Source organism: Heptranchias perlo, chromosome 35, assembly GCF_035084215.1.
Source record: "Heptranchias perlo isolate sHepPer1 chromosome 35, sHepPer1.hap1, whole genome shotgun sequence".
Lineage (NCBI taxonomy): Eukaryota > Metazoa > Chordata > Chondrichthyes > Hexanchiformes > Hexanchidae > Heptranchias > Heptranchias perlo.
In genome coordinates, this window is record NC_090359.1 from 23,714,472 (window position 1) to 23,786,560 (window position 72,089).

At 46.0% G+C, this 72,089-nt stretch overlaps 2 protein-coding genes across 3 annotated transcripts; one reads left to right on the top strand and one right to left on the bottom strand.

The window, feature by feature from the left end:
- Positions 1 to 3,070: 3,070 nt before the first annotated feature.
- LOC137302311 (neurosecretory protein VGF-like) lies at positions 3,071 to 4,702 on the top strand. The gene has a single exon (XM_067971950.1). The coding sequence runs from the start codon at positions 3,071 to 3,073 to the stop codon at positions 4,700 to 4,702; it is 1,632 nt and encodes a 543-aa protein (XP_067828051.1).
- A 9,292-nt stretch (positions 4,703 to 13,994) lies between these two features.
- LOC137302456 (AP-1 complex subunit sigma-1A) lies at positions 13,995 to 55,306 on the bottom strand. 2 transcript variants are annotated; one of them, XM_067972141.1, is made up of 5 exons: positions 55,144 to 55,306; positions 36,904 to 37,082; positions 23,362 to 23,470; positions 20,781 to 20,918; positions 13,995 to 16,318 (listed from the first exon to the last, which is right to left on the bottom strand). In XM_067972141.1, the coding sequence occupies exons 1-5, from the start codon at positions 55,144 to 55,146 to the stop codon at positions 16,271 to 16,273; spliced, it is 477 nt and encodes a 158-aa protein (XP_067828242.1). In that variant the 5' UTR covers positions 55,147 to 55,306; the 3' UTR covers positions 13,995 to 16,270. The 2 variants fall into 2 exon arrangements, with proteins under 2 accessions (XP_067828242.1, XP_067828243.1); XM_067972142.1 differs by lacking the exon at positions 55,144 to 55,306 and adding an exon at positions 53,384 to 53,552.
- Between the last annotated feature and the right edge of the window lie 16,783 nt (positions 55,307 to 72,089).

The window sequence follows — 72,089 nt, forward strand, 5'->3', positions numbered from 1 at the left end:
CTGATGAGAACCCCTCACTCCCAGTACGGAAAGATTCCCTCTCCCCAGCGCTGGATGCGTTTTGCCGGATGAAATTGACTTGAAATTGACGGGTTACAATGGGGGGAGGGAGTGTTGGAGATCCACGAGGGTAGAACGGTAGATCAGCCAATGACCACCCCCACCCCCCCAGTCTGTGATAAACTGGCGGGCTCAATGTTGCAAAGGCTGAACCCGTGCCCTGCAGTCTCCAGAGAGAAAGGAACCATTCACCATTTCACCATTGAGTGCCTTGAGCTGTCGGCTCCTGTCAACCCAGTCAAGAATCCCAGAGTTGCTATGGTAACCGGGAGGCTGCAGACGTGGGCTCAGTCTTCAGGGAACTGCAGATCAATTGGTTGTCACGGTAACAGCTACTCATATCCTGCACTCTGGGTCCTTATCTCTTCTGTCCACCGCTGTGTGCATCTCCTTCCCCTAGATTGTGTTTACGCTTCAAATTAAACCAGGATAATATGATCGGTTCACCCCCCCAAAAAAAACAAGACATTTTTATTTATAACTCTTGGGCACCTGTTCCGCTTTCATAAGTTGGAGCTTCTCGCCCATATCCGACAGCTGCGGCAAAGATAGATTGACCGTAAACTCTCACATTTAACAGCACAGAACACATATGACAGAACAATTCACATCCACTGAACGTCTATCCTGATAGTGTTCGGAGGAACTGATCAGTTAGAACTAGACTGTGGATCAGAGAGAGACAGACAGAAAGGCAGACTGACACGCACACACATATACACATATATACACACATATACTCACATACATACGCACACGCACACATGCACAGACACATGCGAACACGGAGAAATACACACAGACACACACACATACACAGACACACACATATATACACACTCACATACACAGACACACACATACACAGAGAAATACACACGCATACACATATAGACAGAGAGATACACACAGACATGCACACATACACACACATACACAGAGACACAAACACACACATGCACAGAGATACACACATATACACAGACACACACAAAGGCGGACGGACACACACATACACAGAGATACACACACATGCATACACACACAGACAGACAGAAATACACACGGAAAAAGAGATATAATCTGTCATATACGGGACAGAGAAAAACACAAGAGACAATGAGACAGACTGAGAGCTTCAGAAACAGGGATACAAAGACACACAGACATAGCCGGTCACACAGAATCAGACAAAGAGAGAGTGTAATAGATGGATAGAGACCACGATACAGAGATAGATAGAGAGATGGGCGTATAGTGGGTGGGTGGGGAAGCGGGAGTGGGGGGAGAAAAGCAGTCAGTAGAATATCGGGGAGAGAATGTGCATGAGTGAAAATGCCCTTTGTTTGTCAGTCTGTCTGTCTCTCTATTTCTGTCCCTGCCGATGTCCTATCTATGCCTCTCTGTTTGTCTCTATCTATTTTGATGTCTGTCTCTTTCTGACTGTCCGCTTGTCTCTTTCTGTTTCCTTGTCTTGGCTTCCCCTCAGTTACTTTCGTTATCTATTTCTCAGTCTCTTTCTGTCTCTCTCTCTCTCTCTTATGCCTCTATCTGTTTCTGTCACTGTCTGTCTGTTTGTCTTCCTGTCTATCTCTCCGCCTATCTGTTTCTATCCCTCTTTCTGTCTCTGTCTGCCTATCTCTCTTTCTTTCTGTCTCTATCTCTCCGTGTCTCTCTGCCTTCGTTTCTCTCTCTTTCTAACTCTCTCCCTTTGCCTGTCTGTCTCTATCTGTCCGTTTCTCTCTTTGTTTCTCTTGCTTATGTCTGTCTATGCCTGTCTGCCTCTGACTCTGTCCGCCAATCAATTGTTGCTTTGTCCCTGTGTGTTTCTGCCTCTCCGTCTGTTTCTCTCACTCTTTGTCTCTGCCTGTCTCTTCCTGAGTGTGTCTCACTTTCTCTCTTCATGTCTGTCTCTGCCTCTCTTTCTCTGTCTGTCTCTCTCCTTGTGTGCGTCGCTGTTTCTCTCTCTCCTTTTCTCTCCGAGTGCCTGTCTCTGTCTCGTTGTCTTTGCCTGTCTGTCTGACTGCCTGTCTCTCTTTCAGTATCTCTCTCCCTGTGTCTCTCTCTGCCTCTCGCTCTCTTTCCCGATCTCTGCCTATCACTATGATACTTCCGCTGCATTTTCTGATCCCCAAGGGAAGCTTGCGGTCAGGATTGTTCCCCACGTTTGATCCTATCCGGTTATTTGTTATAAAATCGGTTGTCACAGTCACATAGATGGCTTGATCAATTGTGAATCTGTGTTAGTCAGTCGGACACAAGCACACCGATAGGGGGCAGTCCACTTCCACTTCTGTTGGCGAATGTCATTTGTTCAGTATTGTCTGAATGGTTTTCAGCAGCTTTAAAGGGATACCATCTTGGGGGCGGGGTGGAGGGGGAGATGTTTAACAAACACCTTTACTCATGAGTACAGTTCCATCTGTACCCACTCCAGAAGACATCAATTCTTATTGACTTGACCCTGTGTTTACTTAACAACAATTATGTGGAGATGCCGGTGATGGACTGGGGTTGACAAATGTAAAGAATCTTACAACACCAGGTTATAGTCCAGCTGTTGGACTATAACCTGGTGTTGTAAGATTCTTTACATTTAACAACAATTAGGCTTTGTGACCTTAAAGAGACATGGCAGCAGACTAATACGTTGGGTGTCACACGACATAACACTCCCGTCATTATAAAACAGTGACGATGAGCAACGCCACGGGAGAGCTTATCTATCATATTGTCAATAGAAAAATGAATCCATAAAACTTTAATGTATCATTTGGAGATTATAAAACCTCTATTTGTACCGCAGGGAGGATTTCTTCTGTAACCAGCCTGAAAATCTCAGTCCAAGGTTGACAGGAGTCACTCATTTGCATATATGCAAATAGAATTGGTGACATATGCTGAGGATCATTGACTTCAAGGCAATGATCGGCAGTTAGGAAGCAGGTCTCACTTTCTTCTTCTTTCTGTGTTTTGTATCCGTAGTTTCCCCCGCCCCCCACCCCCAAAGATGATTTGGTCAACTCGATCGCCGACTGCCCTTGTACTCGTCACCATTACTCTCTTGTGCCTGGGCTCCATCGGCGCTGCGCCCCTCAATGAAGAGACCCATGGAGAACACTTGCACCAAACCAAACCAAAAGAAAGCGGTCAGATCCCTCACTCCCTACACGACCAAGGCGAGGCCACGTTTGCAGAGGACATGAAAACGCCTGAGGGTCAGATTGAGACGGTCAAGAGCTACCAGATCAGATCTGCGCCGATATCCCACCCCAACGTCGCACACGAGCCCAGTTACGATGACGATCTGTTCAAAGACATGGACGCCAAGACATTGGCGGCGATTCTTCTACAGGCTTTGAAGGTAGACGAAACCAAACCTGAAAATAAGGGGCAGGAGGAGCCAAAGCGCCACAGCGGGAGTGCGTTGTCCTCATTGGATTACGGCTCACCAGAGCCCAGCGATGAGATAAAAAGGAACGACGACCTAGCCGAAAATGTAAAGAGTAGGACAAAAGTGACCAAGACGGAGAGGAGCCACGTCTCTGAAGACCGCATGCCTGAAAGCGAAGACTTGGACTGGACGGAGAAAGATGAGGGGAGGTTGACTCCCGAGAACGTGGAGAAGCTGGAGTCCATGCTGCAGGAACTGGAGAAATACAGCGCAGCCACCAAAAGGGAGAGGTCCAACACAGCTCAGCGTTCCTTACCAAAATATAACACCAAAGATGAGGAGTCAAAGGAAAATGATGTCTTGAGGGACCTGGATGCGTTTGAAGAACTGGTTGGACGGAAGCAGAAATACTCTGACTACGAAGAAAGTGAAGAAGATGCGAAAGACAGGATGGAATATCCTAACGAGTACGAAGGTGAGGATTTGGGTGGTCAGGGGGCCAGAGAGGCCAACAAGAAGAAAATAGAAGAAGAGAAGATGGCGGATATGGCGTCGGACCTGCTGTTGAAGTATCTGCTGAAAGAGGAGGACGGCGAAGAGGAAGAGAACAACGCCAGGGGGAGTAGTCCAAAGGACGAGAAGAAGAAAGGCGCCGTAGAGTCGGAGGAAGAGGCAGAAAATGTCTCAGAGGAGAAAAGATCGGATGAAGATGAAGATGATGGCATCGACCCGCAGACCATAGACAGGCTTATTGAGATCTCAAGCAAACTCCATCTGCCAGCAGACGATGTCATTGACATCATCAACGATGTGGAGAAGAAGAGGAAAGACTCAACAGAAAGGGTGGAAAGTAAACACAGGGCACCCTCAAGGGATAGGTTCAAATCTCCACCAGCTCGACCCGACTTACGCGAAAACAATTACTTGCCACGCCACCGGGCAGAGAAGTCAAGACACCGTGGCAACGACCAGATGACCCTCCAGGACCTGATGGGCACCGACAACGCGTTGGATTACGAGGGCATGCCTCTCTCCATCCCAAGAAGGTACCGACCCAAACCAAACGCTTACCCCAATTACATCCGCCCGCGGATAAGCCACCAACGACAGCGACCCTATTACTACCAACCCCCTCCCTCCCTCTTCAGGAACGAAGACTATTACGACGACGAGACGCAGGACAACGAGGAAGAACTGGAGAATTACATCGAGAAGATCCTGCTCAAACACCCAGAGGTCTTCCAGTAGCGCGGGCCCACAAAAATTAAATCAATGATCGTTTTTTTTTTCTTTGTCTAAAGTACCTGTTGTTGAGGTTTTTGTGCATGAGTCAGGCACCGTATTGGCACATCCCCCTGACATTCTCTGCATGGAGGCCCATTCGAACCACATGCGTCCCATCAAAAGCATTGTCCTCTCCAATATATTGGAAGGAAGGGAAGACGATCGCAGAAACAAAATCAGATATTTTTGTACCATTATATATCGGGCGACTTTTAGTAATATAGAATGTTTGAAACTTTGGGGCTGCCTCAAACCTTTAAAAGCCAACAGTCCCGTTAGATGTGACGATGGTGTTTGTGCGTGTGTGCATTTTACTTAAAATCATGTCAACTGTTTCCAAGGACCCCTGGGCGCAATCAGTTAAAAGAGGACACAGAGTGGGTAAGGTTCAGCTGATGGGAGTGACTGCGCACCCGAGCAGATAGTAACTCCTAATAATATTAAGTATTAAAGAGCCCAATGCATATGAGCAAGGCACTACCATGTTAATTGTGTGTGACAGTCTATCGTCAGCTGTTGGGTTCCCCCCAGATAACATACACACCTGGCCTGGCCGTTCAAGGAGTGCTTCCTTCATTAGGCATTGCTGATGCTGTGAACGACACTGAAACTCGTGGCATTGCTTCCAAGGGGACACGAGCCCCGGGGAGATGATCCAAACTCTTCCCCCAGATCCCCAAGAAAAAGTTTAGCAGACATTTTTAGTTGCAAGACAAAAAAAAAACCCCAATATAATAGAAGTTACAATACATTGAGCTAGGCTAGCTCAGAAACTAGCTCACCCTATACTGCAAAACTGCCTCAGACTTGACTACAGGAGTGATATCAAACAGTTGTTAAGAACAGGCAGCCTCCCTGATAGATTCCCTTCAGAAAATGGAATGAGGTGGGGACACAGGCAGGTTTAGAGCCGGGTTGCATTGCTAGCGGACATGAGTCAGTCAGTGATGGAAGAGTCCTTCATGTTTCCAACCCGACAGACTCCTCATCAGCTCGCTCTCTCTCTCATCTGAATCGAGAGCCGCTAACCTTTAAACAGAGCTCGCCTTTGGATTAACCCACCCACGTGGGACAGCTCAGTTACAGAGCCTGGGGCTAAATCGTTTGCCCTTTAGCCTTTAATGATTTCATTTCTGAATCAGTTTCGTGCGTCGATTTCACTGTCCGGCGAAGGATTTAGTGGGGAAACACAAGCATGTAAGATAATTCGTCTGGTGTCGACACCAGGTGGTAAACGCATTGGAGATAGTTCTGGCGAAATCGTTAAGGCAGGAGGAGGGGGGAGGAGGGAGGATTCCCAGAAATTGCACAGTATGGAATCTGCTACATACAGGAAAATACACAGTACTGAATTGGTTACATATAGGGAAATGCGCAGTATATAATCTGACACATACAGGAAAATGGACAGTATAGAATGTGTCACATACAGAAAAGTGCACAGTATAGTATATGTGTAACCAAGTTTGCAATCCCGTTACACGTGTTCACAAGGGGAGTCTCCCTCTCCTCCTCCCATTTAGTTGCAAATAACCCTTTTATCCCCATCGGCGTTATCCTAACGCAGGCGTTAACCCAGCTCTGGGCGCCCATGCAAAATTTAGGTCGAACAATGCCATCGCCATGTCGTTACGCACAGCGACCAAAGGGAATCCAACACAAATAACCAACACAATTATATATTTTTTAATGCATATTTAATTTCTCAAAGAGACGAGCCCAGTATTTGTGAGAACTCTTGGATTGGCGTGCCAATTTTTTTTCTTAGAGATGGACGGCAGTAGAAGCAGGATGCGAACCCGGCTCCTGTGTGTTTTCCACCCATCACCTGTCCCAGTACACAGTGAAGATTACCAGCATCCTGAAAGTGATGGTGCAACCAAAAGAATTGAAGCCTGAAATGAACGGGGAGGGGGAAACCGCACGTGGTGTTCCATTGTAAATTTTCTCAAGTCTGCAAATATTGCTTCTTGGAGTGTACGCAAGTCTTGTTATTTATCTGAAGAAAAATACAAAGTCTTTTGATGTAACAGCATCCGATGTCTTTTTGCATTCAATAAAACTTCAATGTTGTAAAATAGCACGGCGCGGGGGGGACCGGTTGACTACTAGTTTTGCTATGAATAAAAAGCAAATATTTTATTCAACAATAGTCTTTTTCTTACGGTTCAATTGGGATGATAGGGGCAGCTTCCTTGTGCTGTAACACAGCGGAGGATTAAAGCGTCACTGGGTTCTTATACAAAATAGTGCATCCGTCCGCAGTGGGTTACGTAGACTATTATGCACAGTCTCTCAATCTGTCACATACAGAATCTGTCACATACAGGAAAATGCACAGTATATAATCTGTCACATACAGGAAAATGCACAGTATATAATCTGACACATACAGGAAAATGCACAGTATGGAATCTGTCACATACAGGAAAATGCACAGTATATAATCTGTCACATACAGGAAAATGCACAGTATATAATCTGACACATACAGGAAAATGTACAGTATGGAATCTGTCACATACAGGAAAATGCACAGTATATAATCTGACACATACAGGAAAATGCACAGTATGGAATCTGTCACATACAGGAAAATGCACAGTATATAATCTGACACATACAGGAAAATGTACAGTATGGAATCTGTCACATACAGGAAAATGCACAGTATATAATCTGTCACATACAGGAAAATGCACAGTATATAATCTGACACATACAGGAAAATGCACAGTATGGAATCTGTCACATACAGGAAAATGCACAGTATATAATCTGTCACATACAGGAAAATGCACAGTATATAATCTGACACATACAGGAAAATGCACAGTATATAATCTGTCACATACAGGAAAATGCACAGTATATAATCTGACACATACAGGAAAATGTACAGTATGGAATCTGTCACATACAGGAAAATGCACAGTATATAATCTGTCACATACAGGAAAATGCACAGTATATAATCTGACACATACAGGAAAATGCACAGTATGGAATCTGTCACATACAGGGAAATGCATACCATGGACTCTGTCACATACAGGAAAATGCACAGTATGGAATCTGTCACATACAGGAAAATGCACAGTATGGAATCTGTCACATACAGGAAAATGCACAGTATGGAATCTGTCACATACAGGAAAATGCACAGTATGGAATCTGTCACATACAGGAAAATGCACAGTATGGAATCTGTCACATACAGGAAAATGCACAGTATGGAATCTGTCACATACAGGAAAATGCATACCATGGACTCTGTCACATACAGGAAAATGCACAGTATGGAATCTTTCACATACAGGAAAATGCACAGTATGGAATCTGTCACATACAGGAAAATGCACAGTATGGAATCTGTCACATACAGGAAAATGCACAGTATGGAATCTGTCACATACAGGAAAATGCATACCATGGACTCTGTCACTAACAGGAACTGGCACAGTGTGGAAACTGTTAAATGCAGGAAAATGCACAGCATAGAATCAGTTACATGCAGGGAAACGCACAGTCTGGAATCTGTCACATACAAGATAACCCACATGATAGAATCTGGCGCATACAGGAAAATGCACAGTGTAGAATCTCATGGTAAGGAAAATTGCACAGTATGGAATCTGCTACATACAGGAAAATGCACAGTACTGAATTGGTTACATATAGGGAAATGCGCAGTATATAATCTGACACATATAGGAAAATGGACAGTATAGAATCTGTCACATACAGAAAAGTGCACAGTATAGTATATGTTACGTACAGGAAAGCGCAATATAGAGTGTCACATACAGAAAAAATGCACAGTTTGGCATCTGTTAAATGCAGGGAAATGCACAGTATATAATCTGTTACATACAAGATAATGTACATTACAGAATCTGGCACATACAGGAAAATGCACAATATAGAATCTGTCACATTAAAGAAAATTGCATTGTGTGGAATCTGTTACATATAGGAAAATGTACAGTATGTAAACTGTTAAATACGGGATAATACACAGTATGGAATCTGTTACTTTTTTTGTTTGTTCATGGGATGTGGGCGTCGCTGGCGAGGCCGGCATTTATTGCCCATCCCTAATTGCCCTTGAGAAGGTGGTGGTGAGCCGCCTTCTTGAACCACTGCAGTCCGTGTGGTGACGGTTCTCCCACAGTGCTGAGAGGAAGGGAGTTCCAGGATTATGATCTAGCGACGATGAAGGAACGACTGATATATTTCCAAGTCGGGATGGTGTGTGACTTGGAGGGGAACGTGCAGGTGGTGTTGTTCCCATGTGCCTGCTGCTCTTGTCCTTCTAGGTGGTAGAGGTCGCAGGTTTGGGAGGTGCTGTCGAAGAAGCCTTGGCGAGTTGCTGCAGTGCATCCTGTGGATGGTACACACTGCAGCCACTGTGCGCCGGTGGTGTAGGGAGTGAATGTTTAGGGTGGTGGATGCATGGTATAGAATCGGTCACATTAAATAAAATACAAAGTATATAATCTATTACATACAGGAAAATGCACAGTATAGAATCTGTCACATACTGGAAAGTACACAGCATAGAATATGTTACATTCAGGACAATGCACATGATAGAAAATGTCACCTACAGAATAACGCACTGTATAAAATCAGTCACATACAGGAAGAAAGGAAAGTATAGAATCTGTCCTACAGAATAATGTACATTATAGAATCTGACACACACAGGAAAATGCACAGTATATAATCTGTCACACAGGAAAACTCTCAGTATGGAATCTGTTAGATACAAAGATGCAGTATATAATTAGTTACATACAGGAAAATGCATAGTATAGAACCTGTCACATACAAGATAATACATATCATAGAATCTGGCACATACAGGAAAATGCATAGTATATAATCTGCCACATTAAGGAAAGTTGCACAACATGGAATCTGTTACATACATGATAATTCACTGTATAGGATCTATCACATAAAGGAAAATGTACAGTATAGCATCTATATAGGACAATACTGAATATCTACTCTGTCACACACAGGACAGCACACAGTCTCAGTTATGTAAAGGGCAACAGTTTATAGTGTGTAATCCCTGAGCAGAGAGAGATCATAGAATCATAGAAAGGTGACACCACGGAAGGAGGCCATTTGGCCCATCGAGTCCATGCCGGCTCTATGCAAGAACAATCCAGCTAGTCCCACCCACCCTATCCCCGTAGCCCTGCAAATTTTTTCCTTTCAAGTACTTATCCAGTTCCCTTTTGAAAGCCACGATTGAGTCTGCCTCCACCACCCCCCGCCCTGGCGGTGCATTCCAGATCCTAACCACTCGCTGTGTAAAAAAGTTTTTCCTCATGTCACCTTTGGTTCTTTTGCCAATCACCTTAAATCTATGTCCTCTGGTTTATGACCCTTCCACCAATGGGAACAGTTTCTCTCTATCTATTCTGTCTAGGCCCTTCATGATTTTGAATACCTCGATCAAATCTCCTCACAACCTTCTTTGTTCCAAGGAGAACAACCCCAGCTTCTCCAGTCTGTCCACGTAACTGAAGTCCCTCATGATGTGGGATGTCATGGTGTAACCCAACTCTTGGGAGCTGAGTCTGATGTAGGACACGCTTGTGGGGAAGCCACTGCCGGGAATGTGAGATTAGAACATTTACAGCAAATGTCAGGCTAGTACAAAATAATCAGAGTTCAGTGACAGTTGTAGTAGTCTCATTGGCCCAGGAATCCTACGTTTCAGTCCCAATTTCAACCCAGAGCAGGAATGGGCATGAATGGGTGACCGAAAAGGCATTCGGCAAACACCCCCCAGACCTCGAGTCAGAAAGCTGTGTTATCAAATCTCACCCCAGGACCTGAGCCCATAATCTGGGCTGGCAGTACAGTCCCCACCACTTACACTGTCCGTTCTTAGTGCGGGCAGCCACCTATATCAGGCAAATGGTACTAACTATTTCCACTGGAACCAATTACAAAGGTGCCGCCTATAACACAATATGCAGGCCGGCTATTTCGGACAATTTAATAAGCTTTAACCACCTCGTTATCATATTTGTTATCATTATCCGTGGCCTCGTCACTCCCTAGCTCTATAACCTCCTCCAGCCCTACAACAACAACTTGCATTTATATAGCATTATATATATAGAGAGAGAGAGGTAGAGGGTCGGAGAGATTTAGGGAGGGAATTCCAGAGCTTGGGGCCTAGGCAGCTGAAGGCACGGCCGCCAACGGTGGAGCGATTAAAATCAGGGAGAACCCTCCGAGATCTCTGCGCTCCTTCAATTCTGGCCTCTTGTGCGTCCCCGATTTTCTTCGCCCTGCCATTGGCGGCCGTGCCTTCAGCTGCCTAGGCCCTAAGCTCTGGAATTCCCTCCCTAAACCTCTCCACCTCTCTCTCCTCCTATAAGGTGCCCCTTAAAACCTACCTCTTTGACCAAACTTTTAGTCACCTGTCCTAATATCTCATTACGTGGCTCGGTGTTAAATTTTGTTTGATAATCGCTCCTGTGAGACACCTTGGGATGTTTTACCATGTTAAAGGCAATATATAAATTCAAGTTATTGTTGTATTTAAATCCCTTCATGGGTCATCCTGTGACTATTTCTTTCCTGGTCTCAGCAGGCTTTATTAAGTTAGATTTGTAAGTGAGGGCATTTCTCCCGGTGTTGTGGAGATCAGCAGAGTGAAGTACTCTCAAAGTGTAGTCACTGTTGTAACACAGCCAATTTGCACACAGCAAGATCCCACAAACAACAATGAGAAATGATGAGCAGATCATTTGTTTTAGTGATGCTGGTTGAGGGATAAATATTGGTCAGGACACTGGGGAGAACGCCCCTGCTCTTCTTCGAATAGTGGCCGTGGGATCTTTTACATCCACCTGAGCGGGCAGATGGGGGGCCCCAGTTTCATATCTCATCCGAAAGGCGCCACCTCCGACAGCACAGCGCTCCCTCGGTACTGGCACTGGGAGTGTTGGCCTGGGTTATGTGCTCAAGTCTCTGGAGTGGGGCTTGAACCCATGACCTTCTGACACAAAGGCGAGAGAGTGCCACCCACTGAGCCCCGGCTGAACCAAGAATGGGATTGACTCTAGACATGGAGGTGCTTCCAGAGCTGGGCCAGACTCCCCCTCCCATACCCAACGGAGCTGAGAGAGATACCAAATTGCCAAGACTTTGCAAATATCACGCTGATAAAATGCAATTAGCAGCAAACACCTCTTAAATGGAAAGCTGTAAGTTTGGATTGCTGAGGGCAGTGATGTTTTGATTCATTAGTATTTGATTATGTCCATTTGTGTATTAAATGATAGTGGGAAGTGAGTAGCACATGAAGCGTTTGATATAATCAGTTGGTATTTGGCTCGAGCACTACTTGACTATATTAAGTTACTGGGTGTCATACTTTGATAGCAGTGCAGCCCAAAAAGCTTAGTTGTCCTGATGGGTTAAAGATGCCAGTTTTCTTGCCTCCTCTTGCCCCAGTGTAAGTTGGGCTCCTCGAAAACCCACCTTAGCTGAACCCGGCTGTTATGAATTCGGGTCTGCCGCGGGTTATCTAGGCGGGTTCATGGGTGCCAGTCGTTCCCTTTAGCGGCATGTTTCTTACAGAAGTTGGCTCCCACTGCCCGGTTAATCTACCAGCGCGGCAGCAGAGCCGGGGAGCATGACAGCGAAACGCCCTTGTCTTATGGACCTGATCTCCGTCCCTTACGCGCGTGCACTTCTTCGAACTTGCTGATGGCGGACGAACTAACACTGGTTGTGGCGATGTTCCTTCCAATTCATGAGCGGCTTTGTTCCACGGTCGCCTGATGAGAGACTCTAGGTACAGTTGATACAATTTCTTGCACGTACTATTTACACAAAGAACACACGTACACTAGCTGACTTCGGTGGGTCATCTACCTCCAGGTAAAAGGCATAATCGCTCTGTACCCTGTACCACCATCTAGGACAGCAGTTATCCCCAATCCCAGCCTTCTGCTACTAGATTGACTCGGTGGTCTACGTTCTGATTTTTATTAGCCTCCCTCAGACCCGCTACAGAGATCACAATAGGTACCCAACGTGCGAAGTGTCCTTCTGAATAACCAGATATGGCTAATGACGGTTGGGCCTCTGGGAGAAACATCAGCCCGTCTTGCATTGTGAATACCATTTGTCTGCCTACCCACCTCCATTTCTGCAATGGGCCGCATTGGGAAGCAAACCCTTTCAGGCAAGCTTTTGCTAAGGGAACACATCTCCACCAAGCTCAGGTCCAAATCCTTTCATTAGAAAGATCTTGCATTTATATAGCGCTTTTCATGGCCTCAGGAGATCAAGGGATTTACAGCCAATAAAGTAATTTTTGCTGTGTAGTCACTGTTGTAATGTAGGAAATGCAGCAGCCAATTTGTGCACTGCAAGCTCCCACTAACAGCAATGTGATAATGACCAGATAATCTGTTTTAGTGATGTTGGTTGAGGGATAAATGTTGGTCAGGATACCTGGGAGAACTCTCTTGCTCTTCTTCAAACAGTGGCATGGGATCTTTCATGTCCATCTGAGGGAGCAGACAGGGCCTCGGTTTAACATATCATCCAAAAGACGGCACCTCCAACAGTGCAGCACTTCCTCTGTACTGCACTGGGAGCATCAGCCTGGATTACATGCTCAAGCCTCTGGAGTGGGGCTCGAATCGACCACCTGCTGACACAGAGGCAGAAGTGCTACCCACTAAACCAAAGCTGACAGTGATCCACCCTCCATCACAATTCTGACCCGGGCTGCAGCTGTCCGGGGAGCGTTTGACGGGACATCGCAGAGGGAGCTTTACTCTGTATCTAACGCGGGCTGCAGCTGCACTGGGAGCGTTTGACGGGACGCCGCAGAGGGAGCTTTACTCCGTATCTAACGCGGGCTGCAGCTGCCCTGGGAGCGTTTGACGGGACGCCGCAGAGGGAGCTTTACTCCGTATCTAACGCGGGCTGCAGCTGCCCTGGGAGCGTTTGACGGGACAGCGCAGAGGGAGCTTTACTCCGTATCTAACCCGGGCTGCAGCTGCCCTGGGAGCGTTTGACGGGACAGCGCAGAGGGAGCTTTACTCTATCTAACCCGGGCTGTAACTGCCCTGGGAGTCACGGATGGTTGAAATGAAAAATGCTAAATTTCACAATACTAAGATCCCTCACCCTGCGAGAACAGAATTCAGTATAATAAAGGAAGACAAGAGTTATACAGTATATGAATAAAACCTCTGACAGATGCTGTTCAATGTTTAATAAATAAAAACTCAAATTTCACAGATTTACATGGATATTTTCACTCCACAAATAATCCCCACAAAAACATTCAAAATTCTGGTAAGGAGGAGGGGGGGTTTGAGTTCAGCTGAAGTCCCACATCGTTGTGGAGAAATCTCCTGTTGTTGTCCTTTGCCCCTAAAATGGTCCCATCAGGAGAAGACATGTTGGAAAATGGAGGCAACAGACTGTGGAAAGCACAGGGTAACCGAGGCAAGTGTCGAAGAGATCCCTTCGATCCCAACATTTAGCGATCAGTGCGTTTTCAGACAAAATCAAACGCGCCCCTCAAAATGGATGAACATGTTTTACAAACAGGGGGGAAACAAGTGATTTGTATAAAACAACTTGATTTTCTTTTCAGGAAAAATAAATGATAGAACAGCCAGGTGCCGCCATTTTGGAAGGATACACAGCAGAGAGAGATTAGTGTGAGAGACATGATTTATTACCCCGCACCGCCATTCCCCAATTAGTGATTTGATTGGTTAATCTGTGCGTGACTTGGGCGGGGTGGGGGGCAACTAAACGGCAATTCCAAAAAGCACGTAAACCTGGAGTCACGTCCTGACCCAACTCTACGGTATAACCGCATCCTGAGTCACCGCGGCCGGGGTGGGGGGAGGGGGGAGTGTGAGTTGGAATCATTGGGTCCCGCCCCAAAGACTAATGGTACCGTGTCGTTTCTACGATCCTGCTGCACTATACAACTCATCACATGTACTGGCTTTTCCCAGCAGGTCCATGGGTTTCAAACCAGGTCCCAGTGCATGCCAGGACGCAGTCCCAGCGCGCGACAGGGTGCGGTCCCGGTATGCAAGGAGACATGGTCCCAGCAGGTGACTAGACATGCGTCTTTGCTGGGTTTCACGCGAGCCCCTCGCCAGGTCTCGTATCTCCCCTCTCCCCCCCCCCCAGCGTCACATTTACATATAAAAATGGCGGCCAGCCTGTGCGTTAACACGCAAAACACCATCACTATCACGCGAAACACCATCAGTGATCGAACACAAGCTGATCGAAATTCCTCCCACCCACCGGAAAAAAAAACATCGAAATCATTAGATCATGAAACCCAGTATTGCCTGTGAATACACACACACACGCACACGCGCACACACACACACAAATGGGCTACAGTCACCCTCATCATAACAAGGCAGCAAGACCAAACCCCATAGAAAATTGGTGAAAATTCATCATCGTGAGCACCTCGTCAATCATTGCAATGAGCAGGGGGAACCTTCTATGGTGAAGAGTCTTTGATTCCAGAATCTGTGCCTATTCACGACTCTGGAATAGGAGATAAATGAAAACACTGCAACTTCCTTCCCTTTTCTATATTAAGTATACATCCTAGTGAAGGTTTCTATCTATATATTATTAAAAATCTTGTGTAGGACACACACTTCCAGTCAGCAGGGTTTTTGGTCACACTTTTGACCATTAATTTTGCCGTCAACTACGACGACATAGTGGTCGGCTGTGGAAGGCTCACCTCCCCACTCCAGCCGTCACAACATGGGCGATCTCCTAAAATATATAGATAAGATAGGCGTCTGCCGTCACCAATATTACCGAGAAACCCCAGGGAGGGAGGGAGCGGGCGGGCAGGTCAGGAAGAATGTCACCGCTCCCACCTCTACAGGAACTCCTGTACTTCGCAAGGAAACGGCTCGCGATCAGCGAAGGGAAATGGACGCAGCCCCATCCACACCAAACGAGCAAAACCATGGAAATGTTCCAACCGTGAAATGGTTTCCATGGCTTCTCGACGCTCATATGCAGGAAAATGAAGTGTTTCTAGTTCAAGCCTCTTCGTTTATATGGGGGCACTGGGTAAGAGCAGAAAATCTTGTGTGTGTCTGTCTGTAATAAAAGACCCCAAGTCCTGGTTTTAGATCATTCCCCGCTACCCTCTCCCATTAACGACCCCAGTTCTGGTTTTACACCCACCTCCCTCCACCTCCCAATTAACGTTAATTCATTAGATCCCACTTTGTCCAGCTGCAGTGCCGAGAGTAGCCTTGGGGTTCGAACTCATGCTGCCCCATGGAATTTAAGGAAACCCACCAGCCACGGGTTGGGCGAGTGGAAATTCAGGGTTCAAAGTTCGATCCTTTATTTCAGACAGACAGCGACTCCACACGATCAATATTACGCAGATAGTGTTTTTGTTCCCCCTCCCAGTCGAGCGAGGCCTCCCCTTTAAATGCAGCCACGAGCTGGTCCGTAACGCTAGGCTAGTCCCATCTCCTCTAGGACACTGCGCGGAGACTCATCGTCCTATAGAGGGAAACACAAATCAAATTAACACAGGAACATAGGGACAGGAGGAGGCCATTCAGCCCTTTGAGCCTGTTCCATCATTCAATACGATCATGACTGATCTGTATCCTAACTCCATCCACCCGCATTGGCTCCACATCCCTTAATATCAAAAATCTATCGATCTCAGATTTAAAATTATTATTACTAGCATCTACTGCTTATTGTTGGAGAGAGTTCCACACTTCTACCACCCTTTGTGTGAAGAAGTGTTCCCTAACTTCTCTCCTGAATGTCCTGGCTCTGATTTTAAGGTTATGTCCCCTTGCCCTAGACAACCCCAACAGCGGAAAAAGTTTCTCTCTCTCTCTCTACCCTAGCAATTCCTTTCAAGAGCCTAGAAACCTCAATCAAATTGCCCCTTAACCTTCTATATTCCAGGGACTACAAGCCTTACAATTAAAGCCAAAACAATTAAACTTTGCGTCAGTGCAAAATCTCAAACAGGTTTTTTAAAAAAACGCAACTCGTACAATGATAGGGTTAATTTAAAAAAAAAAAAAATTTCACTTATATTAATTTCATGTTCATTAAAAACATTTCTAATCAATCTTGATAAGAAGAAGCACTAACTACTCGCAAGGTGTGAAAAGGAGCTGAGAGACGGGAATAGATACAGCTGGAGGACACAAATAGATCGGGGTTGGGGGGAAATTGGTCCAGAAGGGGCCTTGCTTGCAGCCCACCTGTGACCCTCAGCACACCCGCTGCTCCGTGTGCTTCATCCCCCCCTCCCCTGAGCTCCCAGTCGGAACATGCCTTGCTGCGGCGTGCTGTGACCTGGGATTCAGTGCCATTCCCTCTCCCTTTCCTTGATCTTCAGCAAAAAAAAACAAATAATGCTGAGGGAATGGGATTAGGAGGCAGTGTGATCCCAGCTTCTACACAGCAAGTGAAAGAGCCCTACATTCAAATAGAGCAATCAGTCCTACTGTCTAATTTTCGATCCTGGTCTCTGCTTGCTACCTGCCCACAGTGGGTTGATTGAAACCAGGAGCTCAGCCCGTGAGAAACACAGAGGAGGAATTTTCTTTAGGTCTCTGTTGGAGGGAGTGGGATATCAGAGTGTTACAGTGAGGAGTGTGTTCAGCAGGTACTTTATATGGGTCTCTATTAGGAGTGGTATATCAGAGAGTGTTACAGTAAGAAGGGTTACACAAAGGATGTTTTATATGGGTCCTTATTAGAGGCAGTGGGATATCAGACAGTGAGGAGGAGTGTTATATATGGGTCTCTATTAGAGAGGGAGTGGGATACCAGAGAGTGTTACAGTGAGAGGTATGTTATACATGCACAGTTTATATGGGTCTCTATTAGAGGGGGAGTGGGATAGCAGAGAGCAATAGAGTGAGGAGGGTGTTACACCCAGGGTGTTTTATATGGGTCTCTATTAGAGAGGGAGCAGAGTATAAGAGAATGTTAAGGTCTCTATTTGTATTAAAAACCTTACACTTGCATACGCTTCACGTTGTAAATTATATCTATTATAGATTCCTACGTCCCCAATTATGATGGGAACGGCCCTATGTGAACTTGTCACACTGTAATGACATTCTTCCCCTTAAAGTGGAGGTCCTACAGTGCCACCATTGGTGGGAGGGTATAATTGCAGCTGATAAATGTGGTCGTTTGAAGTTATAATGGAAATATATAAATAAGGACAGAATGTATGACTTTAAAATGACTGAATTATATCTGTGCGCCCTGGTCCAATTAAGCCCCTCCCAGTAACCCCATTCCCCTGAAATCTACAACTGATCTTCATTCCCCTCATGGAGCACCACAGGAGAGCAGCTTTATTAAAAATTTTGTTCACCTTTTGTCCAAATCCGCATTGTCACAATTCTTGCTTACACTTTTTGTGTCAACATTTAACATTGAAACTGCCTTATAACATCTAGAATGGAAATCCTGTAGGTAAACAGTTGCCTGTCACGATGTAGTTGCAGGCTCTGGCCATTAGGTGGCTCCGTGAGGTGTGTTTCTGAAGTCTCTCTCCCAACTCTGACCTTGTTTATGAAGATAAAACACATCAACTGACTGTGGGGAACACTACGAGCAATTTACTGGTGTTTAAAATATTCTATTAGTGATAATCAAACAATGTATATTATACCATCAGGGATTATGCATTTAATGAATAATTACTACACTTGAAGAAGCTGTATCCATTTTCCTTGTTACTGATTTGACTATCTGGTTTGACTCGGAACTTTTAATGCTCATATAGCATAATAGGAGCACCACACATCATTAATCTATGAATTAAACATTTAATATAAAACTCTCCCGATAGCTCAACCTATTAAGGCTGTGAACAGTCAAGCCACACAGAATGGCGAGGTTCAAGGTTCAATCTCCAGCTGGGGCTGTGTTAGTCGGTCTCAGTATTAGCAGTAGTAGAAGAAGAGGTCACGGTCTGCACTTGAAAGGGGGGGGGGGGGAATTTAAAACTAATCGGTGGAAACATTATTTCAGTGAGCGAGTGGTAGATCTATAGAACAGGCTCCCTAGGGAGACAGTGGAAGCAGTTAGTGTTGGTTCATTCAAATGAAAATTAGATGGATTTCTTTCAGAAAATAACATTTTGCGATGCAGTATATGAGTAATTGGAGACATGACGCGTGGTGAGTGTTGCATTCTTGGGAGGAACAGGTGACTTTGGATCTACGGTTCCCAAAGCTCTCCACCACTGGGGGTTTTCTTCGCCTCGTGTCTGTCGTAGATTAATTGATAGAGATTGATTGCTATGATTAGTCAACATTATTATTGTATCATACCATTACCAGGATGGTAGACGGCGAACTAGATGGACCTCAGTCTTCTTGTCTAGCAATTCCTATGTAATGCCCCCCCCCCAGTGACTGTGGCAACAAGAGACCCTTCATTAGAATGCAGAACGTGAAGTCCCTTATCTCTCTCTCTCTTCCGCACCACCCCGGTGCCGACAGACCTGCTGTGTATTTCCAGCTCTCGCTGTGTTTTTTCTTTCTTTACCATCTGCAGTTTGTTGTTGTGCTTTATGATTCACTCAATTGACGCGCAGGCCTAGTGACTCACCAGCAGCTGAGTATCCAGCCCTTGTTGCATACTAGCCCAAACTGTACGCGTACGTGTTGAAGGGAGTGGAAACAGTTGCACTGCGCTTATGTTGGAGCTCGGTCTGTGTCTTTTTACTGCCGCGGTTGCAGAAAAGCAGAAGTTACATCTCTGGGGAAATTTTAAAAATGACTTGAAAACCCGGCTTTTTAAAAAGGCATTCTGCCACGCTCTGAAAGAAATTGGCCAACAGAGGGGTGAGAGAATTGAAACAGACCTGTGCGAACGGATGCACAGACTGGTGCTCCAGTCTAGCAGGAGGTTGCTATAATGCACAGAGCCAGGATACTGGTGGTCACCTTAAGGGCGACTCAACGAGTTGGTTAATTAATTCCTCCTCCCCCAGCACAACTATAATTCCACTGGTGACCTTAAGCTTTGAGAGACTGGCGTCCAAGTAGGGTTGGGGGCGGGAAAGAGAGAGCTGGAAACGAGGAAGGAAACATGGATGTAGAACTTGAAGTCAAGAGCTTGAAATCGAGGAAGATAAAATAAGTGGGCCGCAGTTTAGAAGAAAGGCCGCAGATAAACGACAGAGCGCCAAAGGGGCCAAATCACATCACATCCTGTTGACCTTTGACCCAGGCAGCAGATGCACATCGCCATGCAGCCCCACTCGGCCTCGTGAAGAATGAAAATTAAGCTGGGGCCAAATCGCCAAAGTGCTGATTATTTTCCTTATTTCGATTACATTTTAACAACATTTTGTTTCTTCCCACCCTCGGCCCCCATGTGAATCTCGCAGCACATAGGCCGGACTTTCAGCAATCAGGAACGAGGGCCAGGGTCTAGAAGCCAATCCTGCACGAGGGTGACCCCCGCTTAAATACTAAAAAGAGGTGGTACCACCTCATTGTGTGATTGCTAAACTATCCGGAGTTCCCAAAGACGTGTGACGGAGATAACCTCGTACAAGAGGTAGGTACTTCATGACATTATCAGGGCCAGAAGGATCTCCTGGATTGGTTTCGATTGTCCAAGTCGGTGGCAGGGGTGGGTGGGGGGGGGGGGGTCGGAGAGGAATTTCCCAGATTTTCTTTCCCAAATTGGCCTGGGGTGCGGAGTCAATGTATCGTGACGCACAAGGCATCATGATTGTGTGGGACAGGTTGGATGGATTGGAGGGTCCTTCTCTGTTCGTATGTTCATAACATCGGTATGCAATTCACACAGACCAGTTACATAAAAGGAATGGACACCATTCCTACACTTTCCGATCTCCGGTATCAACTCCTCCACCGGGCATTTCCAATTTCCCCACTCAGCGGAACGAGCACGGGTAGGGGCACACGGTCACGATGGCCGCCATTTTTATACGTACCTCTTGCAGGAGGTCCGCCTGCTCAATGGCCTTCATCACATTCTTCTTTGAAGTATCTTGGATCTCACCCCCGATAATAAACTCATCCAAAATGAAGTACGCCTTCTCAAAGTTGAAGATTATATCCAATTCACATACCTGAAAACAAAACAGAAATGAGCAGCACCAATACATTGGAGGCCCCCCCCCACCACTCCTCCACCTTCCCCCCCCCCCCCCCCAGGTTTCTCCAACCAGTTAGGGTGCAAGCATTCATTAGTCTCAAGCCTGCACAGAGCTACAAAGACCTTGAGATCCCCGTGTGCATTCCCAATCTGGGTTGAGTCAGCTTCTTGCGTAGAGATCATAACACGGAAACAGGTTGCTTGGCACATCCGTTCCATGTTGGTGTTTCTCCGCCTCTCGAGCAGTGGTCCTAATCCCAAGTGCCTGCCCTGTTTCCATGTCCCTTTATTCCCCCTTTCCTTCAGCCATCTATTCTTAAAATGTTGATGCGGTCTCTGCTTCAATCACTAACTTCAGTAGTGCATTCCGCAGCCTCACAAGCCCCTGTGTAAAAAAAAAAGTTTCTCCAGCTCTCTGTCCTAAATCGCTTACATTTTATCTTATAATCTAGACCCCCTCATCTCTGGAAGCAATCTGCCTCTTTATTTCATCTGTCCTATCCCTTCACAATCTTAATCACCTCTATCAAATCGCCCTGTAATCGCGTCTGTTCAACAAAAACAGCCCCAATTTTTCAGGTCTTTCTTTGTATTTGATACCATGATGTGGAGATGCCGGTGATGGACTGGGGTTGACAATTGTAAACAATTTTACAACACCAAGTTATAGTTAAAATTGCTGGACTATAACTTGGTGTTGTAAAATTGTTTACAATATTTGATACCAGGCAGCATCCTGGTGAATCTGCATTGAACACTTTCTATTGCCTCAAAATCCTTCCTATATTGTGGAGCTCAAAAACAGCACACAGTCCTCCAACTGTGGTCTTACTAAGATTTTATATAGATTCACCATTACATCTCGATTTTTATATTCTATACCTCTCCCCAAAAAAAACAGCATTCCATTTGTTTTTTTATGGCCTTATGGACTTGAGATGATACTTTTAATGTCTTGTGAACCTGAACCCCCAAATCACTGCTCTTCCACATCACCCACCTTCAAAGTGCAATTATATCCCCCACCACCCCCAAAACATACCACCTCACATTTACTGACATTGAATTTCATCTGCCACTATTTTGCCCATTCCACCATCTTATTAACATTTCCTTGCAGCTTCCTTTGGTCTTCAGAATTATTTATTATTCCTCCTACTTTAGTCGACAAATTTGGACATCGCTCCCTCAGGCCCTTCATCCAAATCACTGATGTACACAGCGCACAGAAGCAGTCCCAGTCCAGAACCCTGTGGGACACCGCCACCCTTACTTCCTACTCTGGCTTCCTCCCTTCTAACCAGTTTCTAATCTTAATTTGCTACCCTCCCCCTAATTCCATATCCCTTAATCTTCTCCAATAGTCTCCGGAGTGGTACCTTGTCAAAGGCTTTCTGAAAGTCCACGTACACCCCATCCGCTGCATTTTAATCCACCATCATCTTTAAAGACTCCAAACATTTCCCCATCAGAGGTTCTCACTATTGGGACAGCAGTTGGTCTTAGGTCTTAGCGTCCATTGGCTAGAGAGCGAGAGATTTAAAAAAAAAATTCTGCCAGGGTTCCCACTCCTGACCGCTAGCCAGTGAGCCCTGCTAAGGAGTGCAGATGTCGCACCACAGGATTGGGTTCATATGTGATGCACACCACAGTTGAATAGTTACTCATGGTTTAGGTTCAATGAAACGGAGGGCACCCTGCAACTCAACGAAACAGAGGGCACTGTGCTAATCAATCGTCTGAAGGGATATTTACTGCAAAGCAGCAGAGCTAAGTGGTTCAGTTTGAGCTCCTCTGTGTTAACCCACGTCACACCTCAATCTCCACCATTGCCATGAGATGAACCACATGGCAGCGATAAGCGGTGACACTCACTACAAGCACTGGCATCAATCTCGACCTAACTCCCCTTCACCAACTGCTCCAGGGACTTCTATTCACAGCTTGCCCAGCTGTGGGACGGGCACCGAGTTAGGATTCTGTGCCTTTCCCTCTACATTTCTTGCTGTCCAGCAAAAGGAGGCATCAGTATCAGTGTGAAAAGTGACATTGTATCCACAAAGCCGGTGAAACAGGGCTAGTTAATAGAACTACTGGTCGAATAGTTTAATTCTTCCTCTTCCCTTGGAAGTGGTACCTGGCTCTCACTGACCTGATTGAAATCAGGGCTCATTACATGGGTGATGACAAATGCAGACTGGCCTCCCCATCATTCCAGTCTTCAGAATGGCCATTTAATCTCTCCATGGCCTTACCCCACTCTCCCTTTGCGATCTCCTCCTTTACACACCCCTCTCTCACCTCCCACCAACTGAGTCACGCACTGCGGGATGGTTCCTTTTACCACCCGGCTGTACAGCTAAACTGGCCAAAAAGACCACCCCATTCAGTCGGCCGATAGGTGCAAGATTACTTACACTCCCAAAGTATTTGTCCAGCAGCTCCACGTAGCGGTGGATGAGCTCCAGGGTCAGGAGCTCGTTGTCTTGATCTTCAATTGCACAACAGAAATATAGACTAGCGTACCTGTCAGGGAGAGTCAAGAGGAGACCTTAGTTTTTGTCACCCACCCCCACACACACTCTAATCCTACCATCTCAGCTAAACTCTCCAACCCGACTGAGTGCAACCCTTGCACCACTTTAAAACCTCAGCCACATCCCATCTCAGCTTTCGTTTTTCTGAAGTAAATAGACCCAATTCTTGGAGCCTATCCAACTAAGAGCCCCAAAGCTCAGAATCATCCAGGTCTCCAGCCTCTGCACCTTCCCCAGAGCCTCGACATCCTTCAGCGTGTGCAGAGACCAAAACGCAACGTAATACCCCAGGTGCGGACAGACCAGAGCCTCGTGTAACCCAAGTGGAGTGCTCTTCATTTTGTTCTCAAATGGTCCCAACAGTACAACCAACTCACAATGCTCAGGCACCTTTAATGATCAATTACCCCCGTTTGGGTCTGTTGGACAGTTACAACTGTACGTGTTTCCTTTGATGTTTGGTCTGTCGAATTTGCCAACAAGCATCAGTAGGCCCATCGAGCCCACCCTATCCAGACATGGTGCAACCTTGCACATGTAGGGGGCATGATTAAGAAGTTTGCAGGTGATACAAATATTGGCCGTGTGGTTGATAGTGAGGAGGAAAGCTGTAGACTGCAGGAAGATATCAATGGACTGGTCAGGTGGGCAGAAAAGTGGCAAATGGAATTCAATCTGGAGAAGTGTGAGGTAATGCATTTGGGGAGGGCAAACAAGGCAAGGGAATACACAATAAATTGGAGGATACTGAAAGGTGTAGAGGAAATGAGGGACCTTGGAGTCCACAGATCCCCGAAGGTAGCAGGACAGGTCGATAAGTTGGTTAAGAAGGCATATGGGATATTTCCTTTATTAGCCGATGCATAGAATATAAGAGCAGGGAGGTTATGCTGGAATTGTATAAAACACTGGTTAGGACACAGCTTGAGTAATGTGTACAGTTAGAGTCATAGAAGTTAGAGTCATAGAAGTTTACAACATGGAAACAGGCCCTTCGGCCCAACATGTCCATGTCGCCCAGTTTATACCACTAAGCTAGTCCCAATTGCCTGCACTTGGCCCATATCCCTCTATACCCATCTTACCCATGTAACTGTCCAAATGCTTTTTAAAAGACAAAATTGTACCCGCCTCTACTACTGCCTCTGGCAGCTCGTTCCAGCCACTCACCACCCTTTGAGTGAAAAAATTGCCCCTCTGGACCCTTTTGTATCTCTCCCCTCTCACCTTAAATCTATGCCCTCTCGTTTTCGACTCCCCTACCTTTGGGAAAAGATTTTGACTATCTACCTTATCTATGCCCCTCATTATTTTATAGACTTCTATAAGATCACCCCTAAACCTCCTACTCTCCAGGGAAAAAAGTCTCAGTCTATCCAACCTCTCCCTATAAGTCAAACCATCAAGTCCCAGTAGCATCCTAGTAAATCTTTTCTGCACTCTTTCTAGTTTAATAATATCCTTTCTATAATAGGGTGACCAGAACTGTACACAGTATTCCAAGTGCGGCCCTACCAATGTCCTGTACAACTTCAACAAGACATCCCAACTCCTGTATTCAATGTTCTGACCAATGAAACCAAGCATGCTGAATGCCTTCTTCACCACCCTATCCACCTGTGACTCCACTTTCAAGGAGCTATGAACCTGTACTCCTAGATCTCTTTGTTCTATAACTCTCCCCAACGCCCTACCATTAATGGAGTAGGTCCTGGCCCGATTCGATCAACCAAAACGCATCACCTCACATTTATCTAAATTTTTTAATTTTTTTTATTCGTTCACGGGATGTGGGCGTCGCTGGCGAGGCCAGCATTTATTGCCCATCCCTAACTGCCGTCGAGAAGGTGGTGGTGAGCCGCCTTCTTGAACCGCTGCAGTCCGTGTGGTGACGGTTCTCCCACAGTGCTGTTAGGAAGGGAGTTCCAGGATTTTGACCCAGCGACAATGAAGGAACGGCGATATATTTCCAAGTCGGGATGGTGTGTGACTTGGAGGGGAAGTTGCAGGTGGTGTTGTTCCCATGTGCCTGCTGCTCTTGTCCTTCTAGGTGGTAGAGGTCGCGGGTTTGGGAGGTGCTGTCGAAGAAGCCTTGGCGAGTTGCTGCAGTGCATTCTGTGGATGGTACACACTGCAGCCACAGTGCGCCGGTGGTAAAGGGAGTGAATGTTTAGGGTGGTGGATGGGGTGCCAATCAAGCGGGCTGCTTTATCTTGGACGGTGTCGAGCTTCTTGAGTGTTGTTGGAGCTGCACTCATCCAGGCAAGTGGAGAGTATTCCATCACATTCCTGACTTGCGCCTTGTAGATGGTGGAAAGGCTTTGGGGAGTCAGGAGGTGAATCACTCGCCGCAGAATACCCAGCCTCTGACCTGCTCTCGTCACCACAGTATTTATATGGCTGGTCCAGTTAAGTTTCTGGTCAATGTTGACCCCCAGGATGTTGATGGTGGGGGATTTGGCGATGGTAATGCCGTTGAATGTCAGGGGGAGGTGGTTAGACTCTCCCTTGTTGGAGATGGTCATTGCCTGGCACTTATCTGGCGCGAATGTTACTTGCCACTTATGAGCCCAAGCCTGGATGTTGTCCAGGTCTTGCTGCATGCGGGCTCGGACTCCTTCATTATTTGAGGGGTTGCGAATGGAACTGAACACTGTGCAGTCATCAGCGAACATCCCTATTTCTGACCTTATGATGGAGGGAAGGTCATTGATGAAGCAGCTGAACATGGTTGGGCCTGGGACACTGCCCTGAGGAACTCCTGCAGCAATGTCCTGGGGCTGAGATGATTGGCCTCCAACAACCACTACCATCTTCCTTTGTGCTAGGTATGACTCCAGCCACTGGAGAGTTTTCCCCCTGATTTCCATTGACTTCAATTTTACTAGGGCTCCTTGGTGCCACACTCGGTCAAATGCTGCCTTGATGTCAAGGGCAGTCACTCTCACCTCACCTCTTTAGCTCTTTTGTCCATATTTGGACCAAGGCTGTAATGAGGTCTGGTGCCGAGTGGTCCTGGCGGAACCCAAACTGAGCATCGGTGAGCAGGTTATTGGTGAGTAAGTGCCGCTTGATAGCACTGTCGACGACACCTTCTATCACTTTGCTGATGATTGAGAGTAGACTGATGGGGCGGTAATTGGCCGGATTGGATTTGTCCTGCTTTTTTCTGGTCACATTACAGGAAAGATGTAATTGCACTGGAGAGGGTACGGAGGAGATTTACGAGGATGTTGGCAGGACTGGAGAATTTTAGCTATGAGGAAAGATTGGACAGGCTGGGGTTTGGAACAAAGGAGGCTGAGGGGTGATTTAATTGAGATGTATAAAATTAGGAGGGGCTTAGATAGAGTGGATAGGAAGGACCTATTTCTCTTAGCAGAGAGGTCAATAACCAGGGGGCATAGATTTAAAGTGATTGGTAGAAGTATTAGAGGGGAGCTGAGGAAAAATTTCTTCACCCAGAGGGTGGTGGGGGTCTGGAACTCACTGCCTGAGAGGGCGGTAGAGGCAGAAACCCTCAACTTATTTAAAAAGTACCTGGATGTGCACCTGAAGTGCTGTAACCTACAGGGCCACGGACCCAGTGCAGGAAAGTGGGATTAGGCTGGGTGGCTCATTTACAGCCGACGCGGACACGATGGGCCAAATGGCTCCTTCATTGACCCAACTCCTTTCTGCGGCATCTCCGGGCAGAGGCAATAGGCCAGAGGAAAAACCCTGTATCCAATTCAGGAAAAAATTCCAGGAAATTCCTCTCCTACTTTATACTGCAATCAAGTGAAGACCCTTGGTTACCCTGGTATAAATATGCAGGGATGTTCCACAACCTACATTTATCCATTCCTCTAACGTCTCTAGATCTGGTCTAAATTACTGCTATTTAATAGAAATTGGCTACTACTTTTCCCTGCAGCGACTGCGTGTCAAAAAGTAATTCATTGGATTTGGGAATCGCTTTGGGATGTCCTGAGACTGGGATAAGAAGCTGCACGAACGAAAGGACGGTCTTTCTGCACGTGAACGTCAGCCTAGATCGTCACCCCTGGCAGGGAAGCTGTAATTGGCCTCAGCGTCCCTGGGTTAGTGACGGAGAAAGAAAGAAAACAAAATCAGCCAGGTTTCCTGCTCCTCAATGTTATCCAGTGGAGGGGCGGGTGTGCGGTCATCGGGATATGGCCAGGATTCAGATGAGCTGCTGCTGCGCCTCCCGCGGTCAAATAGCGCTCGCGGCCGAGGCTCGCACATGAAGAATGGCCACCTGGGTGACCAGCGCTTCGTGGAGCCACACCGCAGGAAGGAGTGAAGAAGCTTCCAGAGAGGAGGAGGAAAGAACGAACGAACTTGCATTTAGATAGTGCTTTTCACGACCTCAGGACATCCCAAAGGGCTTTACAGCCAATGAAGTACTTCTTGAAGTGTAGTCACTGTTGTAACGTAGAAAACGCAGCAGCCAATTTGTGCATAGCAAGATCCCACAAACAGCAACGAGATAATGACTAGATAATCTGTTTTTTTTTAATGTAGTTTGAGGGATAAATATTGGCCAGGATAACGGGGAGAACTCCCCTGCTTTTCTTTGAAATAGTGCCGTTGGATCTTTTACGTCCACCCGAGGGGGCAGACATGGCCTTGGTTTAACGTCTCATCCAAAAGACGACACCTCCAACAGTGCATCACTCCCTCAGTACTGGCACTGGGAGTGTCAGCTGAGATTTTTGTGCTCAAGTCTCTGGTGTGGGACTTGAACCCACAACCTTCTGACTCAGAGGAAGACAAAAAAAACCCACAGCAAGGCAAGAGTGGGGGTGGAGACGGGGGGACTTCTGCCAACCCAGCTGAGCAAACACGGCCAAAGTCACGACTGAAAAAAAAATAGCAATCCAAATTATCCACAGATCACAGAGCAATTAGGAGGCTCTTCCAGTCCCTGTTCAGCATTTACACTTCTCCGATTCCCCGGCTGGGATTTCAAGTGCCGCACTCGAGAAAGGTCAGATCACAATCTGAACGTTAATTGCTCGAAAGATGCGGTAAGAATTTTCCGAATCGTTCCACTGCAGTTAAAACCACTCAAGGCCTCTCTCCCCTCCTTGCACCCACCTTTCCGGTCGAGTTGCAATCCAAGGCTGCGTTCACACTACGACCTTAGCACGGTGCGACGTGATATAGGAACAGGAGTGGGCCATTCAGCCCCTCGAGCCTGTTCCGCCATTCAATTAGGTCAGGGCTGACCTGTATCTTAAATCCATCTACCCGCCTTGGATTTATATCCCTTAATACCCTTGCCTAATAAAAATCTATCTATCTCAGTTTTGAAATTTTCAATTTATCTCCAGCTTCGACAACTTCTATTTTGGGGGGGGGGGGGGGGAGGGGCGGAGTTCCAAATTTCCATTGCCCTTTGTGTGAAGACGAATCACTTTGAATGGCCTGGCTCTAATTTTAAGGTTATTCCCCCTTGTTCTAGTCTCCCCACCAGAGGAAATAGTTTCTCTCTCTCTACCCTATCAACTCCTTTCATCATCTTAAACATGTGGATGTAGTGGAACTTCAGTCAGGGCCATTGGTTTGACACAACAACAACTTGCATTTATATAGCGCCTTTAACGTAGTAGAATATCCCAAGGCGCTTCACAGGAGCGATTATCAAACAAAATTTGATACTGAGCCACATAAGGAGATATTAGGACAGGTGACCAAAAGCTTGGTCGAAGAGGTAGGTTTTAGGATGTGCCTTAAAAAGGAGAGGTGGAGAGGTTTAGGGAGGGAATTCCAGAGCTTAGGGCCTAGGCAGCTGAAGGCACGCCCGCCAATGGCGGAGTGATGAAAGTCGGGCATGAGCAAGAGGACCGACTGGAGGAATGCAAAAATCTCAGAGGGTTGTAGGGCTGGAGGAGGTTACAGAGATAGGGAGGGGGTGAGGGCCATGGGGGGGATTTGAAAACAACGATGAGAATTTTAAAATCGAGATGATGCCAGACCGGGAGCCAATGTACGTCAGTGAGGACATGGGTGAACAGGACTTGGTGCGAGTTAGGATGCGGGCAGCAGAGTTTTGGATGAGCTGAAGTTTACAGGGATTGGAAGGTGGGAGGCCGGCCAGGAGAGCATTGGTAGAGTTGAGTCTGGAGGTAACAAAGTCCCGCAGTTAGTGGTGACTCATCGAAAGCTTTATGTTGGACGAGGCGTTGGGACAGCACAGAAGCTGAAGGGGTGATGTTAGGATCTTTCTGTGGATGAATTACGATGGGCCAAATGACCTTCCTCATCCATTATTATCTTGTGAACTTGGAAGGGAAAGAGAGAGAGAGAGAGAGAGAGAGAGAGAGATGCAGAGAAAGAAAGAGAGAAGCATACGCAGATACCAGGCAGGGATGGAGATTAGACGAGGCCGTGTTGAACAGCACGTCGACAATTGTTGTCTAGGCTCACACGAGGAACAGCAGTGGCACAAGAGGGCTGCTAGCACCCATGCAGCTGGAGCCCAGCAAGAGTTAGCCCCTTCAGCAGAGGAACGCAGCCCGTTGAGGGTATGGTAGTGTACTGGTTACTGGTGACTGGACTAGTAATCCAGCGAATGTGAGTTCAAATCTCACCGTGGCAGAATGAGAATTTGAATTCAGTTGAAAAAAATCCAGCATCAGGAAAAGTGACCACCAACCTGTCGGAGTGTCGTAAAAATCCAACTGGTTCACTAATGTTCTTTGGGGAAGGAAGCCTGCCGTCCTTATCTGGTCTGGGCCTATATGTAACTCCAGTCCCACACTGATGTGGTTGACTCTTAACTACCCTCTGCAAAGCCCCTCCGTTGTATCAAAACTAGGGATGGGCAATAAAATGCCCGCCTTGCCAGCGACGCCCACATCCCGAGAATGAATTTTTAAAAAGCTGGGGTAAGGAATCACACTCGGGCGATTCGCAGTTACAGCCTTTGCAAGGCAAGGCCACAGACACAGCATTCCCCAGCCACACACGCATGCTGAAGGGTCACAGCCCCTGACCCCAGGGATCTATAAAGGAACCTTTCAACGAGATGGTGAAGTTTGCCTCGAGCCGGCCTGAAATGCTGGCTCACTGCCAGCACGGAATTACCCGCTAAAGTGCTTTTCCCACCTGTGGGATTTATTTCACGACCACTTTTTACACGTGAATTTGAAGGCTCCAGCGACTCTAAACGAGGCCAATATTCCTTCCGGCAGCTTCCTGAGCACGGACACAAGTTTAGAATCAAATGGGCACTCATGATTTTCTCGCGCTGATGAGAACAGACAGGGAAGCAAACAAAAAGACTGTGACGTAGCTGAAGTAGACTGTACGGTGGACGGGAGTGTGACGTAGCTGAGGTAGATTGTGCAGTGGACGGGACCGCGGCGTAGCTGAAGTAGACCGTGCGGTGGATGGGAGTGTGCAGTGGACGGGACTGTGCGGTGGATGGGAGTGAGACGTAGCTGAGGTAGACTGTGTGGTGGACGGCAGACTGCGACGCCGCTGAGGTAGATCGTGTCGTGGACGGTAGAATATGATATAGCTGAAGTAAACCGATTGGTGGGAAAAGGAATGCTTGAGTTGTACGTCTCTCTTCCAGATCCAGCGCAGACCGATGGGATTGTAGCTCTCCCCTCCAGATGCAGGTGTCGCCACCAGACGCAGCCCAGACTGATCGATTGGATGTCTCCTCTCTTCTGATCCAACATAAAATGCATTTGGCAAGTTTCAACTCAGTTCCCAGTGGGCACGAAACAGCCCCTCATGGACATTATTGCAAAGCCAGAGAACGCAAGTTCAAGGTTGTCAGGTGTAAGAAATGTCACACTTACAACAGGGGACACACATCTGAAATTGGAGTGCAATTGCATTGTTGAGCTAGAGTACCATAGAACCATATTTGATGGGACAGTGTAGAGGGAGCTTTACTCTGTACTTAACCCGTGCTGTACCTGTCCTGGGAGTGTTTGATGGGACAGTGTAGAGGGAGCTTTACTCTGTATCTAACCCGTGCTGTACCTGCCCTGGGAGTGTTTGATGGGACAGTGTAGAGGGAGCTTTACTTTGTATTTAACCCGTGCTGTACCTGCCCTGGGAGTGTTTGATGGGTCAGTGTAGATGGAGCTTTACTTTGTATTTAACCCGTGCTGTACCTGATCATCATTGCACTTGCAGAATCAGAATCAGGTCAAGAGGAAATGTAGTTTTGAAACATTAAACCCCTGGAATAGTTTTGGACCATTAAAACGTTCTTGTTGCTAGGAAGTCAACCCTGTTGTTAAAGGCATTTTGTGTCTTTTATCGCTTGAAACAAGAAACATGTGGTTTGTGCAGACAACTCCCACTGATACTTCTCAGAGGATTGATGCTGATATTGCTGGAGTCGTACAATAATCTTTGCTGCTCAATGGCCCAAATTAGCTGATAAATGGTCGACAGTGATGAATAATCCAGGACTGAGAGATCCTGAATCACTTACTTTATCACCATGCTTTTCTGCATATCGTGCACACTGAGTATTACAGAAAGGATCAGCAGGAATCACTGACAGGAAAGCTTACACAACATAATCCATTTAAGAGCTGCATTTAAGAGAAGCCAAGACTTCCTTCCGCCCGCTAATGTACAAGTTTACGAAACAGAACACTTTACTTCTGTGGTTAATACCATGCTCAGTGCAAGGGATTCAGTAGTGATTGATCAAAGGCAAGTTCTGTCACACTCCTGATTCCCAAATGGTAACAAGATGGAAGTCCAGAATAGTTACTCATCTCCGACAATTCAATCTACGGACAGAGAGCTGGGGCGGGGTGGGGGGGGGGGGGGAAGAGGAGAAAGAGGGGAAAGACAGGAGAGGAGGAAGAAGAGAGCACGGAGGAGGGGGGGGGGGGGGGGGAGAGGCATGAGGAGGAAGAAAAAGAGAAGAGGAGTAAGAGGGAGTGAAGGACAGGGGAGGAGGAGCACATGAGAACTCGGAAATGTAGTAAACAACGTGGAGGATAGTAACAGACTTCAAGAGGACAGAGACAGACTGGTGAAATGGGCAGACGCATGGCAGATGAAATTTAACACAGAAGTGTGAAGTGATGCATTTTGTTAGGAAATGAGGGGAGGCAATACAAACTAAATGGTAACATTTTAAAGGGGATGCAGAAACAGAGTCCTGGGGGCGTATGTACACAAATCTTTGAAGGTGGCAAGACAAGTTGAGAAGGCTGTTAAAAAGGCATACTAGATCCTTGGCTTTATAAACAAAGGCCTAGAGTATAAAAGTAAGGAAGTTATGCTAAACCTTCATAAAACATTGGTTAGGTCCCAGCTGGAGTATTGTAGCCAATTCTGGGCATCACACTTTAGGAAGGATGTCAAGGCCTTGGAGAGGGTGCAGAGGAGATTTACTAGAAAGATATCAGGAATGAGGGACTTCAGTTATGTGAAGAGAGTGGAGAAGATGGGGTTGTTCTCCTTAGAGCAGAGAAGGTTAAGGGGAGATTTAATAGAGGTGTTCAAAATTATGAGGGGTTTTGATTGAGTAAATAGGGAGAAACCATTTCCAATGGCAGAAGAGTCAGTAACCGTGCAATAGGAGGTCAGGGATAGCACGAGCGTGTGCAAATCGTGGAGAGGGTGGGAAGAGGGACACTTGGACCCCTTGCCACTTCCCATCGCTATCCAGTGACCCTGCAGGAACATCCATGCATGGACTTCAAACGAGAGCAGGACTGAGCTGAGCTGTAAGGCCAATCCCGGTTGCACCCCTGCTGATGCTCATCGGGCAGGCTACGGGCCCGCACCCGAGGAACAAGGCCCAATGCGTGTCAGGGAGAGGACAGGAGGTTGTGCAAGAGCTTCCACTGGCTGCTCCAGCTGGAAATAAAAACAGTCTGTAAAAGCCAAGAGCAAAACATTACTAACCAGGAGCATATGGAGCAAAATAAACTAGGCAGAACCAGCAAGATAAAAATATTTAGTTAAAAGAAACCACACACACTCACAAGCCAAAGCTTCTTGCAACTTTTGAATACAATACAAAAACATCGTTTGGATTAACAAACCCACACTGGAGGGAGTGAGGGGGAGGTTGGCAATCCAAAGGACAAGTACGAGCCGCTCCCACAAACCACCAGGTCAGTGTAGCTCACAGTGGGGAAGCAGGAGGATCAATCAATCCCATTTCCATTGAGTGCCTGTATGGTTATCCCGTCATGGATCGCCAGGCCCCCACCCCTCCAGCATTGGTTGACCTGCCCCACCTTAAAGAATAGCAAGTTTCTTGCTCTACTTGTCCTGAAATGAATCGGTGCCATTAGTATTTTAACCACCCTCCATTCCCCCTCGCAAATTGACACTGAGCCACATAAGCAGATATTAGGACAGGTGACCAAAAGCTTGGTCAAAGAGGTAGGTTTTAAGGAGGGTCTGAAAAAGGAGGAGAGGGGGGGGCGGAGAGGTTTTGGGAGGGAATTTCAGAGCTTAGGGCCTAGGCGGCTGAAGGCACGGCCGCCAATGGTAGATAAAAGGAAGTGGGCCGTGCATAAGAGGCCAGAATTGGAGGAGCGCAGAGATCTCGGAGGGTTGTAGGGCTGGAGGAGGTTACAGAGATAGGGAGGGGTGAGGCCATGGAGGGATCTGAAAACAAGGATGAGAATTTTAAAAGAAGGACCCTGCATTGACACTGTGACTTTAGGTCCTCAAAGTGCATCGCAACTGATGAATTATTTTTGCAGTAAAATCCCTGTTATGTAGGCAGCCACGGCAGCTGATTTGCAATAATCAGTTGGGATGGTGGTGGTTGAAGGACAAACGTTGGCTAGAACACCGGGACAAGACCCCTTCGAGTCCAATTCATCTTTTGCGTTCACTTGAACAGATGGAAGGGGCCTCGGTGTTTTTGATTTGTTCTTGGGATGTGGGTGACACTGGCTTAATTGCGTTTATTGCTCATCTCCTGAGGGCATTAAGAGTCAAACACATTGGGGCGGGACTGGGGTCACGCCCGGGCCCAGACCGGGCGAGGGCAGGACTGACCAACCTTCTAGAACTCTGAAGAACTAACAGACAGGATAAAGGAAATACAGTGGACATAACTTGTATGAATGTTCATAAAGCACGTGATAAGAAACCACGCATGAGACTTACAGCAAAGATAACGGCACAAATTAGGGAGAATATGGTTTCATGGACAGAGAGGTGGGTGGATGACAATAAGCATAGGCAGCGGTGAGAGGAAATGTATCAGACTGGTTGGGAAAGGTGAATGGTATTCCTCAGTGATCACTTTTAGGGCTGCTCTTATTTACTGTTTACATAAGTCATCTGGACTTGGGAATGGAGGGAACAATAACATCTGTCGGTGAGACCCAATTGGGGGAATCTAGTGAATTGTGAAGGGCTATAGATAGGCCAGCAGAATGGGCAGATAAGTGGCAGATGCAGTCTATTGGAGACAGATGTGAAGCCACGCACGTTGGAAATAAGTAGTAAAAGAAAATATTCCAGATAAAGAAAGAGAGAAGGAAAAAGAAAGGGGGAAGAAAGAAGGAAAAAAAGAAAAGAGAACTTGCATTTCTATAGCGTCTTTCACGACCACAGGGCGTCCTAAAGTGCATTACAGCCAACGAAGTACTTTTTAAAAGTGTGATCACTGATGAAATGTAGGAAACACGGCAGCCAATTTGCACACAGCAAGATCCCACAAACAGCAATGTGATAATCACCATATAATCTGTTTTAGTGATGTTGGTTTAGGGATAAATATTGTTCAGGACACTGGGTGAACTCCCCTGCTCTTCTCCCAATAGAGCCATGGGATCTTTTACATCCACCTGAGGGGGCAGACAGGGCCTCAGTTTAACGTTTCACCCGAAAGACGGCACCTCCGAGAGTGCAGCACTCCCTCAGTACTGCACTGGGAGGGACGGCCTAGATTTCGTGCTCAAGTTCCTGAAGTGGGACGTGAACCCACAAACTTCTAACTCAGAGGTGAGAGTGTTACCCACTGAGCCACGGCTGACACCTAAAAAGATCTTAAATGGAGTAGAGGAGCAGAGCGACCTGTGCAGACACACAGGCAGCGCAAGTAGATGAGGCCATGCAAAAGGCAAACTGAATCTTTGGTTTCGCACCTAGAGCACGAGAATACCAAAGTGCGGTGATAATGATGAACTTATGCCAGACTTTACAGTTAGGCTGCAGTTGGAGTAATGGGCACCCCATTACGTGAAGGATATCCAAACAATGGGAAAGGTTCAATAGGACATTACCAGGGACGATGGGCTTTTTAAAAAAATATATACACAAAGGATGCAGGAATCTAGAATTCTCTCCCCCAAAAGACTGTGGATGCTGAGGGTCAATTGGAGCTTTCAAGACTGAGATAGATAGATTTTTGTTGTGTAAGGGTATCAAGGGATACGGAGCACAGGCAGGTAAATTAAGGGATACGGAGCAGAGGTGCAGATCAGCCATGATGTAATTGAATGGCGGAGCAGGCTCGAGGGGCTGAATGGCCTACTCTTGTTCCTATGGTTACAGTTATAAAGAGAGACTTGAGAAGTTAGGGCTTATATATATTTAAGGATTGAGAAGGTTACAGGCTGACCTGATAAAGGTCTTCAAGACAAGGAATGGTCATGATGGACTCAACAGTGAAAGATTGTTTCAACAGACCAGCAAGACAATAACAAAAGAGCATAAATTTAATATAATCGCAGAAGGAATTAAGGGGTTAGACCAACAATTCTTCACACAGAGGTTAGTTCCAATGTGGAATTCTCTGTCGCAAACTGTTGCAGCAGAGTGCATGAGATTTGTTAAAAAGGGAATTAAATAGCAGCTTGAAAAAGAGGAATATTAAAGGGCATGGGGAGCGAGCAGGGTGGGATTTGACTAGGCGGCTCAGGCGAAGAACAAGTAGCGGTACGGATTTGACGGGCTGAATGGTCTTTTATGCTGTAAATAGGGATTTCTCAACCTGCGGATGTAGTGGGAGGGGGAAGCTGATAAAGGTGAAGAAATGGAAGCAGGAAAAGAAAAAAAAGAGGACATTTCGTACAATCCAATGGAACGAACGAAACCAGACACACCCGCAGGCTGCAAATATAAAGAGGACACACAGCGAGGCCTTTTTCTTGCAACTTTTAATAAAAAACACATTTGAATTGTAAGGTTCTCCCGGTCTCCTGGTGGAACCCCCAGGGAAATGGCATCAGACGTTTTTAGCCATTCCTGCGGGGGTTCAACTGGTCTCACTCCAAGGTTACGATGGCGAGACATGGAGACCCCTCACCACTGCTCCCCCCCTCCCTCCAGATCACAGGATAAACAGAAGGACAGAGCAACGACTTTCACACCAAGATTCCCGTCATCCCAGTTCCACTGAAACCCATTCAACCACAACCCCTTTAACCCGCCGATAAAAAGCAGCAGACGCACCTCTTGTAAACAATCTTCAGGTCCTTCCACTCCAGGAAGCTGCACATCTTGGGCTTGCGTCCCAGCACGATCTGCATCAGCTCCCGTCCGAGTTTCTTCTTCTCCTTCTCCGATATGGCGATGTACCACTTCTGCAGCCTCAGCTTGCCTTGACGGCTGAACAGCAGCATGAAGCGCATCTGCGGATCGAGAGGAGATCAGAGTGAGCCAACGATGGACTTCCCCCGGTGTCCTGGGCCAATATTTATCCCTCAACCAACATCACTAAAAAAAAATCTATCTGGTCATTATCACATCGCTACTTGTGGGATGTGTGCGAATTGGCTGCCGCGTCTCCCTACATTACAACAGTGACTACCCTTCAAGAGAACTTCCCTGGTGAAAAGCTTTGGGGTGTCCCGAGGTTGTAAAAGGCGCAATAGAAATTGCAAGTTCTTTGTTTTCAGTCAGCGGGGTATATAGCTGCCCAAGAAAGTACATAATCTGCAAGTCCTGCAAAGCAGTATGAACAGTAATTCTGTACTCTACCTCAACTCAAGACAGAATATAAATACTCATACAATTTAATAGCATAACTGCTTTATTTTGTTTATTCTCAGGATGTGAGCGTCACTGGCAAGACTGGCATTTATTGCCCATCACTAGTTGGTGTGGGACTGGAGGCAAGGGATATGGGGATCAGGCAGGAAAGTGGAGTTGGGGTTGAAGATCAGCCATGATCTTAATGAATGGCGGAGCAGGCTCGAGGGGCCGTATGGCCTACTCCTGCTCCGATTTCTTATGTCACATATAGGCCAGACGGGGTAAGGACGGCAAGTTTCCTTCCCTAAAGGACATTAGTGAACCAGTTGGGTTTATACGACAATCCGACAGCTTCGTGGTCACTTTTACTGATACCACCTTTTCATGTCCAGATTTTTAAAACCGAATTCAAATTCTCAAACTATTCTGCAGCGAGTGGCTCCCCTCCTGACTCCCCAAAGCTTCGCCACCACCTACAAGGCACAAGTCATGAGTTTGATGGAATACTCTTCACTCTTCTCCCCCACCCATCACCGGTGCACAGTGGCTGCAGTGTGTACTATCCGCAGGGTGCACTGCAGCAACTTGCCGAGGTTTCTTCGACAGCACCTCCCAAACCCGCGACCTCCACCACCTAGGAGGACAAGGGCAGCAGGTGCGTGGGAACACCACCACCTCCAAGTCACACAGCATCCCAACTTGGACGTATCCTTCATTGTCGCTGGGTCAAAATCATGGAACTACCGACCTAACAACACTGTGGGAGAACTATCACCGCACGGACAGAAGCGGTTCAAGAAGTCGGCTCACCACCACCTTCTCAAGGGCAACTAGGGGTGAACAATAAACGTGGACTCGATAGCGTCACCCATACCCCGAGAATGAAACAAACTCTCCATCAAGTGCAATGGGATAGCGATCGGGGCAGGAACCCAGGCTGATTAGCTAATTTAGTACAGTACTGAGGGAGTGCTGCACTGTTATTTGAGGTGTCAACCAAGGCACCAGCTACTTTTCCAGGTGGGTGTTAAAAGATCCCATGATCTATTTGAAGGAGAGCAGAGAGTTCCCCTCTAGTCCTGGCCAGCATTCCTCCTTCAACCACCACCACCAAAAAACTGATTAACTGGCCATTTATCTCATTTGGTATTTGTGGGATCGTGCTGTGCACAAGAATGGCTGCTGCATTTGCCTACATAACAGAATGGATTACGTTGTGCAGTTATTATGTGAAGCACTTTGGAATGTTTAAGAGTTTTTCTTTCAACTCAGTGCCGACCAGAGATTAAACGGAGGGCTTTCTGGACTGTATAGCTCAGTTACACATCAAAGGTGCAGAAACGCTTTTTATTTTAAAACACATATTATATATATATATAAAAATAAAAAGGATGTTTGAGCCACAATGAGATTTGGTTGGCATGGTGGAAATCTGGGCAAAATGCTCCAGCACTGACCAACTCTGCCAAACATCGCTCATAACATCACCTAATTGAGAGGTGCTAACTGGCCTTGTGAGGCTTAAGGCTTGTTGAGTTTATAGAATCATAGAGCACAGCAGGAGACCATTCGGCCCATCGTGTCCGTGCCGGCTCTTTGAAAGAGCTAAATTAGTCCCACTCCTCCTGATGCTCTTTCCCCATAGCCCTGCAAATTTCTTGTAAGTTCTTCTCTAGTTTTCTAAAGGTTTGGGCAACAAAGTTTGTGGCAGTGTGGGGACGGAATCACTGGTGCTGGCTCCCTTCCGTTCAAGCCCCAATTCCAGGATGCGAACACCTCAACCTAGACTGAGTGCAGTACTGAGGGAGTGCTGCACTGTCGGAGGTGCTGTCTTTCAGACGAGATGTTAAACGGAGGCCCCGTTTGCCCTCTCAGGTGGATGTAAAAGATTCCATGGCACTATTTGAAAAACAGGGAGTTCTCCCTGGGTGTCCTGGGCTAACATTCTTCCCTCAATCAATACCACCAAAAACAGATTAACTGGTCATTATCTCATAGCTTTTAGTGGGACTTTAGGGATTACAAATTGGCTGGCAGGTTTGTCCACAAAATGGCTATGAAGCACTTTGGGACATAGGTGGAACGTGAAAGACACTATATAAACATAAGTTCATTCTTTCATTGCCCGAGAGTTCAATGACAATTCGACCGACCAATTACCAGATTTATTGAATTCAATTTCACAACATGGCATTTGAACTCACAACCCCTGGGTTGATAGCCCAGTACTGTTACTGTTACACTACCGCATCCACAGAAGTAACGTGAAACCGCTGCTCTGCACAGAGAATCCAGCAAGAAACCAAAGAAAATAGAAAGAAGTTGCTCGATAAGCCTACTGGTGCTACAGGTCTCCACACATGTAATACAGAGCCATCCAGACTGGGAGCTTTCAGCTGCGTTTTCAAACCAAACAGCACTGTGTATACTCATATACAGGACTGAATCTAGGTCACTAAGGGTCGAGAGTAAGGGAGGCTGGTCTTTAGCACGTGTCAATGCGGCAGTTGGTTTGGCAGCTCAATCAGGGCCACATTCACCTGCTCCTCTGCTCACCTGCACGGATAGACTCACTCCCAGTCCTGGTCTCAGGTTCTCTCTCATTGATGGGCCAATTGGCTTTTGCTAATCCTGGATTGTCCTTATGTATTTTATCCATCTTCTACATCGAACATGTGCTGTACCTGCCCCTGTGCAGTGTAAAAGGAGCTTTAGTCTGTATCTAATCCATGCTGTACCTGCCCTGGGAGTGTTTGATGGGACAGTGCATCATAGTATGATCCAGCACAGAAGGAGGCCATTCAGCCAATCGTGCCCATGCTGGCTCTTTAGTAGAGCTATCCAAATAGACCCAGTCCCCAGCTCTTTTCCCATAGCCCTGTAAATTTTCTTTCCTTCAAGTATTTATCCCATTCCTTTTTGAAAGTTACTATTGAATCCGCTTCCACCGCCCTTTCAGGTAGCGCATTCCAGATCACAACAACTCGCTGTAAAAAAATGTTTTCTTATGTCGCCTCTGTTTCCTTTGCCAATCACCTTAAATCTGTATCCTCTGGTTACCGACCCTTCTGCCACTGGAAACAGTTTCTCCTTATTTACTCTATCAAAACTGTTCATGACCTTGATCACCTCTATCAAATCTCCTCTTAACCTTCTCTGCTCCAGGAGCAACCCCAGCTTCTCCCGTCTCTCCCCCATAACTGAAGTCCCTCATGCCTGGTACCATTCTAGTAAATCTCATCTGCACCCTCTCTAAAGCCTTCTCATCCTTCCTAAAGTGTGGTGCCCAGAACTGAACACATTACTCCAGCTGAGGCCTAACCAGTGTTTTATAAAGGTTTAGCATAACTTCCTTGCTTTTGTACTCTATGCCTCTTAATAAAGCCCAGGATCCCATATGTTTTTTTGAACAGCCTTCTCAACTTGTCCTGCCACCTTCAAAGATTTGTGTACATACACCCCCATGTCTCTCTGTTCCTGCACTCCCATTAAAGTGTTACCACTTCTGTGTTAAATTTCATCTGCCATGTGTCTGCCCATTTCACCTGTAGAGGGAGCTTTACTCTGTTCCTAACTTGTGCTGTACCTGCCCTGGGAGTGTTTGATGGGACAGTGAAGATGGAGTTTTACTCACCTTGACAAATAAATTTCAAAAAAGTAATTTAAAAAGACAGATATTGAGCACTTTGCTACATTATTCATAAAGATCTCAAAGTGCTTCAGAGAGCTGTGTTTATTTCTCATTGCAATGACTTGTGTGGGCAAACACAACTATTTTGCAAGATCCAACAAGTAGCAATGAGTTGAATGATGAGTTTATCTGCATTTAGTAATATTGCGCAAATTGGCTGCCTGGTTTCCTACATTACAACAGAGACTGCACTTCAAAAAGTACATCATTAGCTGCAAAGCGCTTTGGGATGTCCAGAGGTCGTGAAAAACATTATATAAATGCAAGTTCTTTCTTTATTGGTTGACGGAATGAATTTAAACAGGATCTGAAAAGCCCGAGATCAGCCCTTGCTACCCAGCTCATGAGAAGAAAAGAAAACAATCGCTGGGATCGATGAAAATTCAGCAGAAAATTCTTGGCCCAGTGACTGCTCAGCTGCCGTCAGAACCCAACAAGGGCAAAACCTGGTTGATCTGTAAAGCACGAGGCATTAATCTGGAGCCTTTCGCAAGCAAGTCTGTTTACAGGAGAAAGATTAATTTCCAGTATACTTATTTACTATTGAGGTAGACCATTAGTTTGGGGGAGGGGGGGGGGGCGGAAAGAGGATGAATGTCCTCCTCTAGGATTCTCAGGGTCAGTAGGTTTTAAATCAACTGGTGATACTTTAAACAAAACTGCCATGTGTTGCAGTTAAGTCACAAAGCACCTCAACCAGATCTAAGAACATAAGAAATAGGAGCAGGAGTAGGCCATAAGGCCCCTCCAGCCTGCTCCACCATTCAATCAGATCATGGCTGATCTTCGACCTCAACTCCAATTTCCTGCCCGATCCCCATATCCCTCGATTCCCTTAGATTCCAAAAATCTATCAATCGCAGCCTTGAATATACTCAACGACTGAGCATCCACAGCCCTCTGGGGTAGAGAATTCCAAAGATTCACAACCCTCTGAGCGAAGAAATTCCTCCGCATCTCGGTCTTAAATGGCCGACCCCTTATCCGGAGTCTATGCCCCCTAGTTCTAGACTCTCCAGCCAGGGGAAACAACCTCTCAGCAGCTACCCTGTCAAGTCCCCTCAGAATCTTATCTCTCTTTTTGGTTAGGGGCAGGGAGAGGGGGTGGGTAAATTGAGCATGCAGTTATTTCGCTACTCGTCCTACTAGATGGTGCTGAGCTGTGGTGGAAGTTAAATCAATTGTTGTGTTACCAATAAAAAGATTTTTAATTTAGCCAGCTTCCTCTTATGTTGCCTGAACACCTCAGATTGCATCACGCAACGAATTGTTCTTTGCTTTCTTGCAGCGACTGTTACATAGGCAAACGCGGCAACCATTCTGTGCCAGAAACACGTCCAAGCACCAATGGGACGAATGGCCGACATTTTCTGGCGTCGCTCGAGATTGAAGCATCGACAGGACACGTGGAGAATTCCCTGCTCCATCTGAACAGGCAGACGGGGCCTCGGTTTAAACTGTCTCACTCAAAGGACAGCACCTCCGACAGTGCAGCACTCCCTCAATACTGCACTGGAGTGTCGGCCTAGAATATGGGCTCAAGTCCTGGAGCAGGGTTTGAACCCACGTTGTTTTGACTCAGAGGTGAGAGCGAGGCCAACTGAAGTACCCAAATCTCGCTCAGAGACCAGGACACATACGGCCGGCCACCTTAAAGTAAGAACGAAACAAAGAATGTGCATTCATACAGCGCCTTTCATGACCTCAGGACATCCAAGAGCGCTTTACAGCCAATAAGGCACTTTTGAAGTATAGTCACTATTGTAATGTAGGGAAACGTGGCAGCTAATTTGCACACAGCAAGATCCCACAAACAGCAATGAACTAAATGACCAGATTATCTGTTTTAGTATTGCTGGTTGAGGGGTAAATATTGGCCAGGACACCGGGGAGAATTCCCATGCTCTTCTTCCCAGAGCAACATGGGATCTTTTAGATCCACCTGAGAGGGTTTGAAAGTATCGGTAGTGGATATTTTTTCCCCTATCCATTTGTTTCTGCCCATTTTCTCACCACCAAACAGATTATTTATGTGCGAATCAGCTACCGTGTTTGCCTACGTAACAGTGATTACACTTCAAAAATAATTACTCGGTTGTGAAGCAGAAATGCACAGTATTAATGCAGGGTCCTTCTTTATTGAATTTACCCTATATAACCAGCAGATTTCACCCACTAAGATTCATAAAATATTGGAGGACATTTTAAACTATTTACACGCTCATGGCGTCAGTGTTTTATGAGAGTTAGAGACTCGTGGTTAATCAGTAACATAGAGTTATTTATTAGTGGCGGAGTCCACTGATTCAGCACAATCAGGTGCCTTCACCTTCTGTCGCAATCCCAGGGTTGACATGCAAGGTTGCACCAAACCAACTCAGAACGGTCAAGTCCAAAAAGGCATGTTTGTGTGTGTCTCTCTCTCTCTCTTGCTAGGTTGCCTAGGTTGAAAGAAAAGCAGCCACAAACATTTGGTTTTATAAAATCCATCCTTCACCTGAGGTCAGAATGGGAAACTTCAGTCATCAGTTACAGTCAAGGTCGTTGGCTTGAACAAACTGAATCTTGGGTTCTCCTGAAGCACTGGCAATCCCATGTTATAGAAACAGAATTTTACTTATTCAGTCACTATACAACCACTGATTGTACATTTGTACTGTTCTGTGGTATTCCAGACAACTGACTCAGGTCCCTGCTCTGAGAGAGGCGCTTCAGAAAGAAGAACATCCACAACTGAGAAAAGGACATCCCAGCCATGCCCCCAATATTGCTTAATGGGAAAAAGGACATCTCACCACCCCCCCACCCCCCCAAACCCAATATTCCTGAATGAGAAAAGGACATCCCACCCATCCCCCAATATTCCTGAATGAGAAAGGCACATTCCACAGCCCCCCCGCCCCAATATTCTTTTCCATGTTCCCTACATTACAACAGTGACTACACTTCGAAAAAGTGCTTCATTGGCTGTAAAGTGCTTTGGGACGGCACTATATAAATGCAAGTTCTTTCTTTCTTTTACCTCCTACACCTTTGTACATTCTCTCAGATTGCATCACACAATGAATTGTTCTTTGTTTACTTGCAGCGACTGTTACATAGGCAAACGCGGCAACCATTCTGTGCCAGAAACATGTCCAAGCACCAATGGCCGACATTTTCTGGCGTCGCTCGAGATTGAAGCATAGACAGGACACGTGGAGAATTCCCTGCTCCATCTGAACAGGCAGACGGGGCCTCAGTTTAAACTGTCTCACTCAAAGGACGGCACCTCCGACAGTGCAGCACTCCCTCAATACTGCACTGGAGTGTCGGCCTAGAATTACATCAGCGCATGAAAACTGAACAAGTTCGCCTGAAACCCCTCTCTGTGCTATATTGGCTGAAGTGTTAACCTGCCCACCAAAATAGCAGTGACAGAGAAGCTCCAGACATGCGCACGCACTAATACGCACTGTAAATTCAGCAACGCCCAGCTCTGCTTCACCTCCCGACCATACTTTACATAGAATAGATTTACATAGAATTTACAGCACAGAAACTGGTCATTCAGCCCAACTGGTCTATGCCGGTGTTTATGCTCCACACGAGCCTCCTCTCACCCTATCAGCATATCCTTCAATTCCTTTCTCCCTCATGTGTTTATCTAGCTTCCCCTTAAATGCATCTATGCTATTCGCCTCAACTACTTGTGGTAGTGAGTTCCACATTCTAACTGCTCTCTGGGTAAAGAGGTTGCTCCTGAATTCCTTATTGGATTTACTGGTGACTATCTTACGTTATGACTCCTTTTCAACTTTCATTTGTTTTTTAAAAAATTCCTGAAGTTCAATATTTTATCTTCCACAAACCCACGCTTACTATTAATAGTAGAATGTCTGCTCTCCGTTCTGTTCAGAGTTGGAACCGTGCTGCCTTGAGAAGCATTGCATTGGCTCTTTCCTCTTCCGTTTCAAAGAGACTCTTTTCCCCCATTCTATTGGGAATTAGAGTAATTAATATACGTCGTAACTAGCACTCTGCCATTCCCTAGTGCATAGGTGACATGGAATTAATTTCCTTCCCCCTTGTGCCAGCAGTCACCACCAACTCTCAATTATTCATTTCTTACTGTGTTAGCTCAGCTTGCTGTCGCCTCTGAGTCAGAAGGCAGGACTTGAGCACACAATCCAGGCCAGCACTTCAGCGCCGTACCGAGGGAGGGCTGCACTGTCAGAGGTACCGCACTTTGGATGTAGCATTAAATCAATGCCCTGTTCAAGTAGATGTCAAGGACCCAGTGGCACTATTCAAAGACGAGCAGCTGCCCTTTCCTGCACCAACACTATCAAAATGCAGATTCATAAGTCATTTACCTCATTACCTTGTGTGGGACCTTGCCATGGGCAATTTTCACTTTTCGAAGTAGAGCAGGGAAGTTCTCCCTGGTGTCCAAGCCAACATGCATCCCTCAACCATCATTTAAAACAGATTATTTGGTCATTTATTTCATTGCTGTTTGTGGGACCTTGCTGTGTGCAAATTGGCTGCCGCGTTTCCTACATTACAACAGTGACTACACTTCAAAAAAGTACTTCATTGGCTGTAAAGCATTACCTTTCTAATTAACACACTGCCCATATAATTAAAACATTTAATGTGAAATACTTGGGAGGTTTTTCTGGGAGATGCTTTAGGCACAATACAAATAGAGTCTTTCTTTTACTGAACGAATGGAAAACTGTCAACTCCAGACCCCCTCTCACTACAACAAAATGCATTTATATAAAAGTGTCTTTAATGTAGAAAAACGTCCCAAGGTACTTCACGGAGGCAGAATCAGACCGCATCACTAGACACTCAACCTCCTAAATTTCTCGAGTATTTTATGGCAGTCAATGAAACTCGCGCTCAACCCAGTTTTAGCCAGGTCCCTGTTGGGCCAATTATACCAACCGTCAAAATCTACGCATAACCAGTCCAGGACCAGGCCCCCCATTTCTTGCACTCCTTGTAACAGCCCAAGGACTGTGTGTCAATATTAGTCTCCAGTGATTAGAATATTGATTTTATTTCCTCTTCACACCTTACATCATACGCAAGTACTTGAGATCTATTTCCGATCAGTCGCCCGTTAATGCTTTTTCTCTTTCGCCACCAACCCCCTCCCCATTTCTAATTTTACACAGATTTAGGTCTAATTTTCTAGCACTTTGCTTCTCCAGTTTATTAGATAATTTATTAGATTAAGCAGTTTTTGTATTATCCAAAACCCATCCCGATGACAGTCCATTCTCTCCAATCACAAGTTGGACCCAAACATCCCACTCAATTTTATTCCTCAGCATCAGAAATATCAAACAAGACACTAAGGTTGAGAATAATCAGGTCCATCCCGAGTAGGGGCTGGAATCGGAGGCAAGGGCACTGAGTCTCTGGGAAGAATCAAAAAGGATGGCTTCGGTCTTAAAAAGTGTAAAGTTGGAGTACGTTCCAGCTCATTAACAAGCAACAAAACAGTGCGGTTACAGGCATGGAATCGAAGGTGAAGATGGGCATCAGCATTTGTATGGAGGCCAACCCCAAGCTAATGGATGATGGCATCAAGGGCAATTGGCAGATGAGCCAAAGGATAGGGCATTAGGGCACACCCTATGACCAGAGGAGAGGCAGGAAGGATGAAAGAGGAGGAGGAGGAGGTGCTTGAATGAGGAAGAGGTGCCAGAGGAGCACGTGAACAGGCTGAGATGACACCTTGAGAGGGAGAAAAAAAGGCATGCTAGCAATGGAACAAGTAGCTCAATACCTGGGGAACTGCACCCATGAACCAGCAGCTTCGGGAGAAGACTGGAGGCAAACCAACAGGAAAGTGTCCGTTCCTCAGCTAAATCACAAAGGCCTGTTTTCCTGCCATCTCTTCCCTTTTACTTGAGGGAGATACACTTTACAACTGATCAAGGTGAGGGATGCTAGCTCTGGGGAATCAAACTCTTCCACTTTTAGCCGATGGTGTCAGCATCATGTTGTTCCACATCGGGCATCTAATCAACACTGCAGTTCCTGTGCTTTACATAGTGCCTTTAACACAGAAAACGTCCCAAGGCTCTTTACAGGTGCGTTATCAAACAAAATTTGACATTGAGCCACATAAGAAGACATTAGGTCAGGTGATCAAAAAGTTTGTCAAAGAGGTAGGTTTTAAGGAACGTCTTAAAGGAGGAGAGAGGGGCAGAGGAGTTTAGGGAGGAAATTCCAGAGCTTAGGGCCTAGGCAGCTGAGGCACGGTGGCCAATGGTGGAGTGATTAAAATCGGGGATGTGCAAGAGGCCAGAATTGGAGGAGCTTAGAGATCTCTGAGGGTTATAGGGCTGGAGGAGGTTACAGAGATGGGGAGTGGTGAGGCCATGGAGGGATTTGAAAACAAGGATGAGAATTTTAAAATCAAGGCGATGTAGATGCAGAGGGGGATGAAAATAGAGCAATGCTAGGTTCTCGGCACTCGAATCCTTGACCTTGACAGACACTAAACTCGCTCAGACATCTAAACTTTTTAAGTGTCTGACCCCATTGTTAAATGCCTCAAGGACCGAGCAGTATGTAACTGGGACAGAGACACTATTTCTGGCTGTAGAGCACTTTGATTTATTTCTACCATCATTTATAGCTTGATTGAGGAGTTTTTCACTTTACAGAGGCCGTCTGATTCACTCTCGTGATGGCTCAGAAATGTAAATGTACCGTCCTGTGCGGTGCAAAGCTCAGCAGACCAGGAAGGTCTTGGGTACGACCTCCTGGTCGTGCTGAGTTAGTTGGTCATAGCTCGGGTGATGTTACAGGCTCTACAATTGACCACAGGCTCCCTGGGCTAAGGGAAAAGAAGTCCCACGTTTTTACTGAACAGCGGATTTGGGTCTCTTGGAGCTTGCCTGATCTCCTGTGAGGATTTTGAAGAGAATTTTTCGCTGCAGGTCTCTATATTTTTTGCTTCTCCCAGTAGGTTGGGCGGGAGTGATGTTGGTTGAGGGATAAATATAGGCCTGGGCACCAGGGAGAATTCCCCTGCTCTTCTTTGAATAGTGCCATGGGATCTTTTACATCCACCCGAGAGGCAGACGGGGCCCCCGGATTAACGCCTCATCCGAAAGACAACACCTCCGAGAGTGCAGCACTCCTTGCAAGTCGTTATATGAATGCAAATTCTTTCTTTTACCCATGGGCCAGAGCAGCCCTGCAAACAGTGTAATTGTTCTTCCTTAACCCCAGGATACTATTGACGCAGTTAATGCAAATCAAATTCAAAATCAAACTTCACTCCCCTTTTAAAAAAATGTGGCTCTGCTGGAAACTTGGAATCAGTTTCTGTCGCAGTGTCATCTCTCTGCAAGCCCTATATTAGGAGTCTTACAACACCAGGTTATAGTCCAACAGTTTTATTGGAATCACAAGCTTTTGGAGCTTTCCTCCTTCATCAGGTGAGGAAGGAGGAAAGCTCCGAAAGCTTGTGATTCCAATAGAGCTGTTGGACTATAACCTGGTGTTGTAAGACTCCTTAGATTTGTCCACCCCAGTCCATCACCGGCATCTCCACATCATAGCCTATATTACACAAACTAGAAGATTAAGGGGTGATTTGATCGAAGTTTTCAAGATATTAAGGGGAACTGATAGTAGTTTCTCTCTATCTACTCTTCCGCTGGTTGGGGAGTCTAGGACTAGGGGACACAGCCTAAAAGTTAGAGCCAGCACTTTCAGGGGTGAAGTTAGGAAACACCTCTACACGCAAAGGGTGGTAGAAGTTTGGAACTCTCTTCTGCAAGTGGCAGCTGATGCTAGCACAATTGTTAATTTTAAATCTGAGATCGATAGATTTTTGTTAAACAAAGGTATGAAGGGATATGGGGCTACGGAGGGTAGATGGAGTTAGGTCACAGGTCAGCCATGGTCTCAATGAATGGCGGAACAGGCTCGAGGGGCTAAATGGCCTACTCCTGTTCCTACGGTGAATTTTAGAATGATTTTTGCGAGACCTGGAGACGGCCACTGCCGCCCTGGGACTTCCCTCCCCCACCAATCCGATCTCCCCCGAACATACCTAGCTGGCGGCCAGAGTAGCCTCAATTCAGCTAGCTGCATCTGGACGGCTGTTTGGCATCCCGCGGCTCGCCAGCCCAATGTAAAGCCTCTTCACTTCAAGTGCGGGCGACCAAAACTCAAAATCAACCCCAGGGAGTGCTGTGTTGTTTAAAAGCCTTTGCTTGAGACATTAAACTGAAGCCCCATTCGGTTAGATGTTAAAGATCCCATGGCATTATTCAACAGGGCATTCTCCTCGTGTCCTGCCAAACATTCCTCCTTCAACCAACACCATCAAAAACAAATGAACTGGTCACTGCAGTTTGTGGGATCTTGCTGTATACAAAATGCCTTCTGTATTTACCCACTTGACAGAAACGTACACATCCCTTATGAAGCGCTTCGGGATGTATCGTAGACATTATAAGCTGCTATATAAATTGCAACCTCATTTTAAGTCAGAGCTTAAGTGTACCTTTTCTGTGATTAAAACCTACCTCACTGACCAAGCTTTTGGTCACCTGTCCTAGTATCTCCTCGTGTGGCTCGGTGCCAAATTTTGTTTGATAATCGCTCCTGTGAAGCGCCTTGGGGCGTTTTACTACGTTAAAGGCGCTGTATAAATGCAAGTTGTTGTTCGTACGCCCTCACCTGTAACTTGATCTCAACCCAGCCTGCCGTTCACTAGTCAGAGAGCAGTAATCTCCTTTCTTTGAAAAACACATTGACTATACGAACAGCTTGTAGTATTAAATATATTAAATTTTGGTGAACCCAAAATATTAATTTCGTCAGTCAGGCCTACAGAACAAGAGGGAATACGTAGAAAATAAGTTTAAAACCAGCCTTAGGGGAAGAAAAAAAGTTTTTCCTCAAAAGGTGATAAATATAGAATACCACAGAGGTAGTGGAAATCTGGAACTCTCTCCCCCAAACAGCTGCTGTGGCTACGGGTCAAATGAAAATTTCAAAACCGAGATTGATAGATTTTTATTAGGCAAGGGGATTAAGGGTTACGGATCCAAGGTGGATAAATGGAGTTAAGATGCAGATCAGCCATGATCTAATTGAATGGCGGAACAGGCTTGAGGAGCTAAATGGCCCACTCCTGTTCCTATGTTGAATCTTACGGTGCAAAAGAGGCCATTCGGCCCATCGAGTCTGTGCTGGCATATTTGCCATCATCTAACAGGCAAGGTGGTGGAATCAAAGAGCGGGGTGTTCAAGGTGCTGTTGGGTGGTTGGCTGGGTGATTTGAAACAACAGAGGGTCAAGCTCGATGGGCTGAATGGCCTTTTCACGCCCTTGAATTAAAAAAAATATATATATAAATGTTCTTAATTTAACTGTGAGCATGTCACAAATGAGTAAATCCATCGAGGTGCGATTACTTCAATTATACTCATTTTAGTTGCTTTTATTTTGACACTTTTTTTAAAAAAAACGTAGCATTTTAACAAGGGAGTTAAAGGTTATAGTAGTTGGATGGGAAAGTAGGGTTGAGGTCACAATCAGATCAGCCATGATCTTATCAAATGGCAGAGCAGGCTCGAGGGGCCAAATGGCCCACTCCTGCTCTTAATTCGTATGTTCGTATTTAGATTTTTGATTGGCTGAGAAAAGTGTCCTGAGGCAGAGGTACAGTGGAAGTTACTTCCACCTCCAAGATGGACAATACAATCAGGAGAAAGCAGCAATTCATGGCGAGGAGTTTGCTTTTTAGAATTAAAAAAAATTGGATAGATTATATTAAGTAGAGAAATAAAATTGCTTGAAAAGGAAAGAATGGAACAAAAAGCAAAGACATCAAGAAACGTAGAAACAGAAATTAGGAGCAGGAGTAGGCCATTCGGCCCTTCGAGCCTGCTCCGCCATTCAATATGATCATGGCTGATCCTCTATCTCAATACCATATTCCCGCTCTCTCCCTATACCCCTTGATGCCTTGAGCTGAAGCTCGATAAGCACATGAGGGAGAAAGGAATAAAAGGATATGCTGATAGGGTGAGATAAAGAGGGGTGGGAGGAGGCTCGTACGGAGCATATGCACCGGCATAGGCCAGTTGGGCCGAATGGCCTGTTTCTGTGAAGCAGATTCTATGTAAAGTGAGAAGAACCAGTGCTTAATCCAATTATAATTGTTTCTCCGAGTGTTTTAATTGTTTCAGGGTAATTACTGTAATAAAGCTTCTCCTGACATTTGGGTTGTTGCTACTGAATTATCTTTCACTTTAATGTGCATGGGCTGAAAACGTATGAAACTAGCCAGCCCAGGGAGACAGTCATTTCCCTGGACCTGCTGTCATTCTCTGGGTTGAAAAGGCAGTAAAAAACAGCTAGGTGCTACTGACGTTTATGAACTATTCAAGCCTTGATCTACAACATCAGGGCTACTAACCTGAACCACTGGCTTTCATTTCTCTGCCAGCAACCCCAGTATTCTTCACAGAACGAAGGGCCCGAAACTAATTACAAAACACATCGATTGGGAAATTATGCAGCTGGAGGTGGTATGCAGCTGGAGGTTGAAGCAGATGCCAACATCTGACCAAAAATGATAATAGGTGAGAACTTGCTGCTTTCGACATCTTGTTTTATTTCAATTGCTCCTCTCCAGTGCAGACTCTCGTTGGGTACCGTTCCAAAGTCATCGCCAACTCTCTGGTCCCTTGCCCAGGTGGTTTGTTTCATACAATGACTCCTAGACAACTGTTGGCAGAGGCTACTGCCTGGTATGAGGAAAGACTTGAGAAACTGGGGGTGTTTTTGTTAGAACAGAGAGATTACAGGGTTGATTTGATAAGAGGTTTTTAAAATTATAAAGGGGTAGGGAAAAGTCAATAAGATTGTTTTCAGTGATTGAGGGAGTCTAGAACAAGGGGACATAGATACCAGATTAAATGTAATAGATTTACAACAGAGTGAAGGAGAAGCTTTTTTTTTTAAAAAAAGAGTTGAGGTTGCAGAACGTGAGATCTTGCTGTACACAAATTGTTTCCGACATTACAACAGTGACTACACTTTGAAAGTGCTTTGGCTTAGAATGAGGGAATTTAGACAAGATTAAATATAACAGATTTAGGACAGATAGCTGGAGAAACTTGTTTACGCAGAGGGTTGAGGCTGTGGAATGCACTACCAGAGTTAGTGATTGAAGCAGAGACCACGTCAGCATTTAAGAACAGGTCAGATAGGTGGTTGAAGGAAAGGGGGATAAAGGGATATGGGAGCAGGAAGGGCACATGGGATGAGGATACTGCTCGAGTGGAGGATAAACACCAACATGGACTGGTTGGGCCGAAGGGCCTGTTTCTGAGCTGTAATTCTATGTAAATTCTACCATAAAAGGCTTTACATTAGAGCCTGATCCCGTACTTATGACATCAACACATGCATGCTGTCTTCAGAGGATCACTAAGATTTATCCCTCCTCCTAGTCCAGGAGTGCTGAGGCCAATCATAATGCCCCAAATCATACATCGACACATAAACTAGGCTAGCTATTCGACTGGGGGGGGGGGGGGGGGGGGGGGGGGGAGAGAAGGGAAAAGAGAAGACAGAACGAATCAATCACAGCTGACCGGGATTTTTTTTAAAAATTCACACACACTTTCTAGGAGGAGTCACTTGGTATCAATACTGCATGACGGTTAATTGTTCTAATCAAAGTGGCCAGTTGTGATCCGATAATCAGAAGTTGGGCTTCTATCCAAAAAGAAACTATGCTCGCGACATGTCCACAGAAAAAAATGTTTTACCCGAGGGGACAGCAGAAACAAAGCTGGAATTTTTTGATTCTGCTGCAGCAGATAAAATGAGATCCAGTGAAAGACATTTCCTAATGCACAGAGTGATGAGCAATCCCAAAAGAATTCAGAAGTAAAACGTTGCACAATTGGAAATCCAGAACCAATTGCTCATGACAAACCAACCGAACCAGTCACAACAGAATCAAAGAGCCACAGAGGGAGGCCATTCGGCCCATCGCACCTGTGAACTTTGAAAGAGCTCTCCAATTAGTCCCATTTCCCCCCCCCTCCCTCCCTCTTTCCCCAGCACCCTGGAAATTTTTCCTTTGTGAGTATTTATCCAATTCCCTTTTGAAAATGACTATTCAATCTGCTTCCACCACCCTTTCAGGCAGCGCATTCCAGATCAGAACAATTCGCTGCGTAAAAAATTTCTCATCTCCCCGATGGTGCTTTCGCCAATTACCTTAAATCTGTGCTCTTTGGTTGCCGATCCTCTCCCCACACTGCCTGTGGAAGCAGTTTCTCCTTACTTACTCTATCAAAACCCTTAATAATTTAGAACACCTCTATTAAATTTCCCCTTAAACTTCTCTGCTCTAAGGAGAATAATCCCAGCTTCTCCAATCTCGCCCCAGAACTGAAGTCCCAATAAAAAAAAGCTCAAAATGAACCCACTGTTGGATAATCAACAGTCCCTAGTTAAACATTTGTTTTGTGGATAGGATACAGACAAAGGCGGCCCAATTCTGGGAAAAGATTTCCATATTACAGAAGATTTAAAAAAACTGCAGCAAGGCTTAAGAGAATGGAAAACATGGCTGAGCAGCTGAAACAAGAGAATCTTATTTCTGAAGTAAAAATTAAGGTTATGTAAAATTGTTTCACAGCAGTCGAGTTAACTGTGCTACAAAAAAATGTATTAATTGATTCTATTAAAGTGAAGGGATAAAGAAAAGGAACACCTGACCACTTTCTCTCCCGAGCTCAGAGACAACGAGGCCAACATCATCTAACTTAACACAACTGCTCAACAGAACCCAAACTTACATGTCTCAGTGCCACATAACAATGCAGTTACTCACTGGTCCATCATAGGAGCCAGTATAATGGAAAGAACTTGCAAATTTATAACACCTTTCACAACCTCAGGATGTTCCAAAGCACTTTACAGCCAATTAAGTACGTTTTTGAAGTGTAGTCACTGTTGTGATGTAGGAAATGCAGCAGCACTGCAAGGTCCCACAAACAGCAATGAGATAATTACCAGACCATCTGTTTTTAGGTGTTGGCTGAGGGATAAATATTGGCCAGGATTCAGGAGAGAACTCCCCTGCTCGTCTTCAAATAGTGCAGTGGGATCATTCTACATCTACCCGAGAGGGTAGACAGGGCTTCGGTTTTACATCTTATCCAAGAGACGGCATCTCCGACAGTGCAGCACTCCCACAGTACTGCACTGGAGTTTCAGTCTGGATTATGTGCTCAACTCTCTGGAATGTGGCTTGAACCCTGACTTTCTGTCTCAGAGGCGATAATACCAGATAACTCATTGGGAATATGTAAATAGGTCACAACATCTTTAGATCTTTGCGCTATATCAGGATCTTCATTACTTCCCCATGGTAAGGGTTCCTAAACTCAATAGGAACACCACATATATAAAAAAAAGGAAGTTATATAATACAGGTTTGATCAAATCTGAAATTATATTATGGCACATGTTGATACAACAACTTAATATCTATATTCAGATGGCATTCACCTGCCTTCTGTTCTAGACTTTGGGAAAAACTCCACACCTTTTTAAGACCAACCCCCACTAACCTGATGAGGTCTCGCCCACCACCCCCAGCATTCTTTGATTGATTGACCGGCGGAATGACCAGTTGGAAGCGCAAATCAATGAGGGGGCGGGAGGAATTGCTGCCCATTTGCCCTCTCGGGTCAAAATGAATAGCTTCAAAATATTACTTCTGTTTTTAAAACATTGAATTTTAAGAAAAAGGTAAATAATTCCTGAGGTGTTTTGGGGAGGTGGAAAGGATTAATTTAAGACGAGTGTAATAAGGACACCTGGTGACGTCGCGCGCCCTTACCTGGGGCTCAGGTGAGCAGAAGCCGGAAAGAAGCGAGACGTCGATGACATTATTAATTGCCGGCTCTCTCTATTTATTTATTTATTTACCCTCCCCCCCAGATGTTTAAGGAGCCCAGTTCCCTTACCATGTCGGCGGTTTTTTTTTTTGCGAGCTGCAGTCCACCTCCTACCGTTCCGCAGTTGATCCTTTTCCGCGAAACTTCCCCACCCGCAGCTGCTCCCGCCGCCGCCGCCGTTGCTGTCACTCAGCCATCAGCGCAACGATCTCTTCACTCAAACACGCACACACACACATGCGCATGCGTCACACCAACCCCGAGCTCGGCTCGGCTCGGGTCTTTCCGACCCAACCGCCACCTGCAGCGAGTGAGATTTTGAACCGCGCATGCGTCACACCAATCCCTCCAAGCTCGGCTCCCTTGCCTTGCCTGGCCGTCCGCCCGCCCGCCTTTTCGGGTCTTTCCGGCCGCTGTCGGCTCTTTCCGCCCCGCTCATCCTCGGCGAAGGAGGGAGACGGTGGGTGCTGGCCGCGCAATGCGCATGCGCCCGAGACCGGGCGGCTCCTGTTCGGCGGCAACGGTTGCCATGGCAACGGAGGTGAGCAGGCCCGAGATGGAGGGACGCGGTTCTTATTCTCAAAATGAAACTCAGGGTTTTGTAATTTTTTTTTGGTGGTGGTGGGGGGGGGGTCGTTTTCAATTCCACCCCCTCATTCATTCTCCTCTCATGAAGGCGCTGACCCTTGCTGGGGTGGGTATATGTGATATGTACTCCAATGGGCATAGGGTTGTAAACCTCCCGGTTTGGTCGACAGTCTACCGGAATGGCAGATTGATCTCCCGGCCGCTGCCCCTAGCAACCCGGGAGAAAACGAATGCTTGCGCACTCTTATTTCTCGGACTGCCTGCAGAAAGTAACAACGGCAGGGGTATGAATATGACTGAACTGGGGCTCTTTTCTCTAGAAAAGAGAAGACTGAGGGGGTGACCGGATCGAGGTCTTTAAAATTATGATGGGGTTTGATAGGGTCGAGGTAGAGATGTTTCCACTTGTGGGGCAGACCAAAACTAGGGGCCATAAATATAAGATTGTCACTAATAAATCCAATAAAAAACTCAGGAAAAACTTCTTTACCCAGAGAGTGGTGAGAATGTGGAACTTGCTACCACATGGAGTAATTGAGGGGAATAGCATAGCTGCATTTAAGGGGAAGCTAGATAAACACATGAGGAAGAAAGGAATAGAATGATATGCTGATAGGGTTAGTGGGAGGAGGCTCAGGTGGAGCATAAACGCCGGCATAGACTAGTTGGGCCGAATGTCCTGTTTCTGTACTGTTAATTCTGTGTAATACTTTATCCCCGAGCAGATGAGGCTGGTGTGGGTCTACCTGCCCAATGGCCTGCACCTGGACAGACCATTCCTGAACCTCACCAAGGCGTTGCTGACCTCCCCGTGGCTCGGAGACAAGAGGGAATTCCTGGGGCTGGCCTTCCATTTGAAATTTAAAAGGTCCTACTCAATCTACATGATAAAAGAATCTGAATCATTGAGTTTCAGCTCCTGACAAACAATATGAACGCTTTGGATCAAAGAAAGGTCAGCAACACACCTCTTAAAGGGACACTGTAGATATAAATAGCCTAGTATTTAAAGGGGAATTCTTTTTCCCCAATATAATAATCCTCCTTGTCGGGCATTTTTGTTTGTTTTTCCCCTCCCCTCCTCTCCTGAAGTCACTGAGTCTCGCTGAGGTACGTTTCCCCTGGCACCAGTGGTGTCCCCCAGGGATCTGTAACTGGGGCCTCAGCTTTTCACCATACTTAGCAATGACTTAGATGAAGGAACAGAGAGCTGTATACCCAAGTTTGCTGATGACACTAAGTAGTGTAGATGGGAGCAGAAAGTTGCAAAGTGACATTGATAGATTAAGTGAGTGGGCAAAGCTGTGGCAGATGGAATTCAATGTGGGGAAGTGTGAGGTGATCCACTTTGGACCCAAGAAAGATAGATCAGCGTATTTTCTAAATGGTGAACACTAGGAACTGTGGAGGAGCAGAGGGATTTAGGGGTCCATGTACAGAAATCATTAAAAACTAATGCACAGATACAAAAAATAATTTAAAAGACTAATGGAATGTTAGCCTTTATCCCAAGGGGGCTGGAATACAAAAGGGTGGAAGTTATGCTACAGTTGTATAAAGCTCTGGTTAGACTGCGTTTGGAGTACTGTGTTCAGTTCTAGGCACCGCACCTCAGGAATAATATATTGGAGGGAGTGTAGCGCAGATTCACCAGAATGATACTAGGGCTATAACGGTTAAATTATGAGGGCAGGTAGTATAGACTAGGTTTGTACTCCCTTGAGTATAGAAGATTACGGGAGTGATTTAATTGAGGTGTTTAAGATGATTAAAGAAGTTGATAGAGAGAAACTATTTCCTCTGGTGGGGGAATCCAGAACAAGGGGACACAACCTTAAAATCAGAGCTAGGCCATTCAGGGGTGATGTCAGGAAGCACTTCTTCACACAAAGAGGAGTGGAAATCTGGAAAACTCTCCCCGAAAAGCTGTTGAAGCTGGGGGTCCATTGAAAATTTCAAAACTGAGATTGATAGATTTTTGTTAGGTAAGGGTATCAAGGGTTATTGAACCAAGGCAGGTAAATGGAGTTGAGATACAGATCAGCCATGATCTAATTGAATGGCAGAACAGGCTCGAGGGGCTGAATGGCCTACTCCTGTTCCTACAGGACCAGGTGCATTGGCCACTGTTCCCAAGTCTGGACCCAGGTAAAAAGGTCATGTGGGTGGAGGAGGGCATCAGAGCAAGCTTCACTGGATAGCGATCAGTAGCAGGAACCCTGGCTCCCGAATTTCTGTCTTGCGAGTCCCAAGTGTGCTGAGGCCAACTCCAGGGTCCTGCCTGCTGCCCAGCCCGAAACCTAATAACTCAACACAGATCAGTGACGGAATCTGGAACCTACCCAGTCTAGTGTGGCACAATTACTCACCGGGTAAAGCTGCCAAACCATTGAGAGAACATTCCGAAAATAAAGAGGCTGGAAATACGCAGCAGGTCAGCCAGCATCTGTAAAGGGAAAAGATGGGTTATAATGTTTTGGGTGTGTACCCTTCATCAGAACAGTCAGTAGTATCCAGCACTTTGGCGTTAGATATCTCTAAATAATTTGACTTGTAACATTAAGGATTGCATAGCAATTCAGAAGACTGCAGTTCCTATTTAGATGGGTTTGCAATTTATCTCACTGTTTCTGATGAATCTCACACATTCCCTTGACATCTGTGTTGTAGAGGAAAATAACTCTGAATACATTAATCCTATTGAAAAGCTGTTGTTGTAAACAGGATGTACTAACAAAGGATGTTGTAAGTGGGAGACAGATTTTACAGCCTGTAAAATGTCTTGTGTAATAGGAATGTAAGACACAACAGTTCATGCTGTAGTCCACCTAAGACATAATTTCTACCGTTCTCAGCTCCACCCTGCATCTATTCCAGGGCCATCTCTTAATACTCGTTTTCAGAATTGTTTTGGCAATCTTAGTTCGACTCTTTAATATGAATGACTATGAAGAAGAAAGCAAGAAAAGAAAAGACTTGCATTTATATAGCGTCTTTCACGGCCTTCGGGCATCCCAAAGCGCTTTACAGCCAATTATGTACGTTTGAAATGTAGTCACTGTTGTAATGTGAGAAACACGGCAGCCAGTTTACGCACAGCAAGATCCCATAAACAGCAATGTGATAATGACCAGATAATCTATTTTAGTGATGTTGGTTGAGGGATAAATATTGGCCAGGACACCAGGGCTAACTCCCATCTTCTTCAAAATAGTGCAATGGGATATTTTACGTCCACCTGAGTGGGCAGTTGGGACCTTGATTTTAACATCTCATCCAAAAGACGGCACCTTGACAGTGCAGCACTCCCTCAGCACTGCGCTGGCGTATCAGCCTAGATTAAGTGGTCAAGTTCCTGCACTATCTGTATCAAAGGGGTGAGAGACTGGGACTGCCTGTACCAAAGGGTGTGGAGATGCCGGTGATGGACTGGGATGGACAAATGTAAGGAATCTTACAACACCAGGTTATAGTCCAACAGTTTTATTTGAAAATCACAAGCTTTCGGAGCTTTCCTCCTTCGTCAGGTGTGTGAAGGTTTCCATAAAAGCACCGCATATGTAGTCACAGAACAATGCCTGATGATTACAGATAATCTTTCCAACTGCCCGTTATCACACCTCTGCATGGATGGTGTTCAGACAGGGGAACATTACACCCAAGACCACTGAATACGCAAGCGGTCAGATTACAAGTTATCCGTTTTTAATACAACTGGCCATTCTTTGTCTCTCTCTCTCTCTCTCTCTCTCAGTCTTTGTAATCTGACCGCTTGCGTATTCAGTGGTCTTGGGTGTAATGTTCCCCTGTCTGAACACCATCCATGCAGAGGTGTGATAACGGGCAGTTGGAAAGATTATCTGTAATCACCAGGCATTGTTCTATGACTATATATGCGGTGCTTTTATGGAAACCTTCACACACCTGACGAAGGAGGAAAGCTCCGAAAGCTTATGATTTTCAAATAAAACTGTTGGACTATAACCTGGTGTTGTAAGATTCCTTACATTTGTACCAAAGGGGTGAGAGACTGGGGAATGCCTGTACGAAAGTTTGCAGCACATCACAAAGGGACTTCATAGAGGAGAAACAGATGCCGGGTAGTAGCAGAAAAGTTAAGAGCAATGACCAAAAATGTGTTTATTTTTTATTCATTCATGGTATGTGGGTGTCGCTGGCAAGGTCAGCACTTACTGTCCGCCCCTAACTGCCCTTGAGAAGGTGGTGGTGAGCCGCCTTCTTGAACCACTGCAGTCCATGTGGTGCAACTACAGCCACAGTGCTACTAGGTAGGGAGTTCCATGATTTTGACTCAGCGACGATGAAGGAACGGCGATATATTTTCAAGTCAGTGTGTGACTTGGAGGGGGACGTGTAGGTGATGGTGTTCCCATGCGTCTGCTGCCCTCATCCTTCTAGGTGGTAGACGTCACGGGTTTGGGAGATGCTGTCGAAGAAGCCGTGGTGAGTTGCTGCAGTGCATCTTGTAGATGGTACACACTGCAGCCACGGTGTGCCGATGGTGGAAGGAGTGAATGTTTAAGGTGGTGGATGGGGTGCCAATCAAGCGGGCTGCTTTGCCCTGGATGGTGTCGAGCTTCTTGAGTGTTATTGGAGCTGCACACATCCAGGCAAGTGAAGAGTATTCCATCACACTCCTGACTTGTGCCCTGTAGATGGTGGAAAGGCTTTGAGGATTCAGGAGGTGAGTCACTCACCGCAGAATACCCAGCCTCTGACCTGCTCTTGCAGCCACAGTATTCATGTGGCTGGTCCTGTTAAGTTTCTGGTTAATGGCGACTCCCAGGATGTTGATGGTGGGGGATTCGGCGATGGTAATGCTGCTGAATTTCAAGGGGAGGTGGTTAGACTCTCTCTTGTTGGAGATGGTCATTGCCTGGCACTTGTGTGGCGTGAATATTACTTGCCACTTATGAGCCCAAGCCTGGATGTTGTCCAGGTCTGGCTGCATGCGGGCATGGACTGCTTCATTATCTGAGGGGTTGTGAATGGAACTGAACAGTGTGCAATCATCAGCGAACATCCCCATTTCTGACCTTATGATGGGAGGAAGGTCATTGATGAAGCAGCTGAAGATGGTTGGGCCTAGGACGCTACCCTGAGGAACTCCTGCAGCGATGTCCTGGGGCTGAGATGATTGGCCTCCAACAACCACTACCATCTTCATTTGTGCTAGGTATGACTCCAGCACTGGAGAGTTTTTCCCCTGATTCCCATTGACTTCAATAAATACTGCGGCTACAAGAGCAGGTCAGAGGCTGGGTATTCTGCGGAGGGTGACTCACCTCCTGACTCCACAAAGCCTTTCCACCATCTGCAAGGGACAAGTCAGGAGTGTGATGGAATACTCTCCACTTGCATGGATGAGTGCAGCTCCAACAACACTCAAGAAGCTCGACACCATCCAGGACAAAGCTTGATTGGCAACCCATCCACCACCCTAAACATTCACTCCCTTCACCACTGGTGCACTGTGGCTGCAGTGTGTACCATCCACAGGATGCACTGCAGCAACTCGCCAAGGCTTCTTTGACAGCACCTCCCAAACCCGTGACCTCTACCACCTAGAAGGACAAGAGCAGCGGGCACATGGGAACAACACCACCTGCACGTTCCCCTCCAAGTCACACACCATCCCGACTTGGAAATATATCGCCATTCCTTCATCGTCGCTGAGTCAAAATCTTGGAACTCCCTTCCGAACAGCACTGTGGGAGAACCGTCACCACACGGACTGCAGCGGTTCAAGAAGGCAGCTCATCACCGCCTTCTCAAGGGCAATTAGGGATAGACAATAAATGCTGGCCTCGCCAGCGACGTCCACATCCCATGAACAAATTTTTAAAAAAACCTCTGGAATTCAGCTCTTTTATCCATGTTTGGACCAAGGCTGTAATGAGGTCTGGAGCCGTGGTTGGAAATATAGGTTTCGAGGAGGCTTTTAAAGGCCGGAAGAGTAGTCACAATGTGCAGGGAGTTTGGGCCGAGACAGTTGACGGCCGTGGAATGGGGGGAGGGGAAATACACAAGATGCCAGAGTTGGAGGCATGACAGTAACCAAAGAAATCCTACTCACATGTGGTCGTTCAAACCTTGTTGTGGTAAGATATGGTAGTTCATACATATGCTAGTTCATACCTTGTTCTAGAGTCTCCAGATGGTCGTCTTCCTGGTTGAGTTTGGTTTAGATGAGATACTACCAAAAGGACAAACTGCAAGCCAGCGGTAATGGCAAAACCAACATGTTGAGCAGCTGTTAGGACAGCACTCATGGCAGTTGCAGTTAACATGCAGAGCAGGCTTTGAATGCAAGATCCTGATAAATTATGTAAGGCAGCAATGGATGCTTTCTTGTAGTGACTATGTTCTTGTGCAAAGTAGAGTGGAGATCATGCATGCTTCATTGCAGTCTAACTCTAATGCCTATTTCCACATCGTGCTACTAATGCATCAGAATTATTTACCTGAAACTAGGTTCTTCATCTCCCCTGTGTCCATGATCCTTGTTGCCTTCGGATTCATAAAGCTGTACGTGTATCTGCTTCTTCCGTTGAGTGCCACATCCTCAGAGACTGGGACTGAGACTGTTACTGTGCTTGTGATATTGTATGTTCCATTCCCCTGCACTAATGGTGGATGCAATGGTCTCTGTTGCAACCACTCACTGTGGCAAAGCATTCCATGCTCCAACAACCCTGAGTAAAGAGGTTTCTCTTAACTGATCTCCTCGCTCTCCTGGTTACAATGTAAAACTAACTGCACACCAGATGAAATCACCTTTCCCTATTCACTCTATGAAAACCCTTCATTATTTAAAAAAAACCTCTATTAAATCTCATCTTAGTCTTCTCTGCTCCAAGGAAAAAAGCCCCAGTATTTCCAGTTTCTCCTCATGTGAGTTTCAATGCACCAAAACAGAGGTCTGTAACAAAATTATAGATATTGAGTACACCAAATTATTTGTCACAGTAACAAAACCCATGAATTTCTACTCTTAAACATCCTCTCCCTCCACCACCAGCGCACCGTGGCTGCAGTGTGTATTATCTACAGGATGCTGTGCAACAACTTGCCAAGGCATCTTTGGCACAACTTCCCAAACTCACGATCTCCATTGCCTAGAAGGACAAGGGCAGCAGATGCACAAGAATACCATCACCTACAAGTCACACACCATCCCAATTTGGACATATATCACCATTCCTTCATCGTAGCTGGATCAAAATCCTGGAACTCCCTACCCAACAGCACTGTGGGGGCACCATCACCACAAGGACTGCAGCGGTTCAAGAAGAAGGCCCACCTCCACCTTCTCAAGAGCAACTGGGGAGGGGCAATAAATAGTGGCTTTGCCAGCGATGCCCATATCCTGAAATTAATATAATTTTTTTTTAAATAGCAGCATTTGCTGTGCAAAAAAACATCTTGGAGGCAGTGAAGATACCATTTTCTGGTCAATGGTTCCACCTCGTATTAGCAAGACCTACTTGAGCTGTTAAGAACATGAGTGGAGACGAGGGTGAGGTCCAACACCAGGAGTAAGAAGAATGAAAAACCAACATGGTGGGTGTGGGAGGAGAACCAGTAGCCGACTAGGGAGACAATTACTCTCATTGGGAGCCTTCCACTGAGACCATCTGAGAGACACTAGCTGCTCCAGAAATCTATGGCATAGTTGCCACGAGAAATAATTTGCTCCATTATTAAGTAGGTGTCAGCTGTGGCTCAGTGGTAGCACTCTCGCTTCTGAGTTAGGAGGCCATGAGTTCAAGCCCCACTCCAGAGACTTGAGCACATAATCTAGGCTGACACTTCAGTGCAGCATTGAGGGAGTTCTGCACAGTCGGAGGTGCCGTCTTTCGGATGAGATGTTAAACCAAGGCCCCGTCTGCCCCCTCAGGTGGATGTAAAAGATCCCACAGCACTTTTCGAAGAAGAGCAGGGGAGTTTTCCTGCCCAATATTTATCCCTCAACCAACGTCACTAAACAGATTATCTGCTCATTTATCTCACCACTGTGTGTGGGACATTGCTGTGCGCAAATTGGCTGCCACGATTCCTACATTACAACGATGATTACACAACAACAACAACTTGCATTTATATAGCGCCTTTAATGTAGTACAACGTCTCAAAGTGCTTCACAAGAACGTTATCAGACAAAATTTGACACTGAACCGCATAGAGATATTAGGACAGGTGACCAAAAGCTTGGTCAAAGAGGTAGGTTTTAAGGAGTGACTTAAAGGAGGAGAGAGAGGTGGAGAAGTTTAGGGAGGGAATTCCAGAGCTTAGGGTTTAGGCAGCTTTTTTTTTATTTGTTCATGGGATGTGGGCGTCACTGGCTAGGCCAGCATTTATTGCCCATCCCTAATTGCCCTTGAGAAGGTGGCGGTGAGCCGCCTTCTTGAACCGCTGCAGTCCGTGTGGTGAAGGTTCTCCTACAGTGCTGTTAGGACGGGAGTTCCAGGATTTTGACCCAGCGACGATGTAGAAGATTATAGAGATAAGGAGGGGCAAGGCCATTCCCCCCCCCCCCCCACCCGATCCTCGGTTTAAATGGCCGTAGGCTACTCATCTCACCGGCTTGCCTGGAGGCAACCTGACCTAAAATCCCAGATTTCTTGGGATCTGAAATTTTTGCATATTTCCATGATCTTTTGTGCACTGGCATTGAAAAAAAACTCCATCTAACCTTACCTTCCCATTTAAATTTTTGAATGTGTGCTGTATCTAAAATTCTGCATTGCCGTCCTAACCTTGTAGGAAACCCTGGAATAATATGCAAAAATAGAATGGGAGTTGGAATGTTATTTTGGTCGAATCTGTTCTGCGTGTGAATGTTCTGATGTAACCCAACTCCTGACATCGCCACAGCAGGCTGGTCCTGGCACTTCATTGCAGGGGCGGAGTTGTGTGGATTTGGTTTGGAGGATGTGTTTAATTTCTCAATTCACTGAGCGTTTGGTCTTAGGGCGGGAGCAATGTTTTAATTTTAGGTTTGGCTCATGATAATTTTAGGGCCACAAAATATGTTTGTTTGTAGGGAGACGGATGATTAAATTTTCCAGGAACATTAAATTCCTAGGCTTCTCAGTGGAAACTTAATTATGCAGTCTCTTTGTTGTCAGGAAAGATTTATAATTAACCCTACCACAAAAATTGGCGTCCCACCAAATGTAGACATCGAAAGTGATTCCCTCAGGTCTTCAGTGATGGGCATTCTCAATTCACTTCTTATTCGACTTGAGCCCACGGCATAAAACTGCGCTTAATTCGCCACAAATTGGCAATTTCACTGAGAGGCCGCAGAGGGCTGATGTGGGAATTGGGGAAATGCCACACCCATGTAATGGGGTGCTCTTCTAGGATTGGGGTTGAGGCAGAACGGAGGGAATTTTACACTGCACCTAATCCAATTCTACCCAACCTTAGACTGACCAAAGTGGAAAGTCTTCCATGTCCTTGCACTAAAATCCCTCATCTTGATGAACATAAAAGTGAGGAAAAAATGTTTATAATGGTGATCCCAGATTTTTCTTGCTACTATAATACTTCTGGTTTTCATGTACAATTCCTGTGTACACATGAAGTTTGTTCCTTTACCACTCCCCTCTCAAGCCACTCACTCTGGTTGAATTAGGCTGTGTGGAACAGTGGCGGACTGTTCATTCCACAGCTGAGCCTCAAACACCACATCCTATTCAATCACCACGCCTGCAACATCCTCCACCTCGACCGCTCCTTCACCATTACCATGAGCATTACCCACGCTAAACCATCTATGAACTCCATCGCTGGTCTTTTTGTTCTCCACCCTCCCTCAATCCCTACTCATCAAAACTTAACCGCCATATCCTGTTGCCCACTAAGTCCTGCTCACCCATTGCTCCTGTCGTCACTGACCTGCACTGGCCTCCTATCCACTAACATGTTGAATTAAACATTCTTGTCCTGATCATCTCTCCCTACATCTGCAACCTCCTCCAACTTTATGCTTCCCCAACCTTTTGGCTGCAACTCTGGACTTCCCCACATCCTCCCCTTCGTCTCACCAATGGGGACAGAGCCTGCAGCCAGCCTGGGTCTTACTTTCTGGAACTTCCTTTCAAAACCCCTCTGCCTCTCCTTTTTTTAAAAAAAAGCTTCCTTACAACCCATCTTTCTGACCAAACTTTCGTTCATCCCTCCAAATGATTAAGGTGTCAGCTATGGTTCACTGGTAGAACTCTCACCTCTGAGTCAGAAGGTTGTGGGTTCAAGTCCCATTCCAGAGACATGAGCATATAACCTAGGCTGACACTCCAGTGCAGTACTGAGGGAGCGTTGCAGTGTCGGAGGTGCCGTCTTTCAGATGGGACGTTAAACCGAGGCCCCGCCTGCCCTCTCAGGTGGATTTAAGAGATCCCCGGGCACTATTGGAAGAAGAGCCGGGGAGTTCTCACTGGTGTCCTGGCCAATATTTATCCCTCAACCAACAGCACTCAGAACGGATTATCTGGTCACTATCACATTGCTGTTTGTGGGACCTTGCTGTGTGTAAATTGGCTGACAACACTTCAAAAGTACTTCATTGGCTGTAAAGGGTTTTGGGACGTCCTGAAATAGTGAAGGTGCTATATAAATGTTAGTTTTTCTTTCTTTCTAATCTCTCCATGGCTCAGCATCCGTTTCTTTTGTTTTTATCTCCCTTTTCTCCATCAAAAGCTCTATATAAATGCAAGTTGTTGTTAAATGTCAGTACACTAAAAATATATATAAAACAATTAAAATTAAACTGTGTATAAATTAAAATCACAAAGCAATGCACAGAACAGGAAAGCATGGCTCAGAGGTTTCCGCTGAAGTGCCTTCTCCGCCGACTCTAATCTATCCGTACAGGTGATATCCTCTACATTTTGGGGCCAGTCAAAAGGTTGTGGGTTCAAAACCCCCACTTCAAGGCTTGAGCACACAATCTAGGCCGACAGGCGAGTGCTACATTGTTGGAGTTGCCTTCCTGCGGATTAGTAGTTAAATTGAGTCCCTCTCTGCGGTGGTTCAGGTGGGCATTAAAAGTCCTATTCGTAGATGAACAACGGGATCTTCAAGTTTCCTGTCCAACATTCCTCCTTCAAAGCCAAAAACAGATTAACTCATCTCATTGCTGTTTTTGAAATCTTGTTATGTGCAAAATGGCTGCCTTTCAAAGTAATTAATTTTGGTGTGAGGCAAGATAAGGTGCTATATAAATAGAAGTCTTTCTTATACCCTTTCTAATGTACGTTATCTGCAGCGTCGTTTACTTCTGTCTCTTACCTCTTCTAATTTTCTCTCTCGACCTTTTCTCTTTATCTGTGCCTGATGAGTCATGGACGTGTGGTATAGATTGTTAGATAAAGCGGCCAATAGAGAGAATTGAACATTGTCCGGAACATGGTTTTTCCAGAGCTGCTGTGACCAAGGAAACACCAATTAAGGATATATGGTGCAAAGTGTAAGACAGATAGGTATTCTGCATGATTTGCCATTGAGGGACAAAGGAGAAATTCTGCGAGATTTTACCTGAGGAGAGTAACTGGGTGGGATAGAGTCCGTGATAGGATGATAGCCATATGTGGAGCTGGCTTGATAGTCCTTTCTGCGTTCTTTCTTTTCTTTGTCCCCCTCCTCATCCTCCTTGACCTCTCTGATGGCTTTCAGTGCCTATCCATGAACATCCTGCATCCCTCGTCTGTGAAATGGCACTCTGCTGGTTCAAAATATATCCGTTGCAACCTGAATATTACATCACTTCCAGTGGCTTCTCTTCCTCTGCCCACATGGTCAACTGCTTTGTATCCGTAGAATTTTACAGCACAAAAACAGGCCATTTGGCACAACAGGCCTATGTTTGTGCTCTTCTTGCGCCTCCTCCCACCTTACTTCATCTTACCCGAAAAAAATAATCCTCCTATTCCTTTCTCCCTCGTGTACTTATTTAGCTTCCCCTTAAATGTATCTGATATTCCCCTCAACTGCTCCATGTAGTAGCAAATTCCACAGTCTCACCACTCTGAGATCCAGAGTTCCATCCTTGGTTCTTTCCTCTTCGTTTACATCAGCCCTTCGGAAATAAGGTCTGGAAGCATGGGGTCAGCTTCCAATGTAAATTGCTGACACCCAGCTCTGCATTGCTGTGCCCCCCCTCCCAACCCTTGATCCAAAAGCCATTTTTTTTACATTCTCCAATTGCCTGTCCAATGTCAAGACCTGAATGAGCCAAAATGTCTTCCATCTTAATGTCAGAAAATCAAAACCATTCTCTTACGCTCCTGCCAACACCTCTGTGCTTCTGACTTTGATTCCATCTATCTGCTACGTCTGGTGGCAGCCAGCTGTTCATCCCCAAGCTGAGCTTCTTTCCCCCCCCCCCCTCAACCCCCACATCCACATCATTGCCCAGGCTTCTTTCTTCCACCTCCGTAATATTGCCTGCTTGCATTCCTTTTCCACCGAAACCATAGACTGCGGCTTCATCACCTCAAGATTCGACTCCTCCAAAGCTCTCCCAGCTGGCTTCCCCGCCTCAACCCTCCACATGTTACGATTTGTTCAAAGCATCACAATCTGGGTCAAAATCCTGGAACTCCCTTCCTAACAACACTGTGGGAGAACCGTCACCACATGGACTGCAGCGGTTCAAGAAGGCGGCTCACCACCACCTTCTCGAGGGCAATTAGGGACGGGCAATAAATGCCGGCCTCGCCAGCGACGCCCACATCCCATGAACGAATAAAAACAAAATCCACGTGCTCACCTGCACAAAGCTCCACGCTCCCACCAGCCCTGTCCTCTCCAAGCTCGGCTAGCTTCCGTGGCCCAGCCAATTAACTCCCAAGATTCCTGATCTCATTTTCAATTCCTCTATGGCCTTGCTCTTTTTTTTGTTCATCCTTGGGTTTGTGGATGTCGCTGGCAAGGGCAGCATTTATTGTCCATCCCCAATTGCCCTGAGAAGGTGCTGATACAACTTGCTAGGCCATTTCAGAGGGCAATTAAGAGTCAACCACGTTGCCATAGGCCAGACCAGGGTAAGGATGGCGAGTTTCCTTCCATAAAGGACATCAGTGAACCATAGAGTTGCCAACTCTCCAGGATTGTCCTGAAGTCGGCAGGAATTAAATATTAATCTCCTGGACACTGCTGCGAGCAACTCAGGAGAAACATCATAAGGGCATTAAAAAAAATTGTTTTTTTTTTTCATTTTCTTTGGTGTTTTCGTTTATTAGTTATATAAATACTGGAGATGGGAAAATAGACTGTTTGACTGGGTGGGGTGGTTGGAGGTGGGAGGCCATGCGACAAAACCTCGAGGAATATGTCCAGCTCGAGTTGGCAACCCAAGTGAACCAGTTGGGTTTTTACGACAATCCGAAAGCTTCACGGTCACTTTTACTGATACCAGCTTTTTAAAACTGAATTCAAATTCTGAAAACTGCCCTGGTGGGATTTGAACTTATCTTCTCTGGATTTTTAGTCCAGTTTCTATTATCCAGATTCTATGGAATAGTGAGCTTATTGAGCTGAGTGCCCTCCCTCTCCACTACTTGTCTTTGTGTAAGATACAGTGAGGGGACACAGTTCTCTAGCCAGGTGCTAGACTTAACCCACATAATCTCAGAGAAAAAACACCCACCTCACCAGCAGGGTTGCTATTCTTCCTTCTACATACCCGAAAAAACATTTTTATTTCAGTGCCTCTCTGCGCTGCACATCATTCCCTAGCCCTTGCCGAGGGCACAGCTGAAACTGGGTCACGCTGAGAGAGAGCATTTGAGACAGAAACTCCCCCCTCTCCCCAAAGCCACTTTGTTTGATCCGTGGCCATCACAAAGTCCTGAATATGATATATTTTAGATTATTCTTATTATAGGTTTTACCTGGGTACTGGTCTATGCCCAGTAAGGGGGAATGATTTCAGTGTGACACTCCTCCCCTTTTTATAGGTTTCACCTGGGTATGGGTCCATGACTAGTAAGGGGAACCCAATACCTTACCCTACTCTACCCAAACCCAATACCTTACCCTACTCTACCCAAACCCAATACCTTACCCTACTCTACCCAAACCCAATACCTTACCCTACTCTACCCAAACCCAATACCTTACCCAACTCTACCCAAACCCAATACCTTACCCTACTCTACCCAAACCCAATACCTTACCCAACTCTACCCAAACCCAATACCTTACCCAACTCTACCCAAACCCAATACCTTACCCTACTCTACCCAAACCCAATACCTTACCCTACTCTACCCAAACCCAATACCTTACCCTACTCTACCCAAACCCAATACCTTACCCTACTCTACCCAAACCCAATACCTTACCCTACTCTACCCAAACCCAATACCTTACCCTACTCTACCCAAACCCAATACCTTACCCTACTCTACCCAAACCCAATACCTTACCCTACTCTACCCAAACCCAATACCTTACCCTACTCTACCCAAACCCAATACCTTACCCTACTCTACCCAAACCCAATACCTTACCCTACTCTACCCAAACCCAATACCTTACCCAACTCTACCCAAACCCAATACCTTACCCTACTCTACCCAAACCCAATACCTTACCCTACTCTACCCAAACCCAACACCTTACCCTACTCTACCCAAACCCAATACCTTACTCTCTATAAATCCAATACCCTAGCCTACCCAAATCTAATACCCTGCTCAAACCCAAGGGTTTGTGGATGAGTATCAGAAAGATGCAAAACAGAGGATGAATTTAAATGGTTCTGAAACGGTGAAGCAGATTGTTCAGTGCTCAGAGAGATGCACTGCAGCCCTTGTCTCTACTGAGCAAATGCAGAGATGCCTCTTTTAATTAAAACGATAAGGAGACACTAGGTTGTTTTAGTGTCATTAACCCAAAAAATCTAACAAAAGTGCTCCCTAATAACAAAGGGGCACAACTAATAAAAACCCAAATCATAAAAAAACCAAAGGAAACTTATCAAATGAAATGATGATGTTGTTTCCACTATCCATAATGTACTTCAGTCCCTGCGGTGCCCACCAGTCGTGGAAGGCCTCAAGCGTTCCAGTGGGTACTGCGTGCTCCTTCTCCAGGGCCACCCGGGCACGAACAAAACCACAGAAGAGAGGCAGGCCAAACGTGGAGATGTGATTTATGAGGTGCTGTAACTGATTTTTCACTGCACTGATCTTCTGGCATTCCACAGCAAAGCTTTCCAAGAGTTCAGTGAGCTGTCCAGTTTATTTATTTCATGTCCCAAAATCTTTATAAACAGCCCCGGGGAGAGAGCGAGCACAAACAGAAATGTTTATTTAAGGGGAGCATACTAATGGGATATGTCAGAGCTCCATCATTCAGCCTCTCTTTCTCTCTCTTTTCCCCCCCACCCCCCCGGAACAGCCAAGATCAGAAGCTTACACACTGTGTAATGCTGCATTCTGGTTCTTCCATGGCCGAGTGTATAACTGCACAGCCTGATGTAGCTCTAATCTACGTAGACAAGAATGACCCAGGTTCGAATCCTGCTTTTTTTTCTTTCTATTCATTCCTGGGATGTGGGCATCGCTGGCAAGGCCGGCATTTATTGCCCCTCCTTCGTCACCCTGAGAAGGTGGTGGTGGGTCTTTTTGAACCACTGCATTTTTTTTGTAGTGGTTTGATACATCTGAGAGGCTTGCTAGGCCACTTTAGAGGGCAGTTAATAGTTAACCACGCTGGCGTGGGACTGGAGTCACATACAGGACGGCAGGTTTCCTTCCCTAAAGGGCATTAGTGGACCAGTTGGGTTTTTACGACAATCCGACAGCTTCATGGTAATGTTTACTGATACCAGTTTAATTTTTATGGTGTGAATTTCTCGGATTTTTCGGAGACCTGTAAATGTGGAGAAGGGTATCCGCATGTGTCGGACTCTGGCTGGCCAAAATTTGCTGTCAAAAATATAGAAAAATTAAGTACAATGCACCCTTTCTCACAAAACCTATGAAAGTTCCTCAATAAAGATTCCCTTTGATTTCTATAAAATATGATTGCATCAGCTTGGCTCAATTAGTTACAATCTCGCCTCTGGGTAGAAGATTATTGATTCAAAGAGGAGCAGAGAGTTCTCAGTGTCCCGGCCAACATTCCTCCCTCAACACGTAATGCTAAAAAAAACAATTGCTCTTCATTAATTTCATTGCTGTTTGTGGGATGTTGCTGCTGCTGCAGACTGGCTACATAGCAACACCGTAAAGTACTCATTGTGTGAAGCTCTTTGAGTTGGCACTGGGCTGTGGCTGCCAGGTCGGGGTTGGCATATGTTCTGTCTGGCTTTTTACCCAGGGGATGCTATGTGATCTGGAGAAGGGGGAAGGGAAACGACTTTTTTTTAAAAATGTTTAATTTTAAAA

Excerpts from the sequence above, each read along its gene's own strand:
- LOC137302311 (XM_067971950.1), top strand. The coding sequence starts at position 3,071 with ATGATTTGGTCAACTCGATCGCCGACTGCCCTTGTACTCGTCACCATT.
- LOC137302456 (XM_067972141.1), bottom strand. Across the intron at positions 23,471-36,903 it reads CTGAAGATTGTTTACAAGAG|GTACGCTAGTCTATATTTCT; the intron begins GTGCGTCTGCTG and ends TCTCCCTGACAG. Across the intron at positions 16,319-20,780 it reads AGGCGGACCTCCTGCAAGAG|GACGATGAGTCTCCGCGCAG; the intron begins GTACGTATAAAA and ends TTCCCTCTATAG.